Here is a 72,089-nt window from a genome sequence, read left to right as displayed (position 1 = left end):
AAACAAAGAGACAAGAACCCCGGCACCTGGCCTCTTTCTTGTCTTCAGGAGCTCATCCTGAAGCTCATCGCTTCTGTCTTGTCAGAGCAGGAAGCGCAGACCATCTGTATCCCGAGGACACCTGACCGGGATTAACACGTGTCCAGAGGTAGTCCCCATCTCTACGAGCGTGTCGCTTTGGTGCTTTTAATAATCCTAACTCGACGGTAGTCACTGGGACGGTCCTTTACGGTGGCTTCTTCAGACTTCTGGATCGCCAGTCCCAGTATTTCCATTTCATCCTACCAAAAAAAACCCCAAAGCACGTTACAGCTGCACATAACATTTTCTGCACGTTCTTGTACGAGTATTTAAGGCGTAGGAGAAAGAGAAGATCTGAAAGGCAGAAGAGGCATTCAAAAACCGTGCAACTATGAAAAAGTAAAGCAGCTCTCTCGGAAAAGCACGAGAAACGGCCATAAAAGGTATACTTATGAAATACGCCAAGTAATATCGGGGCACCAAAATATACTATATAGGAAGGCTAGGTGGCTCATTTGATAGAAATTCGATGTAAATCTAAGACAGTACCGAGAATTCTGTCTGTAAATGGGTAATATTCGGCACCACTCGGCTCTAAAATTGCCGCTGCGCCTGCCTGTGAAAAATCCTACTTTAAAAGCATCTAGTACGAACCTTAAAGTTTTCATCACAGTTACAGCCATCTTTCACCTTAAAGCATGCTTTACATTGCTGCTGCAGCCTATCTGCCAACTTGGAGTGTACACATCTGGGTATACACGCTTGTAATTCAGGACGATTCCCACAAATCGTTTCTGTGCAGAAAAACAGGCCTCGTTTCATTATGCAATCAAATTTGAAATTTTTTTTCTCGGGAGAAGTTTTGCCTTTTTAACTGTGAGAATTTTAACTAGGAATTCACACGCTACCCATGCCTCAAATTATGAGGAGACGCATCACAAAACGAACTCAAAACGAACATCCCGGATTCAGGAAAACTAATTGTGCCTCCCCCCTCTGTGGAACGTGTCCGTAGGACAGGAGCGGGCACCCGCTTTGCCACAGAAGCAGACGGATGCGGAATTGCTCCACGCGTGTCGGTTAACACACATTCGGCTAATGGCCCACCACTCCTTGTACGCACAGGCTGACGACAGCCAGGTCGCCCGGTATGGGCTGAACACTTTGCAGGATTTGTTACAAACCTTTTTAGTGAAATAGATTTTGAAACCCCAGGAAACACACCCCTACCTCCGAGAATTGTAAGGCAATAAATATTTTGACAACTTACATTTCACGTCTATCCATGTATGTCCCATTACTGTCTGTGGTCATAAACTATCTAATATAGAATACTAAACGTTGCTACCATTTAAGAACCGAACGACAGCAACTGAACTGAACCGAAAGGAAGAGCTTTTCTTTGAAAATCGCAGTGCCACCTGAGAAGAAGCTGAAGACTGAAAATCGGGCGAGAGAATCACGCAAAAATATCAGCCTTGCTCTAAAAGCAAGACAGGAGAAAACCCACCAAAAAATAAAATGCAGTTCAATTGACCCAAAGGTCACCAAACAAGACAGGCAAAAAGCTTCACAACACACAGCGTTTGCACCGCTGTCGCTTTTCTGGCTTTTGCTGGGCCTAAGAGGTTGCTGTGACTTCCTCGAGCTGCCCTTCTGCGGTCACCAGATTGTTTCAGGGGAGACAGACGTCTCCCGGGGAGGCGCACGCAGAGAGCGCCGCTACGTCTCGGCTGTGACCCCTTGGTCACTGCGTTCCTGCGGTGCCCGTACCCGTGCTACCAACAGGATGTCACAAAAGGACGCAAGAGCAGGGGGAATCGCTACAGGAGTCCTGAATGTTTCCACGGGCTTTTGAAAACCCCATTTTCTAAATTAAGTTACGCGAGGGAGTCTTTTTGAAAGTTACGAGGCTTCTGTGTGTCTGCTACTAAAAACATCCAACCGACCGACTCAAAAAACACCCAGAACACACTTTCCCCACGTTCCCCCGACACCGTAGCCTTTCATCTCGGGGGATTTCCTTTCCTGCCTTGCGAACGGATGCAGGTTAGGGACACCATAAAACAGCTTCCCTAGGGTATCCGAACGGCTGTCAGCGTACCATTTAGATCCCTTGAGTACAAGCAATAGCGCGCGTTACCTCTCCGGTTTGATGCTCGCTGACAGGCCGAATCCTTTGTGGAACCTTAAGCTGTTGTTCCGGCTTCCCTATCTCTTGCTGGAAAAGGTCTCTCTCCTGCTCTCGGTCAATTGCTCGCTCCTGAAAGTGACGAAACAGTGAGGATGCACCATTTCACGTAAAAACTGTCTAAATTAAGGATATTACAGCTTCTCGCTTCTTTTAACACGAGGCTGCTAACGGTACGTCAGTAGCATTATTACATGTCAGTACGAGCCGGCAACGCGCGCTGGCAGCCCAGAAAGCCAACCCCACCCTGGGCTGCATCAAGAGAAGCGTGGCCAGCGGGTCACGGGAGGCGATTCTACCCCCCTCTACTCTGCGCGCGCGAGACCCCACCTGGCGTACGGTGTCCAGCTTTGGAGTCCTCGACACGGGAAGGACGTGGACCTGTTGGAAGGGGCCCAGCGGAGGGCCACGAAAACCATCGGAGGGACGGAGCACCTCCCCTGTGAAGAGAGACTGAGAGAGCTGGGGTTGTTCAGCCTGGAGAAGAGAAGGCTCCGGGGAGACCTCAGAGCAGCCTTCCAATATCTGAAGGGAGCCTACGGGAGAGCCGGAGAGGGACTCTCTGTCGGGAAAGGTAGCGACAGGACAAGGGGTAACGGTTTTAAATCGGAAGAGGGGAGATTCAGACTAGATGTTAGGAGGAAATTCTTTACCGTGAGGGTGGTGAGGCACTGGAACAGGTTGCCCGGGGAAGCTGTGGATGCCCCATCCCTGGAAGTGTTTAAGGCCAGGCTGGACGGGGCTTTGAGCAACCCGCTCTAGTGGAGGCGTCCCTGCCCAAGGCAGGGGGGCTGCAACACGATGATCTTGAAGGTCCCTTCCAACTCTAACCATTCTATGATTCTATGGTTTTTAAGGTGGCAGAACCTCTTGCGACTTCCATTAACAAAAACTACTCTCACCATTCGGGGCAACAAATCTCACATTTTTGAATAAAAACACGAGGACGGCACTGATACAGCCAGTATTATTTCACAAAAAGGACAGTTTTGTCTCTTCTGTTCAAAGCACAGCATACAAATAGCAATAGGCCAGTATTTTATGGTCTCCTTTCCTCGCGTTCATCCTTCATATATGTAGCATAAATAGGAATTAAGAATAGAAATTAACTTTGTGTTCATACTGAGGAGGAGCCAATGGGAAAAAAGAAATTCTAAATTTTGCATTTCAGTGTTACTTTTGACCAGCTGCAGTTGTTATATCCCACTCTGATATTTGGGGAATACATCTTTATACTGGAAATAAGGCACAGCCGCTGGCATCCGGTGAAACGTCACCTTTAAATGCCACTTTGCTGAACAGACAAACCTGATCAGACGCATTGAAATAAACTAGCTCAAGTAGCTGATACACAGAGGAATGCTCTGTCTAGCAACAGAAGCTTTTGCAAAAATGGAGGAAGCCAGAACAAAGCTGCAACAGTTACAAGTTGCAGATTTGAAAACCTCACCTGCTGTTTGAGCACCCCGCAGCCCGCCCAGCCCCTGCTTTCCCCCGCAGCCCCCAACGCCCTCCTGCCCACCCCCCGTGCAGAACCAGCCAAAACGGCTTCTGCTCTCCGCCCCCGAACCGCATCACTTACTGCCCCCTTCCGAGCCCCAAAACCCAGCCGCTGAGCCTCTGCTCAAGTCCCCAAAACGCCGGACTCCACCCCCGCCCCTCAGCCCAAAGCCACACGACTCCCTCTCCGGCTGAAGCCCCAACACCAGCCACGCGAGCCCGTTTGCCAGCCCCAGGAGCCGCGAGCACCTCCCCAGACGCCTCAGCCCGCCCCCCCGCAACGCCGTCTCCCCTCGGAGCCGCCTCGGGACCCCGGCCGCCTTCCCCGCGCCCCCCCGCTGGCCTCGACGCTGTCCAGCTGCCTCGCGACGCTGTCCAGCGGCACCGCGACGCTGTCCAGCGGCACCGCGACGCTGTCCAGCGGCACCGCGACGCTGTCCAGCGGCACCGCGACGCTGTCCGGCTGCCCGGTGCTTTCCGCCCGCGCCGGTCCGGTGCGGTGCGGTCCGCGCCGCGCCGCGCCGCAGCCGCTTCTGCGCGCGCCGCCATTTTCCCCCGGCCCCCTCCGCTTCCGGAGCGGCTCGGCCCGCCCATGCGGCGCGCCCATTGGTCACGGCGCCGGAAGCGGCTTCCGTCCTCGGGGAGCCCGTCCCATTGGTCGGTCGCGCCGTCAATCTTCAGCGCCTCCCACCCCGGCCAATCGGAGCGCGGCAGGCGATCCGACCAATCGGAGCGCGGCGGTCGCGCTGTGATTGGCTCGTCCTCCTGTCAATCCGCCAGGGGGCGGTTGCCATGGTGAGGACGCCCCGCCCGGTGGCGCATGCGCAGTAGTGAGGGCGGCGCCGTCCTTACTACTGCGCATGCGCGACCGGGCGGGGCTTCCTCACCATGGCAACCGCCCCCCGGGCGGATTGACAGGAGGACGAGCCAATCACAACGCGACCGCCGCGCTCCGATTGGTCGGATCGCCTGCCGCGCTCCGATTGGCCGGACTGGGACGCTAATGGCGGTTGCCATGGTGAGGAAGCCCCCCTCCTCGTCGCGCATGCGCAGTAGTGAGGGCGGCGCCTTGCTCGCTACTGCCCCCTCGTGGACAAAAAGCGGTACTGCAGGTACGCAGGTACAGGGCGGCGGGGGGGGGGGCGCGCATGCCCAGTAGAAAGGGGGGCGCTGCGCTCGCCGCCGCTGCCGCCCGTGCCAGCAGAAACCGGCGGTGCGGCTCGGGGAGCGGGGGGAGGCGGGACCGGGGAAGGTTCCCTTTTCCCCAAATTGGGGAAAATGTTATTCATGTTCGGGGTTCAATTTGGGGGTTCAATTTACGGTTCTGCAGCGTCAGCCCCCGCATGGGCGCCGTCCCCGGCGGCGGGGAAGGGCAAGAAAAACCCTAACAAAACCCTGAAGTCTTTTCCGTTGCGGAAAAGCACCGAAAAAAACCCCAAATTGAATAATTTTCCCCAATTTGGGGAAAATGGAACCTCCCAGGGCTCCGCCTTCCCCCCCCGCATCCGCCGAGCTGCAGCGCCGGTTTCTGCTGGCACGGGCGGCAGCGGCGAGCGCAGCGCCCCCCCCCCCCCCGTCCACTGCGCATGCGGCCGGACCCCCCTACCCCCGTACCTGCAGTACCGCTTTTTGTCCACAAGCGGCGGCAGCAGCGAGGGCGGCGCCACTCTTTCCACTGCGCATGCGCGCCCCCCCCCACCTGCAGTACCGATTTTTGTCCACAAGGCGGCAGTAGCGAGCACGGCGCCGCCCTTACTACTGCGCATGCGCGACCAGGCGGGGCTTCCTCACCATGGCAACCGCCCCCGGGCGGATTGACAGGAGGACGAGCCAATCACAACGCGACCGCCGCGCTCCGATTGGTCGGATCGCCTGCCGCGCTCCGATTGGCCGGAGTGGGACGTCAATGGCGGTTGCCATGGTGAGGACGCCCCGCCCGGTGGCGCATGCGCAGTAGTGAGGGCGGCGCCGTCCTTACTACTGCGCATGCGCGACCGGGCGGGGCTTCCTCACCATGGCAACCGCCCCCGGGCGGATTGACAGGAGGACGAGCCAATCACAACGCGATCGCCCCGCTCCGATTGGTCGGATCGCCTGCCGCGCTCCGATTGGCCGGACTGGGAGGCGCTGGAGATTGACGGCGCGATCGACCAATGGGACGGGGGCTCCTAGAGGACGGACGCCGCTTACGGCACCGCGACCAATGGGCGCGCGGTATGGGCGGGCCGAGCCGCTCCGGAACCGGAGGGGGCCGGGGGAAAACGGCGGCCAGCCCAGAAATCGCTGCGGACCGGTCCGCAGCGGGCGGAAAGCACCGGGCAGCGCCCACGCCCCCTTCCTTGTCCCCCTCTGAGACCTCACCGGGGCCATGAGCGGTGACCGCTCTCAGCCCGCTTCCCTCCACCCAGGGACCGTGACCACTTACCGGCGGGCAGGCCTTCCCGCTCTCTGCCCTGTCCCCGCTCGCAGTCCGGGCAGCCGCAGCCGTCGCCTCGGCGCCAAAAACCTCCGGTGTTCGCCCCGCAACCAGCCCCAGGGACGCCGCGGCGCTCTGCGCGTGGCCCCGGGGGCCGTGGGGGCGACAGCAGCCAGTCCGCCGGCGTCCAGGAAGGCAGGCGGGGGTGCCGCCTTATCCACCACAGAGACATCGGGGAGCTTTGCGTCCCTGCAGGAAAACGGGGCTGCGTTTTTTTCCTCCTGTCCCGCTGCACCGATCCAGCTCCCCAGGGCGGGAGGGGAAACGGGGGAAGGGGCTGCTTTTCATAGAATCATAGAATCGTCTAGGTTGCAAGAGACCCTTGGGATCATCGAGTCCAACCATCTACCCTACTCTACAAAGTTCTCCCCTACACCATATCCCCCAACACCACATCTCAACGGTTCTTAAACACATCCAGGGATGGTGACTCGACCACCTCCCTGGGTAGCCTGTTCCAATGCCCGACCACTCGTTCTGTGAAACATTCTTTCCTAATGTCCAGTCTAAACCTACCCTGTTGGAGCTTGAAGCCGTTCCCTCTCGTTCTGTCATTACCTACCCGTGCCAGGAGACCAGCACCGACCTCTCTACAGTGTCCTTTCAAGTAGGTTTAGAGAGTGACGAGGTCTCCCCTCAGCCCCCTCTTCCTCATACTAAACAGTCCCAGCTCCTTCAACCGCTCTTCATAGGATTTGTTTTCCAGGCCCTTCACCAGCTTCGTTGCCCTCCTCTGCACTCGCTCCAGCACCTCGACATCTCTCTTGGATTGAGGTGCCCAAAACCGGACGCAATACTCCAGGTGTGGCCTCACCAGTGCCGAGTACAGGGGCACAATCGCCTCCCTACTTCTGCTGCTCACGCTGTTTCTAATACAAGCCAGGATGCCGTTGGCTTTCGTGGCCACCTGGGCACACTGCCGGCTCACGTTCAGCCGCTTGTCCATTAGCACCCCCAGGTCTCTTTCTTCCAGGTGGTTTTCCAGCCACGTTTCCCCAAGCCTGTAGCGCTGCTCGGGGTTATTGTGGCCCACGCGCAGAACCTGGCACTCGCCCTTGTTGAAACTCATACCACTGATGTTGGCCCAACGATCCAATCTACCTAAGTCTCTCTGTAGAGCTTCCCTATCCTCCTGGGAATCAACACTCCTGCTTAAAGCGCTTTTGAAAGCGCTTGGACGCCGGCAAGAGAGAGCAGAGGGGAGGGCCAGTTTGGAAATCCCTTCTAGCGATAGGCTCTCTTTGCAGTCTGGAACCATCTACAGCACAGGCGTTTACGCCTCCGCACTGACCGACCCGTGGGTAAGACTTAGGGAAAACGGATGCTCTTGATACACTTCGACAGAACCTCTGCTAAGAGTCACATCTGTTTAGACTTACAGATTAACACGCACGATAGACAACATCCAATTGGACTAGCGACCTGTCCAGACATCCGCTTTGACGCTTCAATCTCTCTTTATAAATAAATCTTTTAAAAAATCTTTCCGTCGTCTAAACTCCCATTAAATAATACAGAATCCTTAGAGATACGGGTTGGTATTTTGAACTCCTTTTATATACGTAAGGGAATATTATTTTTCAACACACAGAAAAATGAGAGATTGTTCTCTACTCCAATGCCTCACCCCCGCATATACAGCTTTTAACATTTTTTAAACACCACCGCCCAAAACCCCAACCACCTGCCCCGCACCAAGTTTTCAGGCGTTTGGGGGCCGTGACCCACCCTCTTGTGGGGGGAACCCCACTTAACCCCCACTCACCTGCTCCTCCGCCGCACCGTCGCTCCCCCGCTGACATCCGGCTGCCCCAAATGACATCATCACACCACCACCACCACCCCCCCCCCACACCGGTTTTTTTAATTCGCCCCAAAAAATGCACCGAACGACCAGACCCAGGGCTGGCCCCTTCCCCTCAGGCGGCTCCACCACCGGCTGCAAACCCGGGCCGGGGCATCTGTCGAGCAGCACGAGACGCGGACAACGAGGCACCTGCAAAACAAACAGCAAACCCCAACCGGAGATCAGCATCATCAAACGAAAGAGCACCGAAGAGAGTAGAGGAATTCCCTCCGGCCGAGGGACAGGACAGGAGCTGAGCTACAGGAGGATTGCGGGGAAACAGCTCCGCTCCAAAGACGGCACGGCCTGCCAAAGCCGGAGCCATCCCGACGCTTCAGGTCCCTATTCAGACTGACCCGTGCCACTTGCAACACCTTCTCAGCCTAACAGCGTAACAAACCCTCCGCCCGCTGGGGGGAAGCGCCTCCTCCCTTCCCTTTCCCTGCCGCTGGAAAGCTCTGCGCGCGTTTAGATACGGCCAAGAAAAATACTCACGCTAGAAAAGCCTCGGGTTTTTTCTTCGGCGCTAATTCAACTGGCACAGCTCCGAACCCCCACCGTTGCGCTCTCCGTCTCCAGAACGCGCAGTTGTCATTTGACCGGGGGCTGCTTTCTCTCCTACCCAAGGAGGAGGGACATCTGGCCGGCGGCACTGCCCGAGAGAGATGCTACCGCACTGCCGGGGAAACGCGACGCTGAAAGCCAGGCAGAAATCAGGTTCTTCAGAGCGCTCCGCCTAAAGAAAAGGGGGGGGAAAAACAAAAAACAAAAAAACTAGAAAAAAAACCCAACCAAAAACCCAACCCGTTACCTTCAGTCGCCTCTCTTTTCAAAGATTTGGAACAAATACCTCGCCGCTTAGGGACGCCTAAGACGCTGTAGGCTACAGCCGGTGGACGGTTGCCGTTTAAAGCCTGCAAGTCAGTTTGCACGTTATACGACTTTAACCCTTTTTTTAAAGTCTCCTTTACGATAGAAAAAACCAGGAAGGTAAGAGATTCCCCAAACGGCTGTACTTTTGGCGGGGGGAAATCCAATCCCCGGTGCCGCGATCCACCAGGCTACCGAAAACGACCGGCGGACCGGCCAAGGCTTTTGGCTGTGCCGAACACGCAGAGGAACAGGGTTTGGCCGTGTCCCCGCTGTTACGGGGGACCCAGAGCCCAAAGGCCGGCCATGCCATCGGCCGTCGGAAGAGGTGCCGCGCTCGGGCCTTTGGAAGGACATCGTCTTTCTTTTTGTCCCTATTTAATAGAGCGCGCGACGTCTCCTCGCTGATGACTTCTGCTGCCCAGCGCATCGTCTCCGAGGATCCCCTCTCGTGGGAACTTCAGGAGAGGCAACCGCTTGGCACGAGAAACCGGTGCCCTTTCAGAAAGGGAAACCTCCTTCCGACTGACGTCCAAATGACACGCCGTAGGCTACGGACAACGGACGTTCCTGGAAGGCTCGACTCACCTAAGCCACCTCAGGACTCGCCGCCACCAGTGACGAGGCTGATGATGCTCCTTGGTTCGTGGCAAAGCCTGGAAAACAGGCAGAAGTGGCGCCGGTTCGTCCCGTCTTGTCAACATCTCTTCGTTGACCGCCCCGGCTTTCAGCGCAGATGCCAGTATCTCTATGAGGTTTTTGAGTACTACCATATAAGAGATTTTTTAAATTTATCAACTGAATAACCATAAAGCTTTTATCATGAAAACAAAGTCTACTTCTTCTGAACAGCTGATCTCTTACGAACAGTTTTTTCCCTCTTTTAGTACAAAATTATTTTCACAGTATCATTTAATAGCACACAGATTATCCTTTCAGGAAGAGAAAATAAATGGAGAGAAGTAAGCTTTGCATGGGCATAACAAGCTCTGGAACAGAAGGAAGTCCTGCATCGCTGATTCTGCTACCCTAAAGAAGGTTAACGAGCAGCTCTTAATTTATCCTAGGTGAAAGTTTGTTCTTTTACCCCAACGGAAGACATTCCCAACTACCGAGGGCCCGTTTTGGGCAGGAGGCACGCTCCCTTAACTGCAATTCCTCATCAGCTTTTCCCCACTGGCAGCAAATTGGCCTTTTCCGCGGGTTGGACGTGGAGCATCTGTAGCATCCCTGAACTCACCAATGTTTCTCCCTGCCCCCTCAGCCCCACGCGTGTAGTTCCTGAGCAGCAAGCGTTATCAGCCCTGCAGGACTTCCTTCCCACCCCGCAGAATGTGACCCTGGGAGAAGAAGAGGAGAGAAATGACCCTGGTTGTCACAGCCAGCCCAAAAAGGGGCTGCCGAGCCTGCAGAGGAGGGACGGGGCAGGAGGAACAGGCCAGTGGTGGGACGGGGCTGCACAGGGCTGCCCCCCTTGGTGCTGGGGCCGGCCTTGCTGGTACCATGGGGGCCACTGTGCCAAGGCAGCCCCCTCCATCCCACGCCTCCTCCTCCTCCCGCCTGCAGGTGGCCCACAGGCTGCCAGAGGCAGCTCTGCAGGGCAGGCAGAGCCCGGCCCTGTTCCCCATGGGGACAGGCTGCCACGGCTCCCCTGGCCAGAGACCCTCACAGGCCACCGGGAGCCGCCATGCACAGGTAGGGAGCCTGTAGGAGACAGCGCCAAACATCTTCCTGACCCTGGGAGCTGCCGATGGGCAGGTGGGAGGTGCAGGAGGGGCCAGGGAGGCTTGGTCCTCAAGCCTCACAAGCTGGGCCCCCCGTGCTGTGCCTGGCAGGCTGCCCTGGCATGCTGGGGGTGCTCCCGGGAGTTGCCGTGGGCTGTGGGGGAACCAGCCCTCTCCTGGGGAAAGCCGCCCGGGGGGCTGGCGGGGAGCCCCGCCGCAAGAGCTCTTCCAGCCAGGACAAGGGCTGCACTCACGCAGCCTCTCTCCTCGGCTTCTCTTGCAGATGGGCAGCGTGGCGTGCCGTTAGGCACTGCCCTGCAACAGGGTGGTGCTGCAGGAGGAGACTCCCCCAAGGGAGGCAGCAGCACCCGCAGCTCGGCTGCAGGGACCCGCCAGCACCGGCTGCAAGCTGCCACCTCTGCCAGCAGCTCCCTCGGCATCTCCTGCTGGGGGCTGGGAAACGGCCAGCAGCGTGGCAGCCAGCGGCCACCGAAAGCCGGTCCCACCACCTCGGGGCATCTGCGGTGAGCGGCGCAGAGCCACAAGGATGAGGAGGGTGCATCCAGCCCCACACAGCCCCACAGCCGACACCGCAGCTGTGAGGCACACCGCCCGGTGCATTGCCAACGAGGTCCTGGGCAAGGTTCTCACCACAGGCCGGGGACCCAGCCAAGAAAAGGACCTTTCATACAGTATCTCTACTGGAATTCAGGCTACTTCCTACTCCTTCTGGCAAGGTAGCTGTCAGAGACCCTGAGATTTTACGCCACCGCCAAGCAATATTCATAATTCTTGTTCTCTAACTACAGGGAATTTCAGTGAATCAGAACACAACTTACAGCAAAATTCTGGGTCTGTTTCATGCAAATCAAATATCTAAACCAGGGACAGGTGCCTGTAGAAATATTATTTTAGAAGATAAATTTCAAAGATAAGCATAGTACTCACTTTCCTGAAATGTCTTCCAGTAGTTCCATCACTTTAGTGGCTAAACCCAGCTGTTGAAATTCTGGTGCAAGAGAGAGCAGTAACATGTCCGTGCCATTTTTCCCTCACCACAGCACCTTCTGCTTTAGCCATTGCCATGAGCATATGGAGCATCAGCACAGTGGCACCTCTGGAATAATGTACCACCCACAGCTACACACCTTTACAAAAAAGTCCAGCAGTGCATAAACAAACATTGCAATGATCGCGGTAAAGCCTCAAACAGGGATGTCTATGTAATCAACTCTGTGATTCAGCAACCACTATAACTGTTGTTTTGCTTAAGTATTACATTAGTTTCTTGACTAGTGTAATTATATAGTATGTCACATTCAAGTTACTAGTACATTTGTCTTCTAATGTATACACACACACACAGATATAATTTGTCTACTGAGGCCTGTCTACAGGTGATGCAAAAATGCGTCTGAAAGTACCTATATTATCTTTTTACATTCCGGTCCTGCTCCTTGGTGTTCAGATGTCAGTAAAAAAAAATAAAACCTCCTTATTTAACATCCGTTTCAAGACAGCAGTACACACCATGTACAGACGCACAGTCCTGATGGACTGACTGGAAGCAACCGGAGGGTCTGAACTAAGGTGCACAGAACAGGAACAGTTCTCTGGGGCCAAACGACCCCAGCTCCCGGGCAGGAACCCCACAAAGAGGGGCTCCCTGGTGCCGCGGGGCTGACCCCAGCAGGGGACACACACCCTGTCAGTCCACATCTGCAACATCCACCGCCTGCCTCTGGTTCCTCTGGTTAACAAAGCTGAACACAAAATGCTTTTTTCTGCCATGATTCTCACGGGGGTAGACAACAAATATGGTATTACTGATGGATATGAGTGATGTCACTGGCAACACTTAAGGCCTGAAGAGACGGGAATTCTGGTTAATAGTTTAAATCAATAAAAAAACTTCTCAGGTGAAAAACCACAGGGCACCTATGACAAATGCTATTCTGTTGTTTAAACTAGACACTGCACTGTTGTGTATCACCCATCCTATAGATGTATGCATAATAAATTATATATATGCACACACACATATATAAAAAAAATATATAAGAATGCTCAGCCAAGGTTAGAAGGAAGCAAGGAAAGATAAATTCCTTCAAGCTGGGCTACACAGCTGCAGTCACTCAATGAAGTTGTACTAAAAAAAAAAAAAAAAAATCAAAGGAGGAGGACATTCAACTTTTTATTGAATTCCTGTTAATAACTTTGTAAACAAAAACTGACCAACAGTGTCAACACCACAATAATTTGCTGTCGCTGTGCTACAAAAAAGCTCTGGCTGCCCAGCTGTGGAGAGGAAGCAGTGCTGGAGTGCCTTCGTTGTATCTGATTAAGTGCAGACCGTAAGAAGTAGAACTCTCCTTGAGCAGGGAGCAACAGGATTTGTGGATGCATGTTCAACAGTGCAAGCAGAGCTTGACTATGCAGGAGAAGCGGACCATCTGTTTCAAAGACTGCTTTTTGTTAGACAGGATCTTTAGTATTGGTGTAAGAGCTACAAGACCAGATATATCATGCAGGAAATACTAAATATTATACAACGTTTTTCTCTCTAAAATAATGAAAGGGATATAGTTCATTATCAAAAAGAATTGTGTTACTCCTACAAAGGAAATGCTTTTATTTCAGGTACGTTTGGGGGAAAAATAACTGTGAAGGATATGGTCTTTCAGTAGTGAGTATAATTTCAACTAAGAATTAAGAATTTAAAAACATGTGAAAAGTAATGTTTTCTAATACTATGGAAAAAACCAGAATCATCTTACAGTCATAAAAATTAGAGCAACAGCCGATATTGCACATTACTGTTGCTCATCGTTTTGTCCGGGTGCAGGATAACTGGCTTCATACTTTTTCTTCAAGCCTTTCAAATATATACGCAAACTGTCTGGATCCAATCGAGAATTTCTGGCAGTCTGAACCAATCTCATCGCTAAATGGTATGCAGCTCTCTGTTTCATCATCTCAGGAGTGCTTTTCTGCCTGTGCTGTTCTTGAAAACATACACATGCATTAAAATATGAAATCAGTTATGTTCTATTATTAAAATAACAATATTAGCTATTTTCCAGCCTATTTCCGATCTCCTGATTCTTGGTTTGTATGCTGACATTCATTGGTCTGTACACTGACATCCAATACTCCTACACCCTAAGGACTGCTTTGTGTTCTCACCTAATGGTGATCTGCAGAATAATCTTTTATAACTGGTTCCAGAAACACAAATTTTAATGAAATCTATTTTCATAAAACCATAGGCAGTACTTACACTCTATCCTTTCAGAAACTGAAAATATAGTTTTGTAAAAACTGTGAATTACAGTATTATAATTTTCTAGTACATACCAAAATTTGTTTTGCAATATGATTTGTGATTTCCTTTGCATCCAAAATTACGGATGATGGTAGTGAGGAAACTTCTGCAGCTTTTAATCCTAAAGATATAAAACAAAAATCAGGTTTTTTGATGTAATTTTTTTCCTACCTTTCACACCACGTCTGCCAGAATTAACTTAACCTATTTTTTAAAGGGTGAAGTTTTAATTTTTATTAAAATAGGTTTTATATACGTTTTCTCTTTCTGTGTCTTTCTCTCTTTTTTGTTTGTTTTAATGAACAATATGGTTTTGAGTTACAAAATAAAATGTCTACTTTGTTGTAACACCTCCAAGATACGCTTCCACATGAAGTTACTGCTGGTATACTGTAACTGACACTCTAGGGGTTAAAGGAAAAAAAATGGCACTGTGGTGTTAGCAGCTTTCTCTGATTAGTTTTTTAATTTGGCAGGCTGGAAAATACTGAGGTCATGCTAAATGCACTGTCCATTAAACCCAGACATCATTGGACATGGATGTCATGTTCCAACTTACACGCTATTGCCGGTAGCCAAACTGCCAGATACTCAGGGTAAGAAAGATATGTAAAATATTTTTTTCTGCTCTAACACGATTTTTTTACTTTTTCCTTTGCCCGTGGCTCTGGCTGTTCTGAGGAAAGTCTGTGCTTCATCAGGTGCTTTAATACTGTAGGGTTAAAACTGAAAAAGGGTAAAGAAGAGCCCTTACACTTCTTCTTAGAACGTAACTCTGCTCAAGTAAGGTAAAGCCAAGACACCAACACTGAGTAACTAAAGGTCTAAGAATACTCTCTAAACATGAGATTTTTCTGAGTTAGTGGTGCTACAGCATCTGAAATTGAGGTTGTGCTGCCAAAGGTATGGAAACTTATTCTGAAATTCTGATGAAGAAACATTTTAAGTCCAGTTAATTGAAGCTTGACTGGAATAATTTCTAGTCTTTAGTTACCACTAGCTTGCAAAAGTCATGTGTAGCTAATTTCCTATTGATTAAATGTCACCTAAATCAAGAATCCAACTTCAGAATCTAGTATTTGGAAACATACGGATTTCTGTAACTCTTTAAAAAACATAGTTATGCCTTATTGTCACTCACTCCTTTATTGACCCTTAATTTGTCGATCTGTACAGTCTTCAGTATGATTTATTCTAAAGTCAAAAGAGAAGTAAACCCACTTTCCTGAGAACACTGATGCTTTAATGGAATGAAGTAGCCTGAGGCTGATACACAGTAAAATTCCTGTCCTTTTTCAAAGACACTTGACTCCTTTTTTGCTAATCAAAAAGGGCCAAGTTGCTATTTAACTGATATATCATTACTTACGGCAGACACATAATTTTTACATAACAAACCTCAGTATTCACAGTTTAAGTCGCTGCAGAACTTAGACTTACTTCCATAAGCAGAGATTAAGTCAACTCAAGTGCTGCGTGCTCACAAAGGTTCATCTCATTCAGAGGTGAATCAAGTAGCTACCCATATCACTAAAATGCTTTTTTCACTATGAAATTGAGTGTAAGTTCTTCACACTACCCTAAATTACTCTCACTACACGGCTACTTGAAACACACAAGTATTTAGAACATTCTCAAGATCTGCAGTTGCTACTCTATGAGAGAGATACAAATTCAGCAGAAAAATACTGTTAGATGCCTAATAACTGAAATACTATCTTACATAATCATTACGAAGTTAACATCATAGTGGAATCCATTACCGTAGTTCTTTTCCTCTGTATATCCTTTAGAGAGTGTGTAAGTGTAAGCAATTTTCTCCTTATTTCCAGCACTGCTTCTCACATGTTGCACTTCAAAATGGTAATTTTCCACATTGGGATATAAAGCATCTATATGACACAGTTCCAGGAAATGTGTAGCAAACAATGTAAATGCCTAAGTAAGGAAACAAAAAAGCAAATTTAATTTGGAAATGATCCTGGAATAAATTGCTATAAATATGAAAAATTAAATGTTCTCACAAATGTCCAGGTTTTCCTCCAAAACACTGAAAAGGTGCCTTTAAATTACTAACGTAAATTAAAATCTTTAAGTGACGAGTTCTACCATTGGTAAGGGTATCTTCCAACTGGGGATTCTCCCACTCCTCTCTCAAAAGAAGGAAAAGAACATAAAAAGTAACAGAAAATCCATGAAGCCTACAAAATTTTACTAGGGTTAACTTGAACGATTGTCAAATGGTTGCCGTAATACACTCTAGGGATGTTTTGTCAGAAGTACAAGCTACAGAAAGTATCTGAGCTTTTCAAACCAAACCACACCACAAAAGTACTCTGAATAAACTCTGATGAGAAACTGAACACCTACACACTTATTTCAAAAAATTGACAACAACCTGAGTTTCACCACATAATTAGTAGTAGAGGTGAAACATCCAACCCATCTAAAACCATCTTCCACTTTTCTAAACAAGCCCCTAACCTTTGTGACCAATTCCTAAGTTGTGTGGAACTACCACCGTCCTTTGGAAAGACACAGCCCACGCGTTTTCACACTCTCACACTCCTGATTCTCTCCCCATCCCACGGGGGAGAGCGAGCAGCTGGGTGGGCCTTGGCTGCCATTATGGCAGCATTTTTTATCTATCACTGTAATTCTTACTATTCACTAGTTATGAAAAGTATCATATTTCAGAAGAAATCTCTACAAAACAAGCAAAATTATGAGAAAATACTGTATCTACTTTCAGTATGACAAAAGAACTATAAGGCTTAAATTTTTTTCAAAACAGAATTACCTTTAAATTCAACAGATATTCACAGGCAGCATAACAAATGCCAATACCTTCTTCAGCACTGGTACCTCTGCCAAGTTCGTCAATTATGATGAGTGATCTGTCATTAGCATTTTGTATGATGTATGTTATCTAGGAAAATATTTAATGTGTTATCATTTTCATAAATTCCTTTCTTAAAAACTCTAATAGGAATACTGCTGCTAATAGGAATTCTTTGTGTTATTCAGATTAAACTTAATGCAGAATTTTAAAAAACTCATCAGATCCACAAATTTTACCTTTTCACAGCCTTCAAATACCTGTCAATTCTAATCAAGCAAAAACTGATACTCAGCAGTCTTTCTCTTTTTCACTGAACATACCACTTTCCCTCAAAATCGTATCGGGTTGGGAGAGGGAACTGAGAAGGGCTTAGGCTCCTACAAGTAATCACTTAAGGTGTAAGAAATAACACATTGAAACTACTTTCCAACAAAGCACTAATTTCTATTCATATTGGGGTATCTCTTTATTTAATATATGCCTGGTTTTCTGTAGTTCATCGTCAAGGTAACAGATGAAAGCTGGATTTTTGACTACTTTTCAAGGTACATCTTTTCAGTAGAAATATACCAGTACAATTTCTATTAGCTTAACAGCAAACATGGGCCTTGGACCCTGGATTAGCTATCTTTAATACCTCTTTCATTTCCTTCATGAACGTTGATGCGTTTGTTTCTATATCATCATCCATACCTATTCTGGTAAAAATTTGCTCTGCGATTCGAAAAGAACAATACTCTGCTGGGACATAAGAACCTACAAAACAAATAAAATATGAGTTTTCTTATAACAGTGGGACAAATGCCAATGTGCCTGAATATGTCAGTGGGGGAAAAAAATCAGTTTTACACTTGGTCTTTATACACTGTAGAGAATGCATCTTATTCTATAAAGTTTCATAAGATTATGTTCTACTTCGTAAGAAAAAATCATTATATAGATACTGTAATTAAAGAAGCTCATCAATAAAACCTTAAGAAATCATATGCCTGAAGCTGTGTGTCAGTCTAAAGGGATGCAAAAGTGAGAACAAACAATAGGATTAATTTACATTTCTGTAGCCATTGAGTTACTAATCCCAAGGAATCTTAAAACAGGAATGTATTTCCTTTATCAGACTTTGAAGTTTATTAGTTTTATTGAACAGAAAAGGCCAGGGAACCTGCCAAAAGACTTTACTGTCTCCTTTATTCATATTAAACTCACATTTTTGAGAGCAATTCCAAAAGAACTTGCAGTTGTTGGGGACTGGACTTTGAGAGAGTTGATTATTTATCTATTAATTCTACTTGGCTGTAAGCACATTCCTCTACGTAAGTTAGGTATGCTCAGGTCCTTTTGGGTGACTAACACACATGTAGCCTGATGAGCACACTTCAAGGACACTAGCTATCAATCTAGTGTAAAGTGCTAGATTGGGTTAAGGTGGTCCAAAGAATTAAAGAATGCAACTGTGCTTCTCCTAAAGACAGACTGAAGAGGCTTCCAGGTACACAGATGGGGCCCCGTAAGTTTCCAATGGCAGACCCAAAGCCTCATGGTGGCCTCAGACAGCAAAACGAGAGCTAGTAGGAGCAAACAGACTAAAAATTACCTGTTACTAGTAAGACAAAATCTTATTCTAGAAGCCAAATCATTCCACTTCATAAATATTTTTAACTAGAAACCAATAAATGTGCTGCAGAAGATTACTAACACGGTACACTCTTACTCACCAATCTGTGCCATAATTTGACAGAGAGCAATCTGTTTGAGGTACGTTGATTTTCCACTCATATTTGGTCCTGTAATAATGACAAAATTGTTACCCTCTGTCAGGTATGTGTTGTTCGACACAGGTTTTTCCATAGCTATCTTTTCAAGAATGGGATGCCATCCCTGCTTGATTGCTAAAGTATCCGTAAATTCTGGACGAACTAAATGAGAAAAAGGATATAAAACATTGCAGAGTTAGTATGGAAACCTTCTCATTATTTAACTAGTGCATTTTGAAATAAAGTAATTCTTGCAGAGCAGAAGTCAAACTCTGTGGTCCCAATTCCCCGATTTTTACTCTCCTGGAGTGAGCAAGACTAACATGCAGCACTTGGGAAGAATTACCAGCCACCTTCAGGTATAGACTCTGATTGTCATACGAGTCTTCATGATTTATCACTACAAAAAAAATCCCACAACTAACAATTCATTTCTAAATTAAAATTCTGTGTTTGTGTTCTGTAGTAAGTAGGGTTGGACTCCAGTAATAAAAATACAAAGAGTGAAACTTGGAAAGTAATTAAAACAGAAAACCTGAAAGCCAGTTTCATAGCTAATATATTTTTAATAATTTATTTTTATACTGCTATGAGCAGATAAAGCACAGAGGTCATGAACTCTGTTACTACTGCATATACACCTTATTATATAAGCACTGGAAACAACGAAGTAACATTTCTTCTATTTTTGTTATATTTTGTCATATTGATTATTTGGCTGTATACTATTCCTGCACAGATCCATATGATCCTGGGACTATCTATATGTAATATTCTGTCAGAACACAGTTCTCTACTGAACTTACTCCATACACCTCCTCTTTGTACGCCTCAATGGCAGTACCCCAGGCTAACAAAGAATTGTTAAATTTGGTGGTCTGTTTAAATGGAGCACCCTTCAACAAAGAAGTGCCAAAACAGTTTTTCAGGTTTAAACACTGGGGAGCTCTAATTACCTGGTGTAGATTTTAGTCATTTAATGATTTAGATGAGAAAGTCAAGTGGCAAAGGGGACCCAAAGCTACAAAAGACAGTCCATTTATTTTAGTGGATACACATTCATTCCTGGCTGTGCAAACTACAGGTGTAGATTTATGGGAAAAGCTATTCGGCTTTGGTCTTATTATCACTGCTGAAGAAAACCTGTGCTCCGATTCCTTTGGCGGGAAAAGGCTGTGATGCCTCAAGCACATCAGTTACTGTTCAGTTACACATCAATTCATGTGCGATGATTGGAACCATCAGCACATGAAGATTCACAGTCCATACTGCAAAGTAAACAGGTGCTGCTCACAAACTGGAAATTACAAAGCAGCATCAGTAATGATGAGCTAATACATCTCCTGAGAAGGCTTCCAGACCTGAATTAATACCTACACCGTATCGTACTGTAGGTAAGTATCTCAGGTCAGCATTAACTGAAGACACCATACTTGATTTGTACGTTGCAGAACTGGGCTACGGGAGCAGGATGAACAATATGCAGGTAAGCACGTGATCCTGGATTCCTTAGAAGACTATTTCCAAAAATGTCTAAAAGTGCTACAGAAATTAAGGCAGATAAACAAAGGTAGCCACATATTTTGTTTTACAGTATATACTTAATGTTGGTCTGGCTTACACTATCTTGTGCCCTTTCAGAACAGAAGTGCAAACTCAAAATGTTCACAGATTTGTGCTTTTGAATAGAGTATGCTTATACTGCCTATCTTGAGAAGACGGGCTGTGAAGGCTTACAGCAGCTAAATGGCAGAATGTAATTTCGATGAATAGAAACAGAAAGAACATCAGCATAAAACTGGCAAGGATAGACCACAGACACTCACCTAAAGCCTACTAAGACCCAAAAAAATAAATGATGTTGGCTTAACAATTGGAGAACCTGACAAAACAGCTTGGATGTTTTCCAGCAGGAGGGTCTTTACCTGGCCCATGACAGAATCACAGGAGAAACTTACCATAATCAGAAAGAGTGCAGGCATGGGCAAAGGAAAGCAGCATATCCAGCATGGACACGATGTCAGCCAGCTTGTACAGGCAATGAATATGTTCATAAATCTCATTCAGCAGTTTACACACTATTCTGAAATAAGACACTGATTTAGATGTTGCATAGTACATACTGTCACTCTACACACAGAAATAAAGCACGTTAATAATGTACATACTGCATACATTAGACAGGAGGTTGCTCATAAAATGCAATCATCTCTGCTAGGTGCAAAGGTATACATTTCTTTGAAGCCAATTAAGATCTTATACCATCATCTCAGATCACATTCTGCTATCAGACACATAGCTCTAATGCCAACAGCTCATAGGAAAGCTTCATAAAGAGAATGAACCAAAAATATAGCTATGGAATCAAGTACGCTTTATTAACATGTCAAATGTGACTCTAATTCCCTTAGGCCTTCATGTTAATGAAAAACCCACATGGCTTCTAGAAAGAATTTCCCTAAAATTGACATGTAACATTACACTTAGTAAGTCTTCTGAAATAGCAACGTGACAACCAGCAAGGACAAAATACAGACAGTTTTACTGTAAATGCAAGGAACTGTTTAAAGGAAAGGTTCTGCATTACAAAACTAATGCGTTCATTGTGTCATTTTGTGTAGATAATTCACCCATAAAAATTTAATAAATATGACGGCCACCCCTATAAATAAATGCCTACCTATTTGTAATCATGTTTAATTCACTATATACTTTGTAGGGGTTTTTTTGCCTCAGGAAGTACAATTGATCGTGTCACTTTGGATTATTTCTGTAAGTAGCCACTTAACAGAAAGACAACTTTAAGAAAACATGTAATTAGCTGTTAATTGGACAAAATAAATGTAGTTAGCAAATACTAGTTTTAAATGGTCTTACAAGTAGGTCATGTGATATATTTCTCTCAGGGACTCCTGACATCTTTCATTCATTTTTATTAAATCTGCTGAAGTGAAGCTGTATGTGTTTTTCATTTTAGTGATCTACAAGGAATTCAAACCAACAATAAGAACTTGTCGTATTACCAGAAACAAAACAAGCCTCTAAAAAACAAACTGGGAACACCACAGGGGAAAAAAGTGGGAAAAAATAACTCCTGGTTTCATTTTTCCCATTTACATTTATACATACAAGAGAATGCAGTTATCAGCATACACACAACATCACTGCATATAACCGTACATTTCTAAGAATATTAAGTATAACCAGAAATAGAGCAGTTATAAAACCATACCAATTATACCTTACTTCTAGATACCTCCACTGAAATTATTTTAATTGTTGCTTAAATTACTGTGTAATGTGTACTTTATTAATGTATTATACATTTTATATACATTACATATACAAAAATATTATGAAAAAAACGTATCTAGTGTAGATACCTTTGTAAATTCTGAAGGAAGTTGGCCATTGGGTAATGCTGAACAATCAACATTCATCTGGATAAAAAACCCACGAGCAGAGCTGAAACTTGTTTTCATTGGCAGGTTGTACTTTTCTGCAAGTTGTGTTATCATACCTACACAGCACGAATAAAAATCTGACCCAAATTACATACACTCATGTGCATACCGACACATACATGTTTGCGTTGGTACAAAGATGCATAGTTAACGTGATTTACAGGCGTTGAACGTGTCAGGTAAGTAAGATGAGAAGAGGCCTTTGAGGTGGGTCTCCAGGGAGTTATTTAAGTAACATATGAATGCAACAAATCCGGGTGCATAAAACTATTGGGAAAAAAAATCCAGTGGAGAATCAGATAAATTCATGTGTTCTTTAAAGGCAGTTCATGCATTTGACCAACTCCCAGGTGGGTCTATCTACGGAAAGGAAAGTCTGCTCAAGCCCTCAGCGTCCATGCAGCAGACAGAGTATGAACTGTAGGCTAGGGACTGTTTTTAATCAGTTCATGATTCTAAGCAATCTTCTTTCACCAGGCTGAGGGTAATACTTTACATCTGTAATTTCCCCCTTAGGTCCATCTTGTTCCTGGCTAAGATACCGCATGTAGGAAAACGTCAGAAGAATATGTACTGTGAAACCATGGGAATTCTGAATACTGCAGAGAGGGTAATAGTGTGGTACTCCTGTAAGAAGAATGGAGTTACTTAGCAGTGTTTCCCTGAGGATCATTGCTCTAAGCTTGCCCACTCTCATGTTCCAACCATGTAGACTAGAAACCTGGGACATTCTGTATATACAATCATGGAACAGTTTGGGTTGGAAGGGACCTGTAAAGATCATCTAGTCCAACCCCTCTGCCACAGGCAGGGACATCTTTCACTAGATCAGGTTGCTCTAAGCCACATCCAACCTGACCCTGAATGCTTCCGATAAGTGTATCCACAACTTCTCTGGGAAACTCATTCCAGTATCTCACCAGCCTTTCTTCATGGGAGAGGTGTTCCAGCCCCCTGACCAGTTTTGTGGCCCTCCTCTGGACCCAGTCTAATGGGTCCGTGTCTTTCTTGTGCAGTGGAACCCAGAGCTGGACACAGTACTCCGGGTGGAGTCTCACCAGAGCAGAATAGAGGGGTGAGAATCCCTTCCCTCAACCTGCTGGCCACACTTCTTTTGATGTAGGCCAGGATACAATTGGCTTTCTGGGCTGTGAGCACACATTACCGACTCATGTCCAATTTTTCAGCCACCAGTATCCCCAAGTCCTTCTCTGCAAGCCCTTCATCCCCAGTCTATACTGATACTGGGGATCGCCCTGACAAAGGTGCAGGGCCTTGTACTTGGCCTTGCTGGACTTCAAGAGGTTCGCACAGGTTCACTCTTCAAGCCTGTCCAGGTTCCTCTGGATCAGCTGCACCACTCAGCTTGGTGTTGTCTTCAAACATGCTCACAGCCCACTCAATTCCACTGTTTATGCCATCGATGAAGATACTAAATAGTATTGGTTCTAGCACGGACCCTTGAGGGACACAACGAGTTGTTTCCACTTGGGACACTGAGCCACTGACTGTAACTATTTGGAGGTGTCTCAATGATCTTTAAGGTCCCTTCCAACTCTAACCATTCTATGATTCTATGTTTTATGCAGAATGTTTTAGTTGGAATAATTCTGTTACTTTAGCTTTTTTGTACTTTTAGAGGATAAGGGACAGCACAGTTTTAATTATAGGTATCACAATATAATTGTCAACTTCATTCAAATAAAACTGAGTTTTTATCTAAAAAAGGAGAATCTCAGTGTGTATCTCAAAAGTACTTCAGTGACTTATTGATGACAATCAGTTCATACTAATACTAAATACTTTTTATAGGTGAGAAAGTTATAATACACATGATTACATAGCTTCTATATGCCAGGTGCAATGTACTTTGAACTCCAAATAAATAAAAGTCATGGTTTAGATATACCTGCTATGTCATCAACAATTTCTGTGTATGTTCTACGAGCTATGTCAAGGAATTCATTGATGTTAGGCTTAACAGCATAGCATTTCTGGGTCCTCATACTCAGACATCCTTTTGTGTACCTTGTATTGTCATTAATTACCGTTGTAATCTTTTCAAGTATAATTCCAAATCTGCAATATTAGTTGTAATTCAAATTAGTCACATAATACTTTACAATTTTTATTTGCAATATCACCCCAAAATTACAAGTAGGAGTATTACAAATAACTGAAGCAAATTATCTACTGTTAAACACTAAATTTCATGTCTATTTTCACCTCAGAATGCAGCACGACTATACACAAGTCTGACTAAAGCCACAATTCAAATCTTTGGGAGATATGAATTATTTCTCAAATATAGAGGCAATAATTGATTTCTGCATTATTATGGGGACTAAACCACTACTTCTGTCTTTTCAGTACTATTTCTAATGGAGTACAGTTAATCAGCAATTGTGGTATTACAGCTAACCCTATGTTTTGCTTTTTTCCCCTGTATTTGTTTGTTAGTTGAAAATTAGAATTTTTGACAATTAAAATCAACTTATAGGCAAAAGAATTGAGCTATACCTGTAACTACAAATAAACAAAGATGCAACATCTTTAATCTTACATTCTTAAGAAAGATTAGTTTCTAACATACTAGCTAAAATATAATAAATACCTCGTATCTTCAAGAGAGTTGTAATAAGCCTTTAGCAGAGGTGTGTTACAGCTTCTTAAAGCAGCCTGTTGAAGATTAAAATACAGACATGAATAGTTACTTCTTTTTGTAGCCCTTTTAAGGGCTACAAAGTTCTGAGATGCACTGAGACTTATTAATGGTTGCATAAGCAGCTTACAGAATCTGAGCAGGAGTTTCAGTTAAATATTTGTTATAAAATCAATTATTCAGGCAATGGTTAAGAATCCAGCTCTTAAGAGTATTAAATGCATATTTTCAACTGGCTTAAGGATTAATAGACTCTGTTGGCAGTATTGTGTTCTGCAAGATACAAATATTTTTTGACTTTATGATCCTTATCGGTTCCTTCCAACTTGAGATATTCTATGAAATTTAACAAACTGCACTGTATAGAAGGACTAAACATTCTGTACGTTAACTAAAAAAAAAAAAAAAAAAAAAAAGAGCTTACTTTTAGAGGCTCCACAAGTTCTAGAGTATGCTTCAGGTAGATTAAATTAGTTATTTTTGATTCAGCAGTTTTAACCTGTTGAAAAATTTTACAAATATTGGAGGTGTCTGTACATCTCCCTGTTTAAAAAAAGTACTTAAGAACTCAAAGAACTCATACTGTTAACTGTATCAGATATATACTTTTACTGAAAATTGCAAAAAATACTCTATAAGCTCACTTAGACAACTTGACTTATAACTACATAAAAAATTGTTTACCTAAATTTTACATTGCCTATGTGATAGTTTGCCCATCAGTAGATATTTTCCTGTCTGCACTGATGACTGACTCTCAGAACACTCTGCTAACCCGAGCCATGAAAACTTCTTTCAGTCTTCTATGTATACACAGCTCTATGCAAGCTCTACAGAGCTTGTAGAGCCTTTCAAAGTGAATACAGTACACATTGTCATTAATTAGCATAGCCCTTTTCACAATTGCTGTTGAACACAACATAACCCAATTTGGTTGACTTGTCTTTGGTTAATATATTTATAACCTTAAACATCTGCCCATGTAATTTAAAAAAAATAATCCAATAAATGTTTAAATATTTTGCTTACAATAATGACTGCTCTTCAAAATGTTTTGTATTTGCAATTTCCTGCTTGTACAAGGAATTTCCCTATAAATACTGAGGCGGAAAGACGAGTTCTAAGGAACATGAACCTGAAGGTATATTCAGTAATTCTCCCAATGGTGATCTGTGATGGAAGCCTTCTCTGCTGGTTGAGCTCCTGAATGCACTCTAATGGGTACAGCATGAGGCATAAAGCACTCGGAGCAAAACCATGGCAGCTTCTGCCACATGGATAATGGCTAAAATACCTCCCTGCTGAACAAAGCCTTAACACACGCAGATATAGTATTGTTTGTCTTTCAACTGAACTATGTCGTTATAAGAATTTATTACTTTATTGTCTAGTTATGCTTTTATGAATAAATGTTTTTATCTGCATTTTGTTTCAGTCTGCCTTGCAAGATGTGTGATTTAAGGTAAGAGGTAAGAGCAGGGCACTCTTAATCCATAAGATGGGACCCTGAGAAAGCTTAAGGGCAATCAATTCTCCAATACATTACTTATTCCTTGCATTCAAAGGTGAGAGAAGCGTGGGTCAAGTTGAGAGCGAGACACAGAAAGGACTTCTAGCTATTCCTAACCTAGATCTGTGTGCTTGAGACAAAGGGTCTCTGCTCGTGAGAACAGACAGCATAGGGGAAACTTCTGTCTGGTTTGGTACTGCTTATGCTGCGCAATGAGCATGTTGTTTTCTGTCAGCTAGCCGCTCTTCAGAGGAAACATTAACTCCTGCGGGAAAAAGTTGCGCTCAGCTCATACAGATAAGTAATTCCCATTTCTGTCTTTGTACATTTGCATGACTGACTTAGGAATTGGATACAGATTTAAGTTTATCTATATTACAAGCACAGTGGAGCAGAGTTAGAGTGGTTCTTAAGAACATTTTTCAAAAATTTTTTTCAGGCAATAAAGACTAATTTCTATTGATTTGTATTGCACAAAAACTAAGAAATTATTTGATTTCTAGTAAGAAAGATGCTTAATTTTCTTTAGGCTACCAAAATTGTATTAACCTCCAAAAATAAGAGAGAAAATTCATGTCATACACTTTTTACTTTTATACTGACGTGAAGATAATTCCTCTCTCTCATCCTAGTACTGTTGAACAGGATGTGTACACTTACAAAGAATAAAGATAGGGAGTGATGAAAAAGTAAACATTTTTGGAAGTCAATGTACATAAATTAAGATAAATGTGATTTTGAAGAAAAGCCATATTTTTGTAACATTCTCCTATAAATATCTTCTACTGCTGTAAAATAAGATATACTCTCAATATACGATAACATTATTCCATGTCTTTTTAGGGTGCAGTCTTTTTCTTATGATCTCATGCATATTTATAGATATCACATGTATATATTGCACATTATGGCCAGATAACTGATCATCTAAGGTGTATTTCAAAACATACTGTATCTTGCTTTGGAATTTGTACCAAAACTGAAAGTAGTTGTTCTGTATCCAGGAATTTTGAGATAACTGTAAAACAAAAGTAAACAGATCAGAAATTGAACTGAAATTGTAGTAAAATCTAGTTTTTTAAAATGCACGCAATTACTTAGTTATACTTATACTAGCCTTCTTTCATTCTATCTTCACAAATTATTTACCAGGGAAAAGAACAGGTTAAAAATAGCTGCTATTTAAATTATTTTGTCATAACTATACTTCCTATACCTAAGCATGTAGTGATTCTTGTATAGGTGGACACATATCAATTCAGCAATACTCTTTTTGTTAGACTGAATCGTATTTCTCTTGTGATGAAGATTAAGCTTATATGATTCAACTTCAGGTAGACTAACATACTCTGGTATCATATTTTTTTTTACCTTTGTCTGGACCGCTATATTTTATGAAGTAACAGAAAAAAATATGCATACAAAACAAGTAGTACATCAGCAATACCTTTATTTGTTCTTAACATATACATTATGTATACTTGTATAATTCCAACATAGTGTGTATCTAGCCATAGAGGTAAAGAGACAAACTCAAATTCTTCAAAAAAGCTACTGGCTCACTGACTTCTATCCACTTTATCAGAGAAATACACTTTTCTTAGCGAAACACTTGAGAAAAATATCACTGTCATAATAAAGATTACCTTAAAAAATTGTCAACTATGTAAGTGTCACCTGACAAATCATAAAAATATACTTTTCAAACATATTGAGTTACACCGCATACTTTCATAAATAAGAAAAAAATGTTTAAAAAGAAACATAATACTATGTATTAAAACAATAAACTACTACCTGCTTGAAGACCAAAAAAGAGCTCCTCATCCTGGAGTAACTCCTGAACACAGTCCAGTCTTGTGTTAATTGTTTCGGCATCAACTAGTGGCTCCAGGATATTGGATCTGAGTCTTCGACTTCCACCTGGAGTTTTAGTGTAATTTAGGACACCAAAAAGTGTGTGACCATTCCTTTAAAAAAAAAAACAACAGATGTGAAGAATACACTCACAAAAATAAAGATGGTAAATGTTCAGTGACATTTTCAGGTAAGAGTATCCTACAAACTCGAGGCATGCTTTTGGCATGCTTATACAAACTACAGCACTTTAGGATTTAATGTAATGTAATGTAATTTAATATAATATTAGCCCTCATTATATCATTTGCCAAAGCATAGAAACACATTTGTACTCATTGTCTTCATTTTTTGTACTAGTATGTCATTCCTACTGCAGTGGTGCAGTTCTCATTTTTCCTTTCAATTGAACTACTTAAAAACAAACAAATTAACCCTACAAAAGGAGACAAACCATGATCTGAGATCAAATACTAATCAGAACATTTTCATTAAAATACATTTCTGAAAATGATTTAAAATACTTAGAAGTCCGAGAGAAATAAGCATTGCTTTTATTTTTGTAAAGGATTTACAGTCAACACAGGAGTCAAATTAACATGCTTATGATTTATAAATACTATTTATTTATTTATTTACACATCCCAGGGTCTCATACTTAAAGGTTGATTGTATCTGTTTAAAATAAACAGCCTACAATATTTATAGTACCTAAACAGTTTCAGAAACCTGAAACCTTCAATGCTATTGGCTTGAAAGAAAGCCAATGGAAACAGTGAGGCCATATAAACACACTGATTGAAAACAGACCATGAAAAAGAAGAAATCTGGTGCAAGCACACAAAACAAACAGCATGAGAGGGTACAGCATGAGAGGGTACAGCATGAGAGGGTACAGCATGAGAGGGTACAGCAACTCCTGAAATACCATGGTATAAAAGAAAAGCAACAGTCAAGAGAATTAAAAATGGGGGAAATTCCAAGCCATTTTTTATTAAGGACATATTTACCATAAGATGCAGCTCTGACAACAGTAAAGGGTAACTCTACATTTGGGATAGTATCCACACTGCCCACCTGTAGGCAACTGAGTGTTCATTTTCCTGTACAGTAAGTGGAGAGAGACAATTCTGCCCTATAGAATTAATACGAGCACAAGACCTTGATTTAGGTGTTTCTGGTGTGTACCTGTACTATTAACTTTTACTGTTAATATCTGATACAAAGAGATCTAACCATGTTTTAGGGGTAAATCTATGTAATGGAAACTTGCCACTGGGTCAGCAAAAATTCTGCAGCAATAATGCTAAAAAATAACATAACACAACCATAACATCCTAAAGCAGTTTACTGTTGTTCAGTTTCTCCTGTGACCTCCTTCCTCTCAAAACCATCTGTGGAAGTAGAAGCAGCTTTCAGAGAAACACTGCTCTGAGTGTACCAATCTTAGAGTTGCTCCTGCCGTTACATACAAAGCAACAGAGCAAACAAGAAGGAAACGGGGGAAAAGCATGACAGATGAACAGAGAGAAACTATAATCACCTCCCACTTCTGAAGAACAGATCTAACTGTGCACTCCACGATCCCCACAAAAAAATTTAAAAAATAGAAAAAAAAAAAAAAGGAAAAAAAAAAAAGCAGTGGTAGAAGGGTAAGGACGACTGATCTAGTCAAAGATGACCCTGCCCACAGCAGGGAGGTTGGAACTAAATGATCTTTAAAGGTCCCTTCCAATCCAAGCCATTCTATGACTCCATGACATCTCTTTGAATGGAAAGTTCCTAAAAGTAATGCTTGGAGAGTAAGGAATCTCCAGGCTCCCCTTTTTATATCAGGGTGGTGAGGGAACTTCTCAGAGGTGGGTCTCAGAACTTGGCAGGCAGCAAAGTGCAAGTTCCAAGTCTTTCTCTTTCTAGCGAGAAGCACACCAGCCCTGAGAAGGAAAGCTTTGTGGCTTCTTCCGCCTGGGAGGCAAGTAGCTCCTGGTGAAGGAAGCGCTCCAGGAATTGTTCTCATTGTGGAGAACTACCATGCAATCAAGGACCACATCGCACGTGACCATCACTATAGAAATTACTTTGTCTGCCACTATTCCTTACAGCTAAAGGAAAACAAAACCTTTCAACCCTGGAGCGTTTATCTTCTGTAAAATTACTAAGACCTAGGCAACTTCATCCAACATAGGCAACTTCTTGCAGAAATGTTGCCCATTTCATTTCACAATCTGGGAAATTTTGCATCATGTTTAAATTTGAATAAAGCACAGATATAAATGTAAACATGACTATGTATCTTCCTGCAATTTACTTGTAGGATTTCCTATGCTAGAAATTTTGTGCTGAATTGTAATGCATTTTCCTGTCCAAGTATTTTTTTTTTTTTAAAAGCTCTGAATGGTATATAAGTTCTGTCATATAGAAATAAATATAACAGTCAGCTCTTTGACAAAAATGTCAAGGAAACTTGGTGAAATACAACTTCATGTAAGTGTAATTTGTGAACTTCAATGTTCTTACCGAGAGTCTCTGTTATTAATTACCAGTTCAAGATTTTGCGCTGATGATGAATCTATCATAGCTGTTTTCTCACTCCCCTGGAAACGCACCTTGAGTGATTTAGGAGCATAAACTGAATTTTGAATAAATTCAACATATTTTAGCAAAGCTGCAGCAGCTGCAAGACAGTAGTACCTTGGAAAGAAACAATTGTTAATGAATGCTGAATAGTGCTACCTACATACCAGAAAACTGAGCGCTGCACTACAGAAATCACATTCACACTTCTGCTTGACAACTACTGGGATCAATAGCACTGAAAAAGCAGTATGTTTTAAGTACGCATTTACACATGTATAGTGCACACATAGGCACCTAAATCAAATATTCATGAATGTTTGAGTGTCTGCACATTTGACACCCCACACTATATAGCTGGCATCGTGAACATACATATTTCAGTAGTTACACGTGACTTAAAGACCCAGGTCACCAAGTATCACTACTTAAAATTGTTGGTACAAGGAAAACATTTGCTGAGGCCAGAAAGGCAATCATAACCGTTAAGTTGTATCTTTAAGGAAAGAATAAAAAGGATAAAGGGGAAAGTTGTGAAAACTAAAATAAATAAATCAATCAGTCTGTAATGGGCTTATGAGCTTTCTATTTAAGTTTCTAGATATCTCAGAAACATTAGAGGGCAAAATAAAAGAACAGCTCTGTTATGCACAGATTTGTGTAGTAAGTATGTAAAAAGCTGTTAAAAACTTCTCTGGACACAGTATGCTTTTTCCTTATTTAAACATACTTTGATTGAACCTCCATGAAAACGGTGCTGAATTCAGATGCGCACAATTGTTCTATGTATTCCAAACCCTTTGTTTCATTGAAGTATTTTCTTTGGACAGTTGTAAAAGTCACATTCTGTGAAGATGGGGGAAAAGCAAATAGTTTTAAACGTTACAAAGAATTTTTCATCAGACTTCTCTATTTTTCTAGTGATATGCATTTCCAAGAAAATCTACCAACTGACTCAGCAATCTGCCTTTGTAGAAGTATTCATTCTAGCTTATTAGCACAAGCAAGCCACACTACTGTCACACATCTTTCCTTCTCTCTCATAATGAGTACAGATAAAAACGCGGGTACTACTGTTTTGAGCAAATTAACACAGGCTTTTTCTTGAATATTGTTTTTCCTCTCCAGAACTAGCTACTCCAAATTTTGAATTTAACCTGGATTTGGTTAAAATTAATGAATTTTTTGGAAGAGTTATTTTCATGCTAGCATCGATGCTCACATTCAAACTCCAGTTTTCTGTTGCCAAGGTTTAAGCCCAAGGGATCATTATCAAGCCTTCAATGGAAATTAGGGAATAAAGATATACAGGTCAATGTAATTGAATGCATGTAATGTCCGAGTGATTTACCAAGAAAAAGAGAAGAGAGGTCAGGAAGCAAAAGAGGACTTGTGAAGAAGCCATCAGCAGTGCAGACACAGAAACAATTCAAGTCGTAATTAATAAAGCTTTTAAGAAGTTCTGAGGCTTTTCTATACTCTTAAGTTACATACACTAGTTCATCTCACCCTCTTTTATGCTGCCAGTGCTCTTTTTCCTACTCTATGACACATTAGCCCCATCTATTTACCAGGCTGACAGAACAAAGAAGGAGCAAAGGAAGATGCTTGAGTGTTTAATCTCTGAATCGTTATTAGGTTCGGTATTGCTCAAATTACTTTAATGCCACAAACTCAAATCTTTCGGCTTTATTCAGTAATATACTTAACTCTGTAATTGTCAGGATTAGAACTAGCAGCATTGGAAATGCATTTGGATTATTCTTTACCATGGTAAAATTAGGCCCGAAAAATCATAGAAGACACAAGATCTGATTGCATTTAAAGTTTTAGAAGTTGTGGAAAACTTTTAAAATCAACAACCACATAAAAGATCAACAAGAACTCTAAAATATGGAATGAAATTTAAGAGCTTACTTTGAAATGTTCTGTTATCAAACTGAACAATTTTGTTGTGTTCCCTACATCACAAGCAGTGTTTGACATTATTATTTCTAGAGGTGTTAAAATCTTGAGCTTAGTAATAACCTGAAAAAAAAAAAATCAAAACACTGCAGCAAAAATCAACAAGTAATCTAAAATATTTTTGCACAACAATGAACCAGCAATAAAGAACTACAGAATCCTTACATTTTAAAATCACAGTTCCAGTCTTGTAAATAAAGACCAAATTTTCTGCTAGCTTCTACAGTCAAATTTATCTGTATCTACAGTTACAAATATATAAATATACATTAAACTAAAAAAAAAAAAATCCAAACCCAAAGAGGTATCTATCCTGTTATTTAAACACAGAAACATGCTTGTTGTCAAAGCAAGAGATAAATATCGAAAGCAAGAGGGATTTATTTACAACAGAAGGCAACAGAAAGCTTCTGGGCTTGCAGCAGAAAAGTTAATGGTGCTCTCGAATACAAAGAAATGCAGTAAGTCTGGATACTGACAATGTTCTGATTCAGACTTGGTTTAGACTTTGTTCTAACCTCTTCTTATAAGATTTATCTCAGCCTTACTGTTTCCAACAAGGCTCAAAATGTGCATATTTAAACCAGCTTTGCTTTGATTACAGTCCATACAACTGCTGTAGGGATCTAAAGTACACTATCTGCTTCTCTATTTGTTTACTGTATAAGAAGGGACACATAATTATTCATTTATATTCGTTTATATCATCACCCACAAATTCTCAAGGGAAAACCATGAAAAAACCCACGCTATATTTTAAGTGCATAGAAGTTAAGATGCGAAAGAAGGGACAGATAATAATGGAAAGTGAACGAGCATAAAAAACATGCACAAAATAAATTATCTAAGGGTATTGGGGGGTGGGAGGCAGAGCTGTTGCTGCCCATCATATCTGGTAATCATTAGGAAGTTTTTTTTCATAGGCATCACAGTTAAAGCAAACCTTGAGGAATTTAAAGAATTCAAGAAAACATTACTGAATTACTTTACAGAATATTCAAAAATAAAAAAGGTGCACAAGAAAATACAACAAGCTTGGTATCAATCACTAGCAAAACATAGATAGTGACACTGTAAGAAACCAGCTGATCATCAGACAGACAGTATTGTTAAAGGTGTTAGAGATTAAGATAAGAAACTAGGCCATGTAGTACATTTGGGAAAAAGTAGTTGTATACTACAGCTCTCTATTTTTTTTGTTCTTGGACTGAATGTCAATACAGTATCAGGAATGCCCACAGAATGGAGAACTCTGTAATCTAAATGGAAGATTAGGAAGATACGTGCACAAATAAAAATGATATCTTTTAGAATGGTAAGGGAGGAAAATACTGAACAATCTGCCCATGACCTGACAGGCGGTTACAGAAGATGTAAACTTATCAAGTTACAAGCCTGAGTAACAGAGAAGAGAGTCACATTATCGGAATCTAAATACAAAGTGTGAAAGACTTAAGACAGGTAGTTGTATTTTATCATTAAAATCAAGACAAAACCAAAAGTAAAGGTGATGGAGAGGAGTCTGGGCAGCTAAAACACTTCTCAATTTGAGAAAGATAAATTTCATGGGACAATAACATAGTTCTTAACTCTGACACAGAAGAACAGGGGAGAGACTAAACTATGAACACAGCTACTGCTTCCTAAAAAGAAAGTTTTTTACTCTTAGAAGTAACTGTAATCTTTATGAAACCATTAAAATTAGTAAACAATTTCCATAAAAATAATCTGAAGTTTCCTTGCAGAATTCTGATCTTATCATTCTTTTGATGACGCGGGACTGGGTTTTTTTCCTACGTACAAGCAAATCAATTTTTCACTGTCAAACCTTTAAGTGAATTGTTATTTAAGATGCCACATCTTCTGAATGTCTACATTTTCTCATGCACACACATTTTCAAGGTGCACACTCATTTCCATTTTTAGTACGATGTATTACAGAAGTATTTCTGTAGCTGCCAGGTTCAATATGTACTTGTGTGTGTTAAGACCAGGATAAACTTTAAAAGCACTAATGATCAAAAAAAAGAAGACATTATATAATACGTATTTTAGCAAACAGGTTTGAGAGCTGTTTATATTCTGAGTCGTATCTACTTATTCTCCTAATTAAATTTAGTTTTTATTTCTTTGAATTTGTAAAGATGCTATAAGTCACATTATTTTCTAGCATGCATAACTACAACAAAATCATTAAATAATGATTTTATTAATGCTGGTGTTGCATAAACCAGAGAGATTACTCTCCAAATTAATGTAGAGTTTGCAGTGCCGGTAGGCAGAACACCTGCCGGTAAATTGAGTGAATTTCATTTTGATCTAACTGAGAAGGAATATTTATGCAGCCGTACAAAGCCAGTCCTGCAGCTACCCTACCCCCCACATTTCTGCAGGTCTGCTCTCAGAGCTGTTTTTTCTGACAAAGAATATTTGCAAACTCTACTACCATGTATTGCCCAATGCTCTTCCAAACAAGGTGTCTCACTCCCACATACTTCAAACACACCATTTTTTGCAGAAAGGCTATTTTTCTTTTACAAAACATTCTTTCCTCTTTATCTAAAATCTGAGGCACAGTACAGAAAATAGCAGTCCTTTCAGTATTACGCATTTTCTAGAACTTCTTACTTTCACTTTTGAGAAATTTCTTCTACAAACTAAAAATCTAATTTCCCATTAGTCATAAGCTTTTTTAAGAAAGAAAGTCAAAATAATTAGCCTGTAAGGGATACAGCAAATAAATACGCTGCAATACCTTGGCATATGTTGTATTGTCTGCAAATTGTGATAGTATCACCTCAGGATTTTTTAAGTCAATACTGGCCATTCCTACTTCACCTCTGGCGAGGCCTCTTCCTTCTACTACAGCCACAACAACCGACGCAGCAGCGTGAGCAGAGACTGCAGATGAGGATGTAACTGTGAAACAGTTGCATATATTCAGTTACAAGCTGCTGCTTAACATTCACAGAATCATACTTTGACATTTCAAATGAAATAGGTGTTTATATTCCCATACCCATGGAAAGCCCTTTCAATTCACAACACTTAGTTACAAATTAAAAATCCTGGTTGTTGAACTCCTTACTCGCCATATCATACAGACAAGGCACACTTTCCAAAGTACGAACAACATACTTTTACATTAAAAGACTGATTGAGTGCATTCCTTTAAGACTGTCAGAACTAATCACATTTTTGTACCGAATGAAAATACAGTTTCTGAGTCCCTATCTCTGTACTAAACAAAAAAGGTGTTTAGCACATGCCAAAAGGCATGGCTATTACTAAACATTTGCCATTTTAAATTCAAAATGATGCATAGCTATTACCACTCATTAAAATCAGGTGTATTAATTGCAGAGAGATACTGTAAGTTAATATTCCACTAAAAGCACAACTCTGGTTGAGGTGGCTGACTTAGATCTCGAAAAGTTAGGGGAAACAATCTAATTTTACGCTATATTCTAAAATACATCTATCTGTAGTACACTGAGACCAAATAATTTGATTTCATTCTGGTGGGGTTTTTAAAAAAAAAAAAAAAAAAAAAAAAAAGGCATTTTTAGTACATTAAAATTGCTTTGGCTTAAATTTTCATCACAAACCCAATCTCATCTCTTTCTTCTTACAGCTATCTCTCCTTACAAAGACTATCTTACCCCTTACAAAGATTAAGTGTGAAAATTAAGATTACAGCTCCTTAACATCTATTGTCTTTCTTTCTGAAGACCCTAAACCTCATTTTCTTATTCAGTCTCTTCCCATGTAGATAAAACCACCAACCCAGCTGCTCTAGCAATTTGCTCACCATAACACAGCAAATCTACTTTGGGTTTGTACTACAGACCTACAATAAACCCGGTATTTATACCTATATTGAACTCTATAGACGTAGGATTCCTAGTCTCATGTCGTCCAGATCCAAATAGCTTATTTCATAAGTGGGGCAATTGTGTGTTCAACTATGATTTGCAGTATAGGTGACTGGAGAGAAATTTCAATGCGTTCTTCATCTCACTAGTCCCACACCGCTTCATACAGGACTGAACTTTAAATAGCACCAAGTTAAAAAACAACTGTCTTCTAGCACTACTGTTTCAATCCCTAAAATCTAAGATGTGAGGCAGTTAGAAGGACAATGCTAGAGACGAGGTATCATCTGCGATCAGAACTGGGGGGAGAAGCAGCCGGACAAAACGAGCTGACCTCCCCAGCTTCCCCTGCATGCCTGCCACCACACATCTGCACAGCTATGTGTCTTAACCAACAGTAACGGAGTCCACACACACCAAAATATGCTCCAGAAACACTGCTCTTAAGTGCTAAACTACAGCACTTCTTAAATAAGACATTTACCTAATGGGGTAACGCCATTTTAATTTGGTATACTGAACTGCTGTTTATCTATGAAAGACCAAAAATAGGTAGAGTGCTTCTTTTAGTATCTCAGGTAACTTTTGTTTCATGTTTGCAAAATGGTGTTACATTCTTCCAGATTCTATTGGAGAAGCAACTAATGATGTTTTGTTTGGAAATCCCCAACCAGAGATCACGAGACTCCACTATTCAAACCAGCAAATGTGTAACTTGGTCAGCGACTATGAAAAGCAGCTGCTACATACGCCTTGGTTTAACTTCTCAGACAAGCTCGAAAAACCCTTCACAATCTCATCTTCCCAACTTTCAGCTGGAAGCCAAACTAAACCTTACAATAGCTGAATTGAACAGATTCTTCACTTAATCCTTCTTGAATTCACTTTAAAGTTCAGAAGAGATGCCATTAGTAAAGAACCATTAAATCTAAAGTGTTCAAAATAAGAAAAATACTTGCATATACAAGGAATGCCCCATTCACACTTTCAAAAACATCTGAACAGTATTGGATTTTGATGCCATAGACATATTTACTGATCTGAAACACCAACAAACTCTACCTGCTTCATAGTAATTATTTACATTCTTCTCCACCATTACCTTCCTTTGATCTTCACAGAATTCGCTCACAGAAAGCAAGAGAGTAAGAGTATTCTCAAAGCAGAGTGATCCTGCTGAGAAGGCTTAATACACCAAACCTGACATTTTCATCTGAGTAAACTCAATTTTTACCCCAAGAATCAAAACTAATCCTCCCAGGAATCTGGAAGAGCAAGATCAGAGTTACCAAGAACTTAAGATGAAAAGGCTGTTAAAACTGCAACTGGCTACCACCTGAGCAAAATCTTTGATGCTGCACACAACTGAGTCTGACCCTTCATTTATTCCACCTGTGTGCTGAAGGCCACAAGATGTCAGCAACAGCATTCATATAAAGTTTCATCTGAGGCCTGCTGGAAATCTAATTGTAATTCTGAATCTTCTACTTCGAACAATCCCTGGCCCATCAGCAGCAGCTGATCACAATACTAACTCTTTTAAAAGCAACTAAAAGGTGAAGATAACAGTAAGTATTTTAGATTAGGAATGGTAATTACAAAATTTTATTTGGAAGATGGTTAGTTTTTCAGCTTGTCACACTAAAAAAAAAAAAAACATACAGTGACCAACCAACATTCTTCAGAATATGATACTCTGGATACACTGTCTTCAATACAGATCAATGAAAAATTGACCAAGGAACACCACATACAATACAGCAAGCATAAACAAACGTATAGACACACCAACGCAGAATTGTTTAGGTTGGAAGGGACCTTCCAGATCAGAGTCCAACCATCAACCCAGCACTGCCCAAACCCCCACTGACACCACGTCTGCCCAGCTTTGAAATCCCTCCAGGGATGGCGACTCCACCACTGCCCTGGGCAGCCTCTGCCAAGGCTTCACAACACTTTTGGGGAAGAAATTGTTCCAAATCTCCATCCTAAACCTCCCCTGGTGCAACTTGAGGCCATTTCCTCTTGTCCCATCACCTGTTCCTTGGGAGAAGAGACCGACCCCCCCCTGGCTACACCCTCCTTTCAGGGAGTTTTGTAGAGAGTGAGAAGGTCGCCCCTCAGCCTCCTTTTCTCCAGGCTGAACAACACACAAGTAAAATCAAAGGAAACTGACCATGTGGGTTCGTTTCACTAAGCTGCATAAAGTCTAGAGAAACCTGCTCTGTAAGTTTCAACATCACAGTTACTCTGATTTCCCAGTTCCTGGAGCAGTGACAAACAAAACTGTGGATCACAACAGCTGTTGGAAATTACAAAGTTCATGTCACACTTTGCAAAACAGTAACTCAATTCAGTAGCAACTGGAGAGCCAATTTGTAGGAATAGATAATTTCTAAAATAGATTTTTAAATAATTTCATTGCTTCAGGAATTGCCATTAAATAATCTTAAGAATACTGAAGACTGAACTGATAATGGTTGGTCAGACTGTGGAAAAACTCGCTTTGAATCCCACTACTCCTGCGCCACAGAGCGCTCAGACACCCGTAATGTGGCACACGGCATCACTGCCCGCTAACACAGCTTTGTTCCTAAGCACTGCAAGACATACACCCCACGAGCTACTGTGCAAGTGTTCTGAAGAACTAGCGTTCAACACCTTTGAAGCCGCCAACATAAAATGCATAAAACCTGCATCAAGAAACTTGAGAATGACATCATGGTATATCATGTACAACGTGTTACAAGTATAAAAAAACCCCATGATTAGAAACATGCATAAATTTGGGCTCTTCAGGTCAGTCACCACACAAACCAACACGTCCACAAAAATAATTCCATTTTGGACAATCTGAAATAAGTCTGAATTCCAACCCTATTGATAATTTATACATGAATGCAAAGTCACAGACAAGAGGCTGCAGCACCAAAACACCTACTCCGTATCTAAAGCAGTATTTTGCCCTACAGGTGCATCTTTCCCTGGCAGGCATCCTCTGTGGTACAGAACACATTATGTTTTGTATTTTGAACATATTTCAGTATCTTACTGCACCACATTACAAAAATAAAGTATGTTTAATAAAATAATGTTAGAAACGTAAGTAGGTCTATTGTCTTTAGGAGCTGTTAATCTTACCTGAATACCCCATAAGAGGGGTACGGCTTCTGCAAATAGATCTACTGGAAGAGAGAGGTGTTTTTCCTATATATGTGCTATTCAGGCCTCGCACAGAGGAAGAACTCGTGAAATTCAACGTGCTAGCATTTTCTACACAAGAACTTTTGTCCCCAAAATACGATTCTGAGGAGAGGAAAAAAGAAAATTAACTTTTGAAAACAGATACATTAAATTGTGTATCCTTTAACTGAAAAAAGAAAATATTCTAATCGGGTTATATTTAGAAAGCAACATATAAATATACAGCTTAGAAAACTTTACTTTTCTTACTGGAAATAGAGATATCCATGCAATAACCTTTAATGTCATTCCATAAAAGCTCACTAAAGTATAAAATGTAATAAAAATCAGTCTGTTTTGAAAACAAGGTTGTATCAATATAGTTATTTTCCACAATTACATTACTTGCAGCGCCAATGAAAATTTTTATGTACATTCTTGGACTGAAATAATACAATCAAAGTCACTTTATGATGCATAATTTCACATTCTAATGAATTATAGATTTATTAAATGCTCTGTCAGCTCTATCTTGCATTTTCCCATCAGTTTTAAAATCCCTATCTGAAACTGTACACGTGTTTATGAATTTTTCTTTTAAAGATGAGTATTCTTTTTTAAAAAAAGGACAATAAGAGAAAACAAGGAACCATGCTCAAAACCCACTCCACTTGAGAATCATCTCCCTTTGAATTCGTCGGATTCAACTCTCAGAAATCATAAAATAATCTGGGACCTGTTTGTTATCTGCAGTTTCTTTTACACGTGTATCTTAAGATTTATCTACATTTTAAGTCCTGCAAAATCCCTTTTTCTCAGATCATTCTTTAGTTTCAATAAATTGAAGTATTTTACTTATTTTCAGTTTTCTTGAGATGACTAAAACCAACATAAAATCCTTAATCTACCTTGGGTAATTGCTTTTTAAGATAAAAAATTAATTAAAATATAAAGAGGTTTTTGACTAAAAAAATTCCAGGTATTGAGACACACAAACCCAAATGTTTCTGTTCCTTCTATTACATTAAAAACTGATCTACAAGACAAAATACTTCAGTATTGTTCTCAGATGACCCATTAACTCCATGGTTGGTACAAAAATATTTACACTACTGGGGTTTTTTTGTTTGTTATTTTAAGTCTCACAAAACTGACCACTGTAAAAAAAAAAAACCACTGTTAATTCACACTTTTTTTTTTAAGGAGTGGAAAAATCATTGCAATGCATACAGGTCATTTTTAAAAATAGCATTCACTTAGATTTTGGCATGTTTACTCAGAAGTCTGGCAGAGGAGACTGCTATTATCTTAGAATGCACTGAATCTGGCATAACATGGGGAAAAACATAATTTTAAAGACCAGATGAACTGAACCATCTACAGGTACTTTTTAGAATCAACATTTAACACATAAGTGATAACCTACTCAAATTAGTATTCTAAGTTTTGGTGGTTGGTTGGCTGTTGTTTTTTTTTGGATTCAGGACTGATCGTGTACATTACCCAAAACTATGTTACCTTCTTCCCAACTTATGCCTAATGGAGATATATGTACTTCAGAACGCATTTCAGCAAGTGTTTACAGTTTTTCCACTGAAAAAAAAATACAGTTTAAACGATTTTTCTCTGGCTGCCAAGATACAGACTTTGGCAGCAGGATCAGGTCTTCTGAACTGGCTGATGCACATGCTCTCTGTGGAGGAGTTGGGGGTCTCATCCCCAGGGCAGAGCCAGGAGGCTCATACGAACAGCAGCTTTACGTAAAGGCTGGCAAATAGCAGCGTTGCACTGTAGGACTGCAACCTTCTTACAACACATCAAGGATAACAGCACTTAAAACTGTTTTAAAGGCCAGGCCAAAAAAACCCAAACCAACCAACCAAAAACCAAACCAAAACAAAAAACCCAAAAAACAAACAACAAAAAACACACACACACAAAAAACCCAAACCCCACACCAAGCCCACAAAAAAACCCAAACAAACACAAAACCAAAACTTATAATCAACTGAATGCGGTTCAGGTCTCTAGTAAAGCAAATACTGTGCTGCAATTCAAACCAGACCCCAGCAGGGTATTCGGATACTGCTACCTAAAAACCTACATGAAGAAAGTAATAAAGATTTATTTAAGGAACGTGAGGAATGACTACCATTGTTCTGATGGGATGAACGGAAAACAAGAGATGGTCAAGACAAAAAGGCGCTGGTTTCCCCTTTTGAGTACAAGTATCAACTGCAACTGCTCTTCCGAAGCCTCACCCAAAGAGGGCAGGAGGATAAAAGAAGGGGATAAGGACTCGGACAGAGATGGCAATGCCGCACCCCACCTCCTCGTCCGGAAACCGGCGGCTTCGCCCCGCTGCCACAGACGGCCCGGCCGAGAGCGCAGCCTTCCCCACCGCTGGAGCAGCCGGTACTGTCCGCCGAGCTGCCCGGCGTCTGCAGCAGCCCAAGGGTATAGCGGGGCGCCCGCTCCATTCGCCCGCCCGGCACCGAGGTGGAAGAGCCGCGGCCCGTGTACGACTCCGAGGCGGCCGGCCGCCCGCCCGCGTTCTCCTCGCTGCTTTCTCCCGACATGGTGCCCTCGCCTGAGGCGCGACGACCCCAGCCGCGCGCGGCGCTCAAAATGGCGGCAAACGCGACCCCCCGCACGCGCGCACAAGCCCGGCTCCCGCGTGGCGGCGGCGCCGCCTCATGGCGAGATGGCGGCGAGCGGCGGCGGAACGGCGCCCCCCGGCAGAGAGGGGATCTGCTTTAAAGAAAAGGAAGCGTAAAGCTGCGGGACTAGTACGGCTGCAAATGATTCGATATTAACATAGTTGCTGGGCGTGCAACAAGTGTCATTATAAATATGTAACCACAGACAGCAGAAGGGTGACACAGGAACGTGAAGAAATGGTCTTCTGTGGCCTTTAAAATAGGACTAAAGCATCTAAACATAGTTTGTCCCGTATCCTTTCTTCAACATTCAGAGGCTGTTTTAGCAGGAGCTTCACAGATGTTTTCCCCCTGCTGAAGAGTTTAGATACCAAAAAAGCCCAATAAACCATGAAGCTTGTTCACCTCTAGAATGGTCTTAAATGTGCATCCGTATCCAAGCACAGCGTTGAAACGTTGCTAGTAACTGGTGTTGAAAGGCTGTATGTGTGTTCTCGTGAATAATGAGGATTCCACCCTTGAATCTATCAAGCATGAGTTAACGACAGAACTCCTAATGAAGGGAGGCAAGTATTGTATCATTCTGGAGGAGAGACATCCTGGAACATACCAGCATAAGGACCTTGAGGATGGTACTAATTTACACTTTTTAAGAAGTTTAGCCAACTTGGCAGGAAAGTGAAAATTCTTAGTGTCCTAAGCTGAACTACCTTCATTATAATACTAAAAATCATGCCTAAAGGTCAAGAACACCCTTGCCCAGGTGAAGATCCTTCCCCTGAGCATGGGCGGTAGCTATAACTTGACTGTTTAATTGTATGTAAATTACTAAACAATCAAATATAGGTAGGAGGTACTAATATTATAATGACTTCATAAAACACGTATGGCACAGGGCATGCTGATGGGTGTGCTTGATTTGTGAACACCACCGAGCACCCGGTCTTGTGCAGTGCTGAAATAAATGATCAAGTTGCCAGATGGGCAACTGCACAGCGGGGAACGGGTACGACTTTTGGGACAACACCGGCACTGCCGGGCCCTGGCCAGGAGCAGGCCCCGCAGAAACACGAGGAATGTCCATCTTCCTCCTTCTGTCCGGTCACAGACCACAGGGCTGAACTCCCCCACCACACTGTCTCCACAAAACCAAAAGGAAGCATCTCCGGAACAAAGCACATACCTCTGGTCTTGACCATGTTCTGAGAAGGTAATAAATAGCTCTTGGTTCCCCACCCCCTCACTGATTCTCTTTTAATAAACACATCTACAGACAATTTTACTTATTGAATAATGAATCATTCAGGTATCTCAGCATCTTGCAAAATGTATTGCTGGGAGTGTTGGCTACACTACAGTGCTTAAGATCATGTACTAAGAAAATGTCAGGATCTTTCCATATAAAGATTTCCATGGTAAAAAAAAAGTTATGAAAGTACAAATTTCTGAAAGCCTTTAATAAAGGACCTGTAATTGAAGACTCAGAACAGTAGATTAATTACAAAGTTTCTAACTACATGAACTCAGAAAAAAATCTTAACAGTTCTTTGAACAAAATAGAGGTAGACAGTAACAACGTATTTTGCATCAAAATGATGCGAGTCTTAACACAGACAAACTGGGCAACTAATTTTTTTCACAGTACATTTAACAGAAAAAGTGATTATTTTTTTTTTTGCTTAAGAAAAATTGTGATGATTCTCTTTCTACAAATACAGTATTTCAAAAAAACTGATGTAAAGAATGGAGGAATATTCTTAAGAAGTTTTTAGTTTGTGCGCATACTCATCCCTTTTTTTAAGCTATAATCTTAAAAGACCTTTACAAATCACAGCTGACTTAGGAATTGAAGTTGACCAGACCTTCCTCAGAGAAAAACTCCAACAATATTAACAGGATTTCAGCCTACAGTGAAATGTTCTACGCTGTTGTGCATTATCACCCACATGTTGATTCCCAGGGTGTCTCAGTCTATACTGAACTAGAAATTCTGAAAAGGATTCCATTTTGTGGAAGGATTCCACAACACAGAAGAAATTGCAAATTCCTATGTACTGAACAGTGTTTCCTCAGAGGAAAAGAAGCGGCACTTGCTAAGGTAACCTGCAATGAGAAAAATTTATCTTAAAATCTTCTGTTAAACTTTACAGTTAGATAAAAACCTGATCAGGGCTCTCATTCCCTCGCACTCAATTCAAAGCCTACAGAAAATTTTTTCCCAACCTTGACAAAGAAATTAATTCCATACTTTAACTAAAGAACTCATCAGGCAACTGGACAGCTAAACGGAGGAGGATTTTTACTTTATCTAAAAGCCTATAGAGAAGGCTTAAAAAAAATCATTAGAAAAACCTGAGCATTCAAATACACATTCTCTTTGAAATTCTCTACAAGTAAAGGTCTACTGAAAAGTTACTTTGTCTGCTTCTATCCTACTCTCTACTAACAGGAATAGGCTGGATAAAACTAACCAGCTGGCTTTTAAAACTGTTTGAAACAACCTTCCTTAAGCATAAATACAGAGATTATCGAAGACTTCCTCCCCTTCACGATTACCTTTTCCTGTATATTCCAACTGGAACACCGTTCAGTCTCATCCAGGGTGTGTGGAACGTAAATTAAGAGGAAATTTTAGGGCTTCTGTGAAGACAAAGAGGACTCCACCCTTCAGAGAACAAGTATTTTCCAGAGCTCATTTTATTCTCATTTACACCATGATCAAGTGTTGGCAATTATTGTCTTAGAAGCTACAAAAGCAGGATTTCAACCCAGCAACAAATCAACTCTATTTCCAGTTACACGTCACTGTCCTATAGAGACCTCCTCTAGAATGCTTAATGTTAGCAAGTTTCTCTAAACCTACTCAAGGTATGCGCTATTTCAAATGTCAGCAAAATTTTGTCTTAGGGACTCATCAATAAACGAAGACATTTATATATATACATGTAATGGAACCATAATATTTTGTTCTCACTGGTACCAATTACTATCAGAAGGAAAACCTTGTTTCTGAGTTTATAACAGTAATGGCAAACGTGAACAGGAATAATCAAATACAGAAGTGTGTGGCATTAAGTACACAGTTTAAGTAGGGTTTTGTTTGGGATTTTTCTTCATATTCTTTTAAAGTGCTTTGTGTGATCCACCATCAAAACATGCTTGTGTAAAGGCAGATACTAGCATGGTTGACATCACAGGAGTACAAAATTTAACCATTCACATCACTATTGCTTTGACTTGAATATTCAGAAAAAAAAAAATGCAAAGGCCCATATATTTAGATACAGATTAGAAGTGTTTCTACATCTCTTATATACAACCAAAGACCATGCTACACTCAGATTATTAGAACCAGCCTGTTCCGATACAGTTTACAAAGTGTCAAAGCCCACAGTAAAGCTCTTGCTTTACTTTCATCACGTAAACGCATCTCAAAGAAGATTACGCTAACAGTTTCAGAGATGAGATGACTGAAACCAGCAAAACCAAAGCAACTGGGCACACCATCCTTTTGTCTCCAGGGGGTTTAGCTCACAAGCTCAGGCTGTACGTTTATTCTTCGAAGGACATCTTCTGGCATGCAAAAGACAGGATTGACGGCCTTAATTTGTTCTTCTCCTAATAAAGATAGTCCAGCAATTCCAAATAAGGTGTGAAATGGATCCACCTGGGAGAGAAGAGAAAGTTTGTGTCTGTTTCCAAAAGACAATTAACACTTAATTTGTATAGAATGAAGCTTTTGCTTGCTAGCAAGCAAATCTCCATGGCTGGAGAAGACAGCACAACTGAACAAGCCTTCATTTGTGCCAATGTGTGACAGGCAAGACAATTTTCCCAGCACACACTTGCAATACCATGATTTACTCAGAGAAGCTCGTAGATTCTCTGCTGCTGAAATGATTTTCAACTCCGAATTTGGCAGGAAGCACTCACGTGTCTCCATTAGCATGCAATGTCATAGGGCAGGAGAAGCAAAGAATAAAAATTTTAGAAGTAAATTTGATCATCTACAAGTACTGCTTCCATAAATTCCCCATTTGCTCTTCAGCAACAGTAGAATGCTTGTTAATGGTCTCTGAAAAACCCAGAAGGGACAGGAGCAGTTATTTGGTATGCAAGCATTCCTTCACTCTGGGAACCTTCCCCAAAAGCATGTATCAGCACATGACTGCAATAGGCTACAAAGTCTCATGAAATGAGCATCCTGTCAGTGGAGTTCATTTGCTGTTCTACAAAATCCTATCCAAAAGTACCTGTGCTGTCTGGTGCAGCATATATCCTGTTTGCACTAGTGGAACTTTTGGATCTTATGGCAAAGGTTCTATACTGCTGTAAACTAAGCTGAATGATCACGTTATAGCCGTATACAGGATCTCCAGCCATTGATAGAAGGTTCAACCTACATGAGCATAGCCATCCTTGCTCCTCAGTGCTTCACTTGCTCCTTCCCAGAATGAGAACATGGCCATTAGAGGAGGGGCAAAATAAATAAGTACGTAGCAAAATAATAAACAGTACACTTCAGGAATGGCAAGACAGAATGCGCTTGTACTGAGGGACAGGCCCAGAAGGGGAGACGGTTCCTAACGGGAGTGTGTAAATGAAGTTCCAGAGTCAACCTCTCCGTGAGGTACGTATGCTCAGAGAAACACAGATTTCTAGTAGATACATCTACTGCTATGCTGTCTGCTCCGTTCTGCAATTTTGTTTCATAGAATCATAGAATCGTCTAGGTTGGAAGGGACCTTTAAGATCATCTAGTCCAACCATCGACTCTGATGAAAAGAAAACCATACAAAAAAAACCCCCACATCACTAAACCATGTCTCTAAGCGCTATGTCAACCCGTCTTTTGAAAACCTCCAGGGACGGTGCCTCAACCACTTCCCTGGCAGCCCATTCCAAGGCTTAATAACCATTTCAGTGTAAAAAGTTTTCCTAATATCCAATCTGAAATGCATTTGCTTGAAATCTGTTTCAAGCAAATAAAAAAGGCAAAACCCGCTGAATTACAACTAAGAAGTAATAAGCACAGCTACTAAGTTATCATGAACTAGCTGCTATCATGAACTTGCTTAAAAAAGATGACAGAGCAGTCTTATCGTTTAGCAGTTCAAAACCTGAAATATGATCACAATGTCAAATCAGAAGACTAGAACCTAGAACTAAGTAAAAAAAAAAAACAAACAAAAACCAACCAAACTTCAAATAACCACCCCATCCCCCCAAAACAGACAAAAAACCCCAAACCAACAAACAAACAAAAAACCCACAACAACAACAAAAAACCCCCCAAACCACACAGGGTCTGTTAGGAATGAGTTTCTGCAGAAACAAAGCAAAAACCTGTAGGTGTCAACACTCCTATGGCAGTGCCCACTTCAACAGGGATGACACGTAAAAACTGTATGAAACAGCTGCTAAAATAATACGTAAAACCTCTTCCCAAGGTGCCTGAATTAGATATAGAGGAAAGGAACTGCAAAGTTGCTCTTTTGGCAAAACAGAGATAGGTCAAGTTTAATCTTGAAGCCAGAAAAGCATTAAGACTTTGTTAGGCTTTTCTTGGGGAATTCTGAAAAGGGAAAAAGTCTTTCTGTGGGCTCCTTAGAAATACGAAAACTTTCCCATTTTAAGAACACCGAAACACCTTCCAAATGACAGACCAGAGTAGAGATTTCTCGCCTAAGTGGGAATAACGTATCAGCTTGCAAACAATCAGAAAGCTAATTCAGTCCTTAATGCATTTGTGGGGAAAGGAGAAGACATGGTCAGCTGCAACAAAACCAGCTACAACTTCCCCCTGGCAGTTGACAAATAATAGCTAAATGTTCTATAGGAATTGCACTGAGGTCTCATAACGTTTTTAATTCAATCTGTCCAGCACCCTTGAAAGATACAAACTTTACGTGCCATTTTACCTGGGCAATCTCAATTATTTCTGCTTGAAGCCAGAGAGAACAGACCAGCTAAACCATAATCCGTCTCTCAACCAAGCAGAAAATTCGTACCTCCAGTCTCTTCATAATGTTATCACAAAAACTTCTTCTTCCCTCAACTAGGCCAATGACACTGAGAGGATTTAGTCAGCGGCTGGGCCGGCACAGAACAAAAGCTGGCATATAAGAACTCTTAATAAAAAACTTATGACTGGTTTTGATCAGGCAAAACCACCAAGAGAGTTGAAGACCTGCGCTGGACTCTAGCTTGACTATTATTTTTACGAAACAAAACCAACCCCCAAAAAATCCACACATCCCAAAAACTCCACCAGCAAACACAATATTTTTACAATCTCCCAAGTGGTCTTGTGAGAAATGATTTGTGTGGTGTGTTATGGGAACCAAACCAGAATTTGTAAGGAATGGCAACTGACTTCAGTGGGGGGATACTACAATGCAAGTGCCATATAAAATATCTGCTCCCCAAGTAAGCCTTCGAGAGCAGATCTACCCTGTTCTTTCCTTCAAAGAAAACTGCAGACTCTGCAAAACACTTACACTTGGATCACGAGTTCAATTACACTCAAACGAGAAAATTTACTTTTTCAGTTGAAATTCTGAATTAAGTATATTTTATTTCGTAAAGGATTATTTACCATATCTCCTGGTCTGTCAGCAAATCCTCCAGTCTCCTCATCCTGGCAAGCCAAAATAAAGCAGCGCAGTTTCTCTCTGTCAATCCAGTGCAATCTCCCAATCATCTTCAAAGATGCCAGCACCCACCACGAGTAACACACGTCGGGTAACTGGCAAGCAGAGAAGTAGATTGTTATTTGACTTTGTTTTAAACGTGACGTTTCAAATTTTATTGGTTATTTTGAAAATTACTAAGTGTGCTGTCATAATACTGTTGCAGAGAAACAACACTTAAAGAGTGTTCTTTGGGGTAAAAGAGTGGTAAAAAACAGTAATTTGTGTATGAATCCTACAGAAGAGATCATTCCCAATGCCAGAAAATATCGAAGCCCTGATTTGACAGGATGCTGGTTCGAGTACAGTACAGAGATACTTCAGTACATGCACCTTCCTAAACTGAGGACTAACACCAAGCATAGCTGAGGATTGCATAACAAGTGTTAGCAACAAAATTAAGAATCAAAACGAAGGCCTGAATTCTTAGAAAATTTTACTAAATATGTCATAGAAGTCATGACATTTTCTAGAAGTGCTTCAGCTTTAGAAAAAATAATCTCTATTGAGGTTTGAACAAACAAAAGCAGCCACCTAATACCTTCTCTGGTCGTCCGTTGAGACCTCCGGACGGTAACTGACGTTCACAAAGCCACCAACCCAGCAAGTCAACATTTATTTGATGCAGCTGGTCTGTTATCGCCAGAAATCCTGTGCAACAATAGATCTAAAATTACAGACATAAAATTTTTGTGTATTTAAAAACTAAGCATAGTTTAGCAGACTAAACGCAGGAAGATCTCAAAGCAGGAATACAGTCATGCAAACTCAATACAAAATAATACACGTTTCAACTTTCAGTTTCAAAGTTTTACTTTTCCATTAGAAAAGTATGTTACTGTTACAGTTGCTTTTGCGTAAAAGTACCAGTTACAGAATGTAATTATAGAACAGTAAGATTTCACTAACATAAGACACTAAGGCAAGGTTTGGAAAAAGATCCTAAATGATCAGGCAGAGCCATACAGTTTTATTTCAAAAACACTCAAGCCAGAGTACTCAAATTTATTTCTGCAGGCAGGATATGGCCTTTATGACAACTTTGCACCCAGCCTATGGAGTGTTCCCGTACGTGCCTCTCACCATAAGGCTTGTGGAGAGCAAACTGAAGACCAAATAAATTAATTCTCTGGCAGAAACAGGTTAACCCCGATCATTAACGATCCTGGCAACCCCACATACATCTAGTCATGTCAGCCTCACTGTCAATCTGCCATGCAATGTATGTGCAGATTAATCCCCGTTTATTTTTTCCTGGAAAATAACATTTACAGTGCAACAGCATACTCTGGTCACGTTTCATGTGGTCACTAAGAAACCCACCAAGCACGAACTGCAAGAAACCACAATCTCAACTGAAGCCTGCTCATAATCGTCTTTTCCTGATAAAACACACCCCAAAAATACAACAAAAACAACAACAAAAGCACACATCGACAGGGATGTGCCTGTCCAAGAATACTGCAAAATAAATGTGATATTCCTAGAAAACTTTTGAACTACTGTACCGGCGTAGGAGTTGCTCTTTACAGAATTTTAAGGAGTATGTGAACATGCACAACAGATCTAATCCTCCACGGAAACGCTAGCTGCAGAGCGGGTTCAGCAACCTTATCTGACTTCCTTGAACACTAGACCAATCTGCTACTGTAGATAAAACTTGCAAGGTAAGGTACACGTACCAGGTTTGATTTTTTTTTTCCCCCTGATTTAAAAGAAGAAGGAGGGGGCAGAAAAAAAACCCAACACTTTTTCTAAACAAAATACCTCTAGAATTTTCATGTGCTGAGGTGAATCTTGGCTATGGCATTGCTCACCATAATTATGCAAAATAAACAAGTGATTGCAATAGCATTAAAATATTTTATTAAAAGTTGGTTTCTATTCATAAATTCAGGTGAAGTGCAATAATCCCTTCCATGAAAAAAAAAATAAAAATAGGAAAGGTAGTTTTTTTGTAAATTTTCTGCTGGAAGAAGTCATTGAGGTTCCCCTTCTTTGAAAGACCCCTTGATTTGTTCCTATTATACTACTGCATTCTCTTCTCAACTGGATTTTACTGAGCATTTTTCAGAATTCACCGTCACTAGTAACACGCTCTTTAGTGTCTACAACAAAACATGATAAATGTTCCCAACGCCTGAGTTAGGCATCTCATCTTAAAACTGACTTTCCTCAAAAAATTAACCAAGCCGCCCCTTGAGAAGGTTCACATCTCATTTTCATTTCAGTTCATCAGCTGATAAATATCAAACTTACCATATAATTAACCTTTATGTTTCATTATGATTTGTGGTAGACACAGTGATAGATCTTGTCCAATATCTCCATTAATATCCACTTCAAATTCTCTAAAAATCCTCATGCTAACTATTCCAACATCACGATGCGAAATTGAAATCCAGTCCTAAAGTTGTTCCCTTATGATTTTTTTTTTTTTTTTTTTTTTGCCCAGACTATAACCTCCTGAGTCTCTACTCATCTTCTCAGACTTATCTACTATCTCACATTTATCTATTTGTTCATTTATTTTAACTAAGGTACTAGAATCAGGCATTTGGGAAACAAGAAGAGTACGTCTATGACATCACTGATAGATGTTGTAAAGAAACATTTATAGGCAGTATGTGATACTTGCTAATTTATCATATTCATATAAAAAAAAAATTACCTGTCCTGCATGTGATTCGGAGCCTGGTCTACAGCCAAATCCTCCATCAAAGTTCATACAGGACAAAACGAATTCTACTGCTTTCCCCACGTCAATGGCATCCAGCTTTCCCTGCAAGTCAGAAGAGCAACTAACGCACCTGACCAAGCTCATTAACCACAAACTTCAGCAGTACCCAAGAGGAGGTTCTGTACTTGTGCAAGTAATGATTCAGGGCTTACCAGAAGCGCAAGAGTCGCTGCAGCACAGAAGGAGAACCTCGTATCTATTTCTCCTGGAATGTGGAAGGTAGGCAATGAAATAAGAGTGTTTTTATTAACAACAAAAATACATTTAAATCACCACTGGAAATAAGGAGAAAAATGTTAAAATATTAGGTTTTACACTGAACAACAAAAATCAGCCAAAACCTATCCCTGTACTGTTTCCTTTTCCAGCCTATGGTTTATTTCCTCAGTAATACAGAAAGTGTACATTACAACTAAAGCGATCTGTATGCTTACTGCACACAAAAGCATACAACTCATTTTGAGCTGGCGTATAGTCAGATATATATCCAAATCAATTCAACCGGTGGTAATTTACGAGTAACTTTAATGAGTTTATCTGTAGTGTTCTACTAGATAACTGCAGACAGTGGACTCAAAAATACTTGGACACAACTCGATCTGCCTTAAATGCAGGCAGAACTAGAAGCCATTTTTGTGTTTAGAGGAAGACTGATAGAAGTTGCAAGTTTTCTTTCGCATACTTGTACCTGGAAGCCAAATCAAACCCGCTACACCTATAGCAGAACATTTGCTCGGTAATTCCATGCCAATATAACTCTCCTAGCACCAACTCCAAGCAATTAATACTTGAAGTCAAAATTTAAAACTGAATCCAGCCGCAAACATTCATTTTTTTGGTCAAGCTGCTGCAAGACTTTTCTTCTTAAGAAACCCAGAAACTGAAACACATAAAACAAATGCTCTGCTTTGTACTACATCAGGTATCGCACTCCTTCAGCTGAGCTGTAACCACCTGTCAGAAATAACACAAACCCATTGCACATTCAGTACATTTGTTTCAACACTTCAACAAAAAGGATGCAGCAAATTATGAACCATTTTAACACATAAGGTAACAGTGACCTTTACAGAAGCACACAGACACCGCCATGATGGCGACTGCTGAACTTCACTAGAACAATGAGTGATATGCAATGATTTTTTAAAAATTTAAGCATTCCATGTATTTTTAGATAAGCATTTTTACTTAGATACTTAAACAGATAAGTATTTACTTAGATAAGTATTTTTAGAGTGACTAAATATTTATGCTACAGCTTAAAAATATGTTCTTTATGAACAAAGATGGTATGTGCAGAAACAAAATTGGTACTAACAGAAGTTCATGAGTGCAAAACCAATCTTTCCTCATTCCTGTACAGTGAAAGATCCTTAATGACTGCCATTAAATAGCAAGCATAAAACATTCCTTATGGAACAGCATATCTGGTATATCAAAGTACTGTCACCTTACAAATGGCTAAACGTTTAAGAGCTGGACAATTTATTTTTAATACAGGAATGAAACCGAAGTTTAGAATATTTATGAAATGAATGAAACACAAATCCATCCTTCACAAAACTTCCTTTTTCATAACTCAGAAAACAAGTGTTCATATACAATACATAAGCAAAAAGACCACCCAAGGAAACTTAAGTTCACAGACTTACATATTTCAACCTAGTCTCTAAATTTTAAAGATCTAAAAATTACCCCATATGTCTCCAGCAAATGATCCATCTTCTTTTTGCAAGTTCTGTATATATTCAACAATTTTATTTACATCAACAACGTGGAGACTATCATATAAGATAAGAATCTGGAAAAAAAAAAAGGCACAGTAACAATCAGAGAGGCAAAAACATTAAAAAAATATTTCTTTAAAAAAAAATCCTGGATTTATAAAAGACTATTTAATCGACTGTGAATACTATTTGGTAATGCTTATGAATATAAAGTTTCATTCACTGCAATTCATTATCTCTGTCTAAAAATTTAAGAAACTCTCAAATGAAAACATAGGCAATTCAAGCTGAACTCTCTCATACTTTGCTACTTTCCAGCTTCCATGTCTCCTTTCAAAAGCATAATTGGGTTTATTTCTTTTTAAGTTAGCATTACAAAGGACAGAGCTTTGATTATGGTTAATTTGGTAATGGGGTAACGTGCACTGCTGCTACTTGGATATGTGCAAGTGAAAGTTAAGCGCTAGTTACTAATGCCACTTACAGTCCAAGTCAGCAGTGATTAGTTTCAAATGGTGAGATTTTTAAGTATAATGAGTAGAGCTAAATTGCAATGATTTAAGAAAATATATGAACAATATGATTAGACACAAACTGTACAGTCAATATATCCTAGAAGAAAAATAAAGGTCATAGTAGGAATACAAAGTTTTCTGAGCTAGCACTGGTTTGAACCAGTAAACCCGTATGACACAACATCATGTGAAAAAACAATGCTGTTTCTGAGCCCCAGCTGGCTCTGTATTTTTGCTCATAACTTGCATAATCTGTAAAGAGAGTAATTAAGAATGTATTATAAATAGCATAATAGAACGAACAGTGGAAACTAAGCAATATTATAGCGCAAATCCTGAAAAATACCAACAACTATGACGTTGAACACCTAGAGTTAGCTGGAATCCTTCAATTGTTAGATAAATTGTTAGATAAAATTTAAGTCTTATGGACACACAAAAAAAAATGTACAACTCCAACAGAAAATATATTTTCATAGTATGCTCCTTAAAAAGCCAATCTGAACAAATTACTCTTAATTGTGAACAAAGGAAGATGTGACATGACCGTTTGAACATGTAGACAGGACTAAATAGTGTTTGTTCACTAACAACATGCGTGCTCATTAATACATGCTAATTAAGTTTACCACAAAAAAATTTACATCAGCACTTGCTGACACTTGTCAGCTTTGCATATCTAGAGCTGCATTCAGTTAACATGAAAGTACCTCCCAGAAGTACCAAGTATTTATTTAAGAACTCCATCTCTAATAGGTAAAAGTGAACAACCTCAAATTGACCCCCTTCTCTTTATACTGGATTACTATTTGTGAAAGGAGTTTGAATGGAAATTTTGGAAAAGCTCATCGGTCATAGCCTAACGAAATGTTTGTTTCCTGGTTTTCAGAATAATTCTAGAGCTAAAGTGGTGACAAATATCAACTGTAGAGCAGATAATACATGCCAACATTCATCACTGGCCCAATTCTTCTTCATCAAAACCACATTCTTCTGTCCTGCCTAAGGGTTTCAAATCCAACACACTTTCTTCCTAAAACACGATGCTAACTTATTTAACACCATTTAAATATTTCTTCCATAAGATTGGACTAGAGATACATTACGCAAGCAATCAAGCAGTTGTTCAGAAGCATATGAGCCTTTTCAGTAATCTTTTCACATGACTGTTTGCACGAGAAGAAGAACCAAAAACCAACCAACCCAAACTCCATACTCAAGAGATAATGAGAAAGGTGAAAAAACAAGATGGAGAATTACTTTTTTCAGGGGAAGAGTACATACCAAATAAACAAATAACATGCTCAACAGACTGGTATCATTTTTAAGTCCCATACAAAAAAAAAAAAAAGCAGATTTGAGGAACAGAACAAGAACTGGCTACTACAATGTTTCTTTTGTATAGTACTAAAGTGTAAACACACTACACATAATTATATGCATTGCATAAATATATAGGTTATATAAATGTTACATAGTTATTTATGTGTTACAATATATAGCAATCATAATATATAGGAATATGTTCATTAAAAAATAAAATCCAAAACTTTACTCTTACTCTGTTCATAGATGTCTTTCACCTCAATGTACACTAAGAATTTACAAAACCCAAAATTATCTACAAAAAACTCCAGTAAAACCTGTAGCTAAGAAATATTTCAAGAAGACTGTTACAAAATTTATCAAAAATGCAATCACCATTAAACGATCATTAAAAGCACAATGTTCCCAAATCTGACATTTTTTTAGGATATTATACACTAAGTCCTGAAGTTTTGTCCATTAGATTTTACTTTTTTAATAAAGGACTGAAATAGTTTTTGCCATGGGCATCCAACAGTACCTGGTTCGTAAACCTGCAATCATGAAAATCATTAATTACACACTTTTTTTTTTTTTTCTAAAATTCCCGTGTTACACTTACCTGGACAGCACTGAGGGTATACAGAAGATGAGGATCGTGACCTATGCTGGCACTGATTCCACCACACTCGTGCTGACATGATTTGATGAATGCCAGAATTTCTTCTTTGTTCATTCGGTGCAGCTGCCCCATGAGATCCATCGCTGTCAGCCCCCAGTAAACACCGCTCATCCTCAAATACTCCGACATACAGTACTCCTAGGTAGTGCATTATTTTAGTTCTTAATCAGATAAGCACATCATCGATGCGGAGCAATGAAAATACATTAGTTAACATTTACAAACAGTTTGTAATACGTCAAGCACCTTCCATCCCATTAATGACTTGCTATGTATCAGCCACTCACAAATATTCTGTACATCATACACGTGTGTGTATATATATATACACATGCATACATACAGGCACACGCACATGTATGTATCTACACAGGCTACATTCCCTTCTTCTCCTGTATTTTCTAGATCAAAGTATCAAGCTCAATGTCAAATTCAACACATAAAAGTAGTTAGGCACCAATTCACTTCAGATCGTCAGTTATTATCCTGGCATAAAAACTACCGCTCAAATTACCACCCCAACTTGTCTCAAAAATAACAAGTCTAACATTTAATGAAACTTACTTCCAGGTGCCAAAACTGCCGCAATCTACAGTTGCACCAGGAAGTGAAATCTCATATTGAATGCTCTTACATTGATTACATTGCCCCCACTAACCATAAACATTATTTTCTACGTGTGGTACTTTTTAAGCACAAGAACAACAACCATCAGCAACAGTGCTTAGAGTTCTTTTGTGTATTGTAAAGATAACTGCAACTTTTCTTCAGACATAAGCAGCTACTGACATTTTTCACCTGCTGGACTGGAATCCTGTAGTTGTGAGCTACACCTGATAACCTGCAATTATGAAACTCCTGCTCGTTAAAGTGTTTATCAAACCTAGTGCTGTGGTGAGATTCAGTGTGCTTTCCCATCAAAGAGCAGCGTGTAAGTGCAGTGATACAACTTGTGCATTCCAGAGGATGGAGAAGCAACAAGTAGTTCATTTCCCAGGTCTCAGAGTAATTCTAGAGCTACACTGACAATCTTCATATTTATGCTCAGATAATACATGCCAAAACTCATCACGGACCTAGGAAAATTAACAAAGACATCTTTCTTTTATACTTTGGATTGCAGGGCACGAAACAATCGTGAGCCTGTATCTAACCCTTAACTCTGAGCAAGTAAATGAAGCGCAGCTGTGCTGGAACAGGTCGATACCTACGTAATCATCTTTCTTTGTTCCGTACGAAGCAATATAGTCCGCATGCTTCTCCCAAAGTAACGTGCTTGGGGCGTCGGGTTTTATTATAACATCCTTCTGTGGCGTCCCCTGTAAGAAGCACCGAGAAAACGCCCGTCGCGCTGTCAGTTCGGGAGGTTTCAGAACCCGGGCACAACCCCGCCACGGCCGGCGGCCGTCCCTGCCCGGAGCAGCCGCCTCTGCCGCGAGCACGGGGCAGATCAGGCTCTCACATCGCCCCCTCCGGCTAAGCCCTCCCGAGGGAACGGCTGCCAACGGCACCTTTCCGCAAAGCTGCGAAAAATCACCAATTCGCCAGAAACAAACCGAAAACTCGGGCGAAGGAGCCCCTCACCGCCCGGCCCGGCCCGGCGCAGCCGCGCCCGGGGCCCGCTCTGCAGCCGCAGCGGCGCGGGCCGCCGCGGCCTCCGGGCCCCGGCCCGAGGCCAGCCCCGTCCCGCTGAGCCGAGCTCCGCGGCCGCAGCCCTGCACGTCGCGGGACCCGTGTCCCGCCGGGCCAGGCCGGGCCGGGCCCTGCTCTAACGCGGCCGCTGCACCCACCATCTTCGCCGCCCGCACCGGAAGGAGCGTCGCGCTGCGGGGCGGGGCGAGAGGTAGCGCGGCAGGGCCTCGCCGCGGCTGCCGGGCGCCCGCCCGCCCGCAGCTGCGGCCCCGGCCCGGAAGCAGGCGGGGCTCGCCGGCCCGCCCGGACCGGCGCCGTCTGCCCAAGGAGCCCCGGCCGCCCGGAGCTGTCGGGAGGCGGCGGGTGGTAGCCACAGCGGGGTAGCGCCGGGAGCCGCGGGTCGCGCTCCTGCCCGGGCCGGGGCGGGCCGGGAGCCTGCAGCCGCGCCGGTGTGCCGGGGCCGGGGCCGGGGCCGGGCAGAGCTAAAAGGTGTCTTAGAACAGGCGAGGGAGTAACATAAAAGTGCGGGAAGCCCGGCCGTGCTGGGTGACAGCACAAGGGGCAGCTCTAGAAATAGCTGCAGTTCCCTCCCGTAGCAAGGAGGAAACTTGAGAGTTTCCTCAGTTCTTTGGAGATGAAATCCAACCGTTTAGTCACCGAGCAGGTAAGGGTAACTGTCCATTTGCTCAAAAAAACCCCCTTTGTTTCCCAGTTGAAGCTGTGTGGGATGATTATACTGTTGATTAACAACATTTGATGCTGGCACACGTCCCCCACAGAACCACACCAGGCAGGAACATCATTTTGATTCTGTACAAGAAATATTATGTGTAATGCTGGCTTGCATAGAACTGTCACAAATAAGATCTATTTTTTATGTATGTCAAGTACTTATCAAGGATGTTACATTATTGGTCTTCCTGCAGGTAAATAGGTTGGTGATTTATAGTGATTAAACACTTTATTTAAAGACCTTGTTTCCCAGGTGGCCTACCTGAGAAGCAAGCGTTGCAAAGCTGGTACCTGATGACTGTAATTGTGCCATCCAGCACTAAATTCAGATGATGGATGAAAGAGACCACAGCGAGGAAAGGATGTTTTGGTGAGAAATTGCAAATTAATTCACAGAATTGTTGGGGTTTGAAGGGACCTCTGGAGATCATGGAGCACAACCCCCCTGCCCAAGTAGGGTCAGCCAGAGCTGTCCAGGACCGCATCGTTGAGTTTTGAGTATCTTCACAGGTAGAGACCCCAAAACCTCTGCTGATGTACGACATCCCTCACAATAAAAAGTGTTTTCTTGTGTTCCAGTGGAATTTCATGTGTATTAATTTGTGCCCGTTGCCCCTTGTCCTATCAGCAGGCACTGCCAAGGAGAGGATGGCTCCCCACTCCTCTCTGCATCCCATCAGGTATCTACCCACACACGAGATGACCTCTGAGCCTTCTCTGCTCCAGGCTGAAGTCTCAGCCTCTCCTCACGTGACAGATGCTCCAGGCCCATAATCATCCCTGTTGCCCTGTGCTGGACTGCTCCAGTTAAGTCCTGATCTGGCTTGTGCTGGGGAGCCTAGACTGGGACACAGTCCTGCAGGTACAGCGTCACCGGTGCCGAGGAATCTGTTCAAGAGGGCTATGCCAGCACTGTCAAGAAGGGTCTATCCAAGGCTAAAAAAAGTATCTCTCACAATTCCTTTTTCTCAGCTGTTCTTGCTGCAAACATTCTTAAGTAAATACACTGATGGAAAGGAATAAAAGGTTTCAATATACTGGATTAGAAAGAAACATGATCTTGTAAATTGGTATTAAGGAAAAGCTACACACTTTCACTTGAAGTGAATCATCCTAATGGAACGTCGACTTGCTTTATTGAGAGTAACAGCGCAAAAGGCCACATTCTCTGAAGCCAATATTGTTACTACTGGACAGCATCTAAATCCTGAGAACGGACACATGCAGACAAAAGCAGCACAGGCCCTCGTGCAGCTGAGCTGGACAGGCGGAGTAGGAACCAAAGTACAGATATTAATGTACTTCAGACACCGGACAACTTACCCAAAATACAATTTAAGTGATGTGACAAGAAAAATTAATAAAAACCAACCACAGTTCTCTTTAAAAAATGTATTAGAAAGCAGCAATGACTGTCAGAAATAACATTCTGATCATCTAATTTTATAGTGACAAAACATTGCATTGTGAGATTCTCATTTCTTGCCCATTTTGTATTTGAACAACCAATCACTTTTGAATTCAGAGTGTTTAGAAAATACCAGCTTTGTTACTCAGGAATGAAGTGAGCGACTGGACAGGGAGAACAGAAGTAGCGCTTAATAATGTACAGAATGAAAAGATTTTGAACGAGAGGTGTCTTGGGTTGAGTGACACAGGGCTAACTTCTTTTCTAATGCTGGGGAAAACTCCACTTTCGGAAGACTCCAGTGTCTGAATTCTTTTGGGGATGAAGTGGAACAGAAAACCACCAAAAATTTAATACTAAATCTGATAATCTGAACAATTAAAAAAAAAAAAAAGTCTACTTAGCCATGCATTTGTGACAGATCAGTGTTATGGAAAATCTAAATATCTGGCATCCTGTAAAATCAATCTCAGCTTTCAAATAAAGTTCTAACCCTCACAGAGTCTTTCTCTAGAAAAGCATGCAACCTAACAGGAAAAAAGGCCAATCATAAGAAAGTTCAATTAATCACTCATTTCCTCATTCACAGGAGTGCAATTCGTTCTAAGAACTTTTAGGTTCCAAAATAGTGGTTGTCTTTCCTTAAATAGAGAAAAATTAATTCCTGGCTAGTGAGAATAATAGTTTTCATTTTCATTAAGTCAGCTGTAAGAGAAGTATTAACTACCTCGAACCTTAAGAATGACAGGTGTTACAGCTAACTAACATAACAGGTCATGGTCTGCATGATATCACTTCTTGATATCATCTACTTTGATATATTTTATCTGGTTGCTATTAATGTCATATAATGTCATAATGTCAATAAACATTACTGGTTTTGCTGAACACAGTTAAAATATTGGTGTTGAATACAGAAGTGTAGCATAGTATATGCGAATAGAAACATATGGCATAACATGGAATAATTTCTTGGCAGTAACACTGCAGGAAAAAAACCTGGGGATTACAGCTGACTCTGGGCTAAACGCGAGTCAATATAAGCGGATTTTGTTGGGGGAAAAAAAAAGAAAAAGGCTAGTCACTCCAGGTTGTGTCACGCTTGTTAATACAGCACATGCAAGATAATCCTTCCATAATACTCAATGCTGGGGATACCTCAACTGGAGTATTCTACCCGGCTTATGGTACCTAAGTTTCAAGCAGCAGGTTTAGAGCACAGCGACAAAGGATGAAGAGGCTGGAGGAAGAAAGGAGAAAAAGAAACAACGCCCAGCCAAACAAAACCCCCCCACAACTTAGGAGGAAAAAGGTGAACACAGCTTTAGTGCTGAGGCTGAGAGGAAAGCTAAACTAGAGGGAGGCACCGGTCCAGGCTACATAGGAAAGGTCAGAGGATTTCCATCCCTGGAGGTTTTTAAGAACAGCATTATACATAAACTATCTCTACTTACAGAATGCCAAAGCAAGCATTGGTACTTTGATCATTTTTTTCTACAGTGTATTTTTCTAAGAGTTCAAAAGCTTCAAAATTAAGAGTCTCAAGAATTTCAAAGAGTTTTACCACATGGGGAAAAAAAAAAAGAGAAAAACCATCATTTATTTCTCTTACGTGGGTTGAGTTGTTGGTCCAGTGCAATGACTTTTGTATGCAAGTTTGCCCGATTTGAATGTCTCTTTCTTTAAATTGAAGGATTATAGCTTTCATTCTAAATTTTTTTTGTATGTGTACATCATGATTTGAAATAAGTAGCCATTAGTTTATTTTACATAAAATGTATGCATTACTATAAAGATCGCATTCTCTCTTTCACTTACCCAGTGGATTTTAGCATCTCTCTTGTCGCGACGGAGGGAAGACAGAGTCACTCAATATGAGTGATCAGCAAGCTTCGTTTATTGAACAGCACAGCCGTCTTTTATGCTTCGTTATAATTAGCTAATACATATTCTGCAATACATCTTTCTGATTGGCCTGTCCTCCAAACTTCAACCCCGCCCTTAGTTCCTTCTTTACAGTTACTTTCATCCTCTTTTCCCATGCCTGAGCAGTTGCAATCTCCCTGTTATCATACAACAATTACAGTCAAGGACAGGGTGTCCTTGCCAGCTCAGCAGTTACGGGGGCTGAATCCGATGTTTCTCAAGTTCTTGCTCGGCCAGCTGGATCATGTCTACGCGACCCTTCTCAGCTAGCCAGTCTCCCACATCTCTCATTAGTTTTTCTACAGGATATTCAGTATTAAATCCATTCCCTCCCAAAATCTGTACTGCCTCTGTAGCTACTTGGCTCGCAGTGTCCCCAGCGAAGGCCTTCCCAGCAACAGTACAGATTTTGGGAGAGAACGGCTCACTTCCCAGGCAGCTCGCTGGGACGCCGCGTGCGCCAGCTCCACCCTCGTGGCCATCTCGGCAAGCAAGAAAGACACCACTTGATGCTATGAATGATGACACAAACTAGGTTAACATTGCCGGCTTAAAATTCTATGGTGTCCAAGAAAAAGATAATCTTCTTAATACAGTGATCTCTTCAACAAACTCAGTAAATTGTACTAGAGGGGTTCTACAGAATAGGGATCGGGCTCTCGTAATTGTATGCTGAATTACACTTTGACGTTTTTAATGCTCAAATCCATACAGTCAGAGGGATTAAATACTGAATTATGAAGTTCTTCTTTAATACTTACGAGATTGGTATTTACTTTGCTGTTTATTCATATTTCTTTAAACCTGGTAAGTGGTGTGATTTGCAATGTATTCTATTAGTATTAATACCATGCATCATCTCTCACATACCTCAGAGGTTTTTTGCTTTCCTGAAAACCCCTGTTTATTAGCACTGAAGAACTTAAGTATGTCCTGATAGAACATGAGTTTTAGGTTTTTGGGCAGAGTTTTCTTTCTTCTTTTGCTATTATCATCGATAAATTAGAGAAAAACTCCTGAAGTTACCACATAGCTAAGTTTACTTGCATGGTGCTGACCTATATCCTTGGAAACCCCAAAATGGCAGAGATATAATACAAAAACTAAGTAACTAAAGAAGTCAAGCAATAGCCATGACAAATCAGTAGTGCAGATCTGGTGTGAAAACATAGTTCTTATTTATATTGTCTCGCTCTCCCCACCCTACCCTCCCCGCACTTATTCAACAATTGCTTTCCCAAAGGTTTTCCTCTCCAAAGCGTATCTAGTAGCTTCATCAAGTGCTCTTTTTGCTAATCCAACAGCACCAGCTGCTACCAGAATTGGCTACAGCATAGAATAAAAAATTAGAAATTCCCGCTGTATTTCATAAATAAGTTATTTCTGATACTTATGGGTGGTCTGGTCTTATCAAAAGCTCCCATTGCGATTTTAAAGCCAGCTCCCTCAGCTATTAGTACATTTTCTTTCAGGACTCTCACATCTTCAAAGACAACACCTCTTGTATCTGAGCAGCGCTGAACCATATTCATTTCCTGAGAAGGAAAATTTACAGAGGTGCAACTAAATTGGATTATTCAAAGGTGCAATACCTTTCATTCTTTAGTTTACTTAAAGTATGCTTTTTTCCCCCAAGATACTTCATCTAAAAATCTAAAAATTACCACATACACAAGAAATAATAGCATTGCACTTGCAGACCGGCATGCCCTTAATTTGTCTCAGCTGGGCAGTTTACTTTCTCCTTATAGGAAATCAGTTCTGTGGCTGTGATCAGTCTTTTTGTCTTTCTCTAGTTCAACTATATCCTTTGAGATGGGAGTGGAAAAAGTATATAATCTAATATGCAGGCAGTACAGGGTATACTACAAGTAAATAAATAAATAAATAAATAAATGAGTTGTTCAGGTTTTTGGATTCCTGATGTTCAACATTCAGTTTTGTCTACTACTAAAAATAGTACTTTTTTTTTTAATAAAAAGAGAGAATAGCACCGGTGTCTCCAAGGCCTCTTCCTCGACCAGCAGTAGCTAAATTAAAGCTCACTATGTGCGTATTTATGGTTAGAATTGTCCAGCTTGCTTCTTATCCTTTCAAGGCACACTACTCATTTATTGGCACTTGTCACTAAAACAGTTCTCAAAGATTCTTTTGCAGCTGTTCAAAGCCATCCCACTTTAGACCATTCTGAATAATTAATAAAACGATAATTAAGTGTCTTATGAATAGTTTCTGTATGTTGTGAAAATGAAAAGATCACTGCACATAAATGTATGAAAATGTTCAGTTGACTAGGAGTCTTTTGTCTTTCATGGTAATTTGTTGTATTATTGGTTTAGAATTGAATGATTCCTGACTGGTCAATTAAGAGCTGAAGTCTCCACCTTTCTTCCAGTTTGGGTTCCAGGGCTATTTGCTTCCACAATGAATCCAGTAAAGGCTTTGCTTGCAGGAGCTTTTGGATCTGGATTGGTACGAGCTAGCAAAAAATACCTAGTGTAAAACAAAGAAGAGGGATGCAGCTTATCCTCACAATTAACAACCAGGTACTATTTTAGCTAACGTTTTTAGTGTTTTCACATGCATTTCTTCCATATAATACATTCTATCTGTAAGTTAACAACCCTTTTTTCTTGTCCCTCCCAAAAATAAACTGAGAGGGACCGAAAGAGAGGAAGTTTCAAAGATTCAAGATTTCATAACATCTAATAAAGTTACTTCAACTTGCAAAGATTGTCCACCTTTTCCATGTATTGCAAGTCTTTATGATATTACCAGCTTCATTACCAGTACAAAAGAATCCTATTCACAGCACATACACAGAAATTAATGCTTAGGAAATGCGTTCTTGTATGCGAAATGTTATTATCTGATTTCAAAGTTCTTAATTTTATTCTTCTAAGCATATATTGTAAATAAGTATTTCTCTTCGAAATTAAACAGTTGTAAATCACTTTTATGGTGTTCAGTAATGTCAAAAGATATCTGGTAGATTGTCTTTGATGGATCTGCCTTGAACAAGGAAATAAATAGAAAATTCAGCTTTTGGATAAATGTATAAAGTTTTTCCACTTGAATTAAGAACAATATGTGTGTTGCGAGTTGGTGTGATGTCAGACAAATATACAAATGGAGTTCAATTTCCATCCAAGTGGAGTTTCTCCTTATACAAACCTCGTATTTTTCCTAAACGCCTATACCTCCCCTTGAAAGGGAAATAAACGGTATTAATTTTTGGTAAGTGACTTAGGATGGGGACAATTTTCCAAGTAATATCTTCTATTTGCTTATTGAATGTATCTCATTAGCTATTCCCTGACTTTCAGTAAACGGCACCGTTTATTAACAAACAAGTGGACTGAGTGGTGAGTACATGTCATTGTTCTCTAGAAAAAAAAAAAAAAAGAGAAAAAAAGAAAAAAGGCCAAAAAAAAAGGAGTAATACTGATTAATATGGTTTAGGAACATTCTACAACGCAGCAGTTATACTTACACACATCATTGGTTCCTTTGTCATTCTTCCTAGGTATTGTTTCTGCTGATGCTCATTTCCTGCAATGATTACTGGCATTTGCTGAAAGAAAATATTTAGACCATTAATCCATCTTTTTAAAGGGCACAGATTCCAGTTTAAGGGACGTAAGAAAAGACAGAACTTATCCCTAGGGAATTTGCTTTGGTGGCAGTTTGCACCCCTGTACACCCATCAGCCAGCCCTTCCGTGACAAGGCTCGCTTCAAAACTGCTGAGGCCAAGACCACCTGCAGTTGAAATATTTCATTTACTAAAATGTGTTTAAATTGTGACATATTAGTGATTTACACAAATTAACAAAAACTTATTCCCCCACATACATTTGGTTGTGTACTGTGTTTGATTAGGCATTGCCATGCAAGCTTTTTGAATAAAATTTTGTCAGAAGAGTAACAGGTGATTTGAAAATTACATCTCACGGTTCCAGGTTTATTGTTTGATTGATGTAGGACAAGGTGCACAAAGTAGCAAGGATGCACCCCTCAAATTTTTTGATGACTTTACATTTGAGTATTTAGAGTTCCTAGGAAGCAGAGAAGGGGCTCCCGAGCTATCACAGCACTTAGGGAAAAAAAATAAAAAGCATCTGTATTAGTCTAACCGCCAGCTAACTGCTCAGCTTCTTTTTCTGACAGAAGCCAGCACTTTGGGAAGTAGATAGAAATACAGTAACAGCACAACTATACTTCCCCAAAAATATTTTCCCTAGCCTTTGGGTGCCTTCCTCAGCCAAAGAGACACCTCTCTTTGGCATCTTTGTTATGCTCGCCCTTGACGGACAATCCTTACGCCAATTTGCCCAGTCTCTTTTAGAACCTACATAAAATTTTAGCATCAATATCATCCAGGGGCAATGAGTTTCACAAATTAACCACATGCTGAATGTAGAACCACCTCCTTTCATTTATCGTGAACCTGCCATCTACTGAATTAATTTGATGCCTTTTAGTTATATTGAAAGGGACAGTGAACTATCACTCCCCTTTCATACTCTCCACGACACTGAGATTTTCGTCGTTTCTCATACAGAAACTACATCTCACACAAAAGATACATCTTTTATAACCCTTGTCATCCTTTTAGGAATCTTTTCCTTTTCCACAATATTCTTTTGAGATGGAAGGATCTGACTACATAATGAATTAAAGAGGCAAGTGCAATTTGGATTCAAGCAGCAGCATAATTATGCCTTCTGCTTTTTACTTCATTCCCTTAAAGGTCCCTTCTCAGCCTAAATTTTATGGTTTTGACCACTTCTGAGCATAATGCTGACATTCACAGAACTATAGATTATAAATCCAAACCCCTCTTTTTTGAGAGGCAGCTGGTTCAGAAGATACCATTTCTCTGTGAAGAAGTTCAATTGCTTCTTTCCCTTCACATGTGCACCACTTTTCCTTTTTCAAATCGTGTTTCCCATTTTAACAGTCACTCAGTTTCATGACCTTCTCCTGCAGCTCTTTGCACCAGCCTCATCTTTCCTACACTGAATAACTTGGTACTATCAGTAAACTCTATCACCTCAGAATTGACCCCTTTCTCCAGTTTATTTATAGATATTCCAACCAGCACAAAACTCGGCAAGGCTGTGCTGCTAATTTTTCCACTACGAAACCTGGTGATTTTTAAAACTAATTTTGGAAGTTCAAGCATTACATACCAGCCAGGCATGTTCACACGCTTATTAGCAGCTTCAGAGAATTCCAATGATTTCATGCAGCATGACTTCTTTTCACAAAAAACCTTCTCTAGCGTATCATGTTTGCCTGTGTCCACTATTTCTGTACTTCATCTTACCTCCTCTTAATTTACAAGGTATATCAGGCTTACTATCATGTATTTTCCCAGAACTCCCTTGGAGATATTTCAAAGCAATGGTGTCCAATTTGCCACTTGTAATTTTTCATTTAATAACCAAGTGATTATACGCTGCAGTAGTCCAGCTATTTCAGGCTTTAGTTTCTCTACAATTTGTGACTGAATAAATCTAGTCCTCAAAATTGCTCCCTTTGTCTCTTTGTTCCTTAACCTCATTTATTAAATTTTTGATACAACATATACCCTCTGATTAGTCTCCCAAGAAAAAGGTCTGCTATGGACGCTTCCCTAACTTCTTTTACAGGTACTATAAATGCAAAAAAGAAAATAATTTAACGTTTTTTCCATGGTTACTCATACACCTAAATGCTGCCAAAGCACTGCTGTACTGCATCTAAGCTAAACTGAAAAACTGTCCTTCTGGAATAAGCTCTTAAATTGCTCCAGCCTGTGTCGGAGACTAGAACAAAATATGACCTTCTAATTTCTCTGCCTAATCAGCTGACACAGTGCACCAGGGAAACATTAGGCAGTTGTAATCACGGCAGGAAAATCTGGTCATAAATTACTAAATCATAATCTGTCTAATTTGTCTCCTGATTACATCCACACCTAGTAACACTTGTATGTGTCAACCTGCCTACTGATTAAATTTAGATTATTCAAGTATGCAACTGTTTATTTTATACAGAATTCATAATTACACAGATAAATCTCATCTAATGCCTTTTCTTTGTTTCATCTCACAGATTAAAAAGAATGTTTACTTACCACAGCTTTCTGGTGTGTGTGAATTCATAAGACCAAGTTCCCAAGCCTGTTTTATAAGTAGAAGAGGATACTGAAACAGACAGGGGAAAATCACCTTCTGATTCATCACAATTAACACTTTAAATTGTATCCAGGTTAAGATAAAACACTTTTTTTTCCCCTTACACTATGGTAGATTTACCTCTCCAGTTTTGTCATATTGTGCAGCAACAGGAATCATTTCCTCCACGGCAAATTTACGAGCAGTAGCTTGAAACTCTTCCTGTTCATCAGTAAATTCTGCTTAAAAAAAAAATATAAAGTCACAAATTCTCTACTATCCTTAATTTTGCCAGTTGTCAGAGTATGAGAGAAGAGAAAACAAGAGTGTGCTTCCAGGACAACCCAAAGCACCACTTCTTGGGCCTCTCCAAGAAGCAAAAAAAGCTCAGCTTCCTCTTTCTCCTGGGAAAACACTCCTACAATGCACGCACTTAATTCTGATGAAATGATCCGCAAAATGTTCAAAACGGAGTAGAGAGGACTGTGTAACATAACACGTATTACCAAACGAAACAAGAAGAAAGCTGTACTAATTAAATGGAAGAAGAGAATGGGGGAGATGTCATCAGAAGACCCTGGCTATTCAGTTTCAACATCCAGCTGCTGGCCCCCTGTAATTTGCTTTACGCATATAATATGCAAGACGATGTGAGGCTTTAAGAACAATCTACCTATTAACCCACATCTATCAGAGTATTTTGGTAACGTCCCCGACTCATGTCTGCTTTCTTTTAATAAGCTGCTGCCGTGGACACTTAGTAATTACTGTTATTAAACTCCAAGTAGGATAGAACTCAGCAGACTGTCTGAATTTATTCTTCTGCCTAATACTTATCACAAATTCATTCCTTTTCATTGTAAGTGCTTCCTTTGCTTTTTTTTAGTGCCCACAAATATTATTGTTACAGCTATTTGCAGAATGCCTTCATACTGTGCAAAAACATGTCTGAATTTGATTTTAAAAGGTTGATTTATTCTCTTTCATCCTTCAATAGTTACGAATATCTGAAATGTTTGGAAAAAAAAGAGAAAAGTATCTAATTGCATAAATTTCTAGAAAGACCCAAATAAATATTGTGCGAAAACAATTAGCCTAAACACTAAGTCAAGTCTTCTTATGTGAAAATGTAGAAAGGAAAAAAAAAAGTGTAATGAGATCAGTCACTTATTTCATAACATTAAAAAAAATTGAATTAATCATAATAGTGCAAAAATCTCACAAAAGTTTTACCGGAAACTCTAGAAGACATTACAGAAAGTTACGTAGCTGGGAGGCAATAAGTAATTTCAAACTAAAGTTGTGGTAGGTAAGCGTGCGGTTGAGCATAAGCATGCTGTGGGACATGGGTACGCGGTCACACCCCAGGGAGTGTGAAGAACTCGGGCAATAACAGGGATCAACACAGCGAAAAAAGTGCTTCCAGAGGATACCGAAAACATCTACAAAACTGAAACGCAGAAAGAGCACTGCCCGGCACAGAGGAGGGGGAGGCTGTGACACGGCTGAGCAATGAACTGGCCGGTTTATGAATTGCAAGGCAGTATATAACTCTGGTGGCCAATCTATTATTTAAGTTTTCACAAGCCACGGACATCGCAACATGGTATCTCGCTAAGTTCGGTGTTACTGCTGCCACTCTTGTATAGAAAACCAAACCAAACAAAATCCACCAACGAACATCTAGAAAGACTTTCAATCCTTCAGGACGTTTTATACCTTACCTGGAAAAAGACAAGACAAGGTTGAAAAAAAGCCAGATCATTGTAATAATTTATTTTTTTTAAGGAGCAGCTGTTGAAAAAGTCATACACAGCTTTGCCACCAAAAAGTTTTGCCTACACTAGAAAAAGCACTGAATTCAAACTAACGCTAAAAGTAATAGCCTGTATGACAGAAGCTGTACATTTATACTAGAGAACTTCCATCTACTGCGGTTTTTGTAGCAGAGCAGCACGCAAGGTAAGCACCGAGGGTTACTCTGGAGAAACTCAACGCTCCCCCCACAGAGAGAGACATGAATTGTGGTGGTTCTGCCACAGAGAGGTGGGATTCATGGATTCGTACCTGGAAGTTGCATGAGTGACCAAGTGACAAAGGATCACGGTTTGCCACGTGTAAGAATTTGGGAGACTATCTGTCTACTCTGCCAGCTCCCCCACTGCTTGCCCCAGAGGCACAGCGAGACTCTGACCAGGTACCGCAAGCGATGCCCAGAGCTACTGCACCTCCTGGCACGATGGCATAAGCTCTGGCACAATCAGAAATACCACCGTTAGGACGGCACGACTAACACCGGAACAACCCTCTGCCAGGAAGAGGGTGTGACAAGGATACAGGTGTGAGCAATGTGATCTTTATCACCTTAATCTCAAAAGAATTATGGAACTCGGTCATAAATCTGCCCATCACGGAAAACAACAGGACAACAGTGAGCTAAGGTCACCAACCGTGATTCTCCTTCACGTAACTCTGGACAAAAATGCAGAGAGTTGTCAAGAGCCGTTTGTCGCTGGGGTAACGAGTCAGGAGGCTGAACCTGAAATACCAACGCCCGGCGGGGGGCAGCGGCTACGCGTCGGTTTCCTTCGCCTAAAGCGTTGCTGAAGCATCAGTAGAACACCGGCTGGCCTCAGAGGGAGACCGCTTCTCTCCCCGACGCTGTCACGGCCACACTGACCGGGCTCGGCGGCTCCGGGGCCGAGAACCGCCGCCGGGACGGGCCCTTCGGCCGATTCGCTCCGGAACGACCGGAAAGGGGAGCCCCGGCAAAGGCCTGCGCACACGCTGCCCGGAGTACCGTCTGCGCTTTGAATAGCTCTTACCTTCCGCTTCGAAGCCGGGAGGTTGGTGGCGGTGTGTCAGCGCTCTGTTAGAAGCGCCGCTGCGCGCCGCAGGTACGGAAGCGAGCCAGCCCCGGCGGCGCGGCCCGGCGCGCTCAAGGAAACGCGCTGTAACGGAGCCCCCCGGGCCCCGGCCCCCCGAAGCCGCCTCCCGCGCCGGGGCGGCAGCGGGGGGTCCCGCAGCACCAGAGGGGCCCGGGGCAGCTCCGCCGAGAGCGGTGGGCGGCGGCCGCCGAGGTGACGGCCCCGAGCCCGCGGACGGTAACGCGGGGACGGGACGCACGGCGCGGTTTGGGGCCGCCCGCGGCCCCGCGCAGACCCTCGGCCGCCGCCCGCGCTCCGCGGAGCTCCCGCCCCTGCGCCCGCAGCCCCGCCCGCGCAGCCTCCGCCCGGACCCCCCTCCCGAGCCCCGCGCCCGCCGCCCGGCCCGGCCCGGCCGCTCACCCGCGGCGCCCCGAGGGCGGAGAGCCCGGCCCCGGCCCCGGCCCCTGCCCCGCCGGCGGGCGGGTGCTCCGGGCACCGGTTCTGTAAATTGCCTGCAGTGCGCAACATACGCTCTTTGGAGCATTACTGCTTCAGTGTTATTCAGGGTTTTATTAAAATAATTCTTTCAAGACAAATACCTACTTTGGTTTATTTAGGAATGACTTTTTTTTTTGGTATGAAACTTTAACAGAATTACCAAAACGTAAAGCACTTTTCTGGAAGCTGGATTCCGGGTAACGTTTTATCTTGCGTAACAATTCGAAGTGAGGTGTTCCAAATATTTTCAGCACCATTGCTGCCTTTGGATCTTAATCGTTTGGTTTCTTTCTGAGGGTTGAGAGTATTGATTTTGTACTTAATACCAATGAAACAATTCAAAAGGAAGCTAGCCATGTGAGAGTTAGTTTTGTGGAATATATAGCTCAGCTGATTAAAAAGAAGCTGTTTGTAATGTTGTACAAGTTTTACGCTGGCATGACTCCAGGTGTTGACCGAATAGAGGCATCTAAGCAGCTTCGACTTAGTGCACAGGCTACTGTTTTTTTACACCAATATCAGTGGATTTATTTTTTTTTTCCTCTACTTTAAGGGTAGTTGAGTAAAAAGCATAAGCATAATTCATAACTTCATGGTACTTAAATATTTCCTGCAGATTTTTACATGTTCTTCCTGTTCTAAATCTCGTTTCAAGTACCCCAGACTGTACGGCTGCGGGGCTTTTAAATACCAGTGCTCAAGTCTGCGTTTTGTGTTCCGTTTCATATAGGGTTCTGTTCCACAGGTCATGTATCTCTGTATTCTTCAGTTGATTTATCATCGCAGCAGCCCTCGTTGTGATAATATATAAGGAAATATATTAATCTCATTTTAACGTTTTAAGAGTTTAATTTTAGATATGCAGCATGGCTTTTACTATGCATATTCTAACTAGTATTACAC

General features: G+C 41.5%; 3 protein-coding genes and 2 non-coding genes across 5 annotated transcripts; all 5 read right to left on the bottom strand.

The window, feature by feature from the left end:
* Positions 1–13,441: 13,441 nt before the first annotated feature.
* Positions 13,442–42,218, bottom strand: MSH4 (mutS homolog 4). Its single transcript, XM_074152544.1, has 20 exons — positions 41,969–42,218; positions 39,598–39,762; positions 35,337–35,500; positions 32,534–32,644; positions 31,347–31,462; positions 30,560–30,733; positions 27,983–28,155; positions 27,136–27,203; positions 25,100–25,174; positions 24,628–24,692; positions 23,923–24,092; positions 21,933–22,069; positions 21,427–21,530; positions 20,508–20,632; positions 18,511–18,711; positions 17,433–17,551; positions 16,754–16,882; positions 15,717–15,891; positions 13,986–14,074; positions 13,442–13,627 (listed from the first exon to the last, which is right to left on the bottom strand). Exons 1-20 carry the CDS (start codon positions 42,216–42,218, stop codon positions 13,442–13,444), a joined length of 2,796 nt encoding a protein of 931 aa, XP_074008645.1.
* A 2,766-nt stretch (positions 42,219–44,984) lies between these two features.
* RABGGTB (Rab geranylgeranyltransferase subunit beta) lies at positions 44,985–57,769 on the bottom strand. Its single transcript, XM_074152138.1, has 9 exons — positions 57,751–57,769; positions 57,172–57,279; positions 55,901–56,098; positions 53,427–53,532; positions 51,884–51,936; positions 51,663–51,773; positions 49,533–49,658; positions 48,898–49,047; positions 44,985–45,966 (listed from the first exon to the last, which is right to left on the bottom strand). The coding sequence occupies exons 1-9, from the start codon at positions 57,751–57,753 to the stop codon at positions 45,826–45,828; spliced, it is 996 nt and encodes a 331-aa protein (XP_074008239.1). The 5' UTR covers positions 57,754–57,769; the 3' UTR covers positions 44,985–45,825.
* On the bottom strand, positions 54,852–54,937 carry LOC141468057 (small nucleolar RNA SNORD45). The gene has a single exon (XR_012463351.1). It is a non-coding gene; the product is annotated as a small nucleolar RNA SNORD45 (small nucleolar RNA).
* On the bottom strand, positions 56,955–57,037 carry LOC141468056 (small nucleolar RNA SNORD45). The gene has a single exon (XR_012463350.1). It is a non-coding gene; the product is annotated as a small nucleolar RNA SNORD45 (small nucleolar RNA).
* Positions 57,770–60,923: 3,154 nt separating the features above from the next.
* ACADM (acyl-CoA dehydrogenase medium chain) lies at positions 60,924–71,216 on the bottom strand. The gene is given in 12 exon segments (XM_074152543.1): positions 60,924–60,972; positions 61,888–62,062; positions 62,065–62,170; positions 62,877–62,971; positions 63,049–63,193; positions 64,043–64,151; positions 65,156–65,232; positions 65,310–65,419; positions 67,782–67,851; positions 67,963–68,060; positions 70,502–70,608; positions 70,723–71,216. Coding segments are annotated over 12 exon segments (1,635 nt in total).
* Between the last annotated feature and the right edge of the window lie 873 nt (positions 71,217–72,089).

Source organism: Numenius arquata, chromosome 8 (genome assembly GCF_964106895.1).
Source record: "Numenius arquata chromosome 8, bNumArq3.hap1.1, whole genome shotgun sequence".
Taxonomy (NCBI): Eukaryota; Metazoa; Chordata; class Aves; order Charadriiformes; family Scolopacidae; genus Numenius; species Numenius arquata.
The sequence above is the reverse complement of the archived record's forward strand: the minus strand, read 5'-3'. Positions and strand labels throughout refer to the sequence as shown.

What these genes read in the sequence shown, in the direction of transcription:
- MSH4 (XM_074152544.1), bottom strand. Translation starts at nt 42,218, where the DNA reads ATGTCGGGAGAAAGCAGCGAGGAGAACGCGGGCGGGCGGCCGGCCGCC. An exon ending in AACTTGTGGAGCCTCTAAAA is followed by an intron (nt 24,693 to 25,099) that starts GTAAGCTCTTTT and finishes AATCTTCAACAG; the next exon opens with GCTGCTTTAAGAAGCTGTAA. An exon ending in TCAAATTATGGCACAGATTG is followed by an intron (nt 17,552 to 18,510) that starts GTGAGTAAGAGT and finishes TTTGTTTTGTAG; the next exon opens with GTTCTTATGTCCCAGCAGAG.
- RABGGTB (XM_074152138.1), bottom strand. An exon ending in ATTTGCTGGAGACATATGGG is followed by an intron (nt 51,937 to 53,426) that starts GTAATTTTTAGA and finishes TCCACATTCCAG; the next exon opens with GAGAAATAGATACGAGGTTC. An exon ending in TCAACGGACGACCAGAGAAG is followed by an intron (nt 49,048 to 49,532) that starts GTATTAGGTGGC and finishes TCTGCTTGCCAG; the next exon opens with TTACCCGACGTGTGTTACTC.